Raw genomic sequence first — 60,993 nt, 5'->3', positions numbered from 1 at the left:
AATGGATCGGATTACATTTTTTATTTTTCTCCGATATCCGATCCAGTAATTTAGGTCAGTATCGGACCGATACCGATACGTAATATCGGATCGGTCCATCTCTATATGTAACCTCAGTATAGTAATGCTAATTTACTGCATGAAGACATTCGCTGCAGGTCCTGCAGGAATTCTTTCATTACCATTCAGGTTACATGAATATTGTATGTTTAAAAACGTGGGATCAAGGACATTAAACCGTAGATGGCTGGTGCACTCAGCCATAGTGATACATTCTCACCAGCAGAGCAAAAAAGACAGAACGAGCACAACGGGGATCAGAAAGTGGCAAATGTGTGGCAAGAACACACACACACAAAGACAAAGTAAGGCAAACAAAATCTAAAACCATTACTCTGTCTGACTGTGCCCGAATGGGGTGCAGTTATGAATTTATGAAGTTATGAAATGGCAAGATTAGTCTGGAAAGTTTGCCTTTAAGAACAAACACAAATAGGTCACAATTATACAAAGTGTATATTGCATATTTATTTCACATAAGCAGCTCAGTAATGTGTTTACAGTTATGCAGTAAGCTAAATCTTTCACATTAAAATGCTAACATGCACAATTTTTACATGTTAGCAGTGTTGGGGAGTAACAGAATACATGTACCAGTGTTACGTATTTAAAATAAAAAAATATGAGTAACTGTATTCCGTTACAGTTACAGTTTTAAAAGGTGATAATTAGAATACAGTTACTTTGTTGAAATAATGGATTACATGGTGGTCTTTTCCTGTTTCATATGTTAGGCTATCCCCTCTCTATCCCCTCTTTAATTTTGGTAATTAAAGGCATTGCCGGAAACCCAAACAAACACGAAAGAGGCTCCAATGTAAGCGCCCTGTTAATGTTGGTGGTGTCAGTTACACAATGGACCCGAATCCTGCACAACAGAGCAAGCAGTGCACAGGCAGGAATGCATTTCTTAGTTGGAAATTCCGACACCACTTCAAATTCAAAGAAGAATTGTGCAATGCAAACTCTGTTTGTTGTTGTTTGTTAAAAAAACAACAACAACAAAAAAAAAAACAACTACATTTTGCGGCTTGTATTCTGTAATCTATAGTGGAATACATTTTAAAAGTAACTTTCTTAACACTGCATGTTAGTTTCAATAGTTTTCCATGTATTTCTCAGGCACTGAAAAATTAACCCAAGTAAATATTAAAAACTGCAGTTTCTTGAGCGGCCACTTGAGACTGACTGCAATGAGAGGGTTAAATGGCCAGATAAACAGCAATAAAGGAAAAGTTGACTTAAAGGTATGTTTTTACAGCAACTTTATATAAATACTTTTCTACTTAATAAAAACATATACGGTGGTTGAATGTTTTTTGTATCATATCCATTCAAAGACAGAAAATTAGCATTGTGATTGACAGGTATGCTAACAGGTAGAGCTCACTTTGACTCATTACAATCGCTTAACCCTTTAAGACCTACCACAGAACAAAGTCCGCCAGAGCTTATCTGTATATTTTTACATGCTGCAGTGCCATTTTTGGGAGCATTTCAAGTTGCTATACATTAATACAACCATTATAGCCCAAATTTTAATAATATGTATGCATTAAGTGAATGGTAACTACATAAATTGCAAAAAAGTGCAATGAACTACAAAAAAATGAAAATCATTTTTGTTTTGTTTGTTTTTTTACATTATTTCTAGTTAGTGAAATTTAAGAGGTTTATCCCTCAAAACTGTAAATACAAAAAAGTTGCACAAAATAGTTAATACAACAGGAAATGGGTTGCATTGTTGTATTTTGTCATGTTTCTCAGGTCTTTGTCTGAATTTCTACGAACATTATTGCTAAGGATTGTCTTATTGCATTGGAGTCACACTGGGTTAAATATGTACACTTGGGTTTTAAGGGGTATTTATTATTTTCTTCTTTTTTTTGGGGTTGTATGGAAGCCCCAAACGCAATTTCATTGTTCTTGACAATGACAATAAATAAATAAATACCAAATACCAAATGTATTTGGAGTGTCTTCATAGTTTTAGTTTTGAGATACACAAATTGTTATTTACTGCAGGAAAAACAAAAATAAATATTATAATATTATATATTAATGCAAATTTGTAAAAAAAAAAAAAAAAAGCAGTGCAATTTGAGTTCTAAGCATCCCAGAAACTATAGAGAAGAGCATAAAGTCAAACATGACTTTTAAAAACACCAGTATAGGCTTATAAGGCCCTGAAGGTAAAAAACTACATTTTCCGGGAAAATGACGCCACTTCCGGTTTGGGGCAGGTAATGGCGGACATGCGATAGTTCGCGCTGATGTCTGTTCCAACATAGGAAGTTTTACGAACAGCTCATCGGATCAGTAAAGCGTGTTTATGGATTATTATGTTTTTGTTGCTGCAAGTGCTTTTATGCAATTTTTGCAAAGCTATATGTGGAAGGAAACCGTGACCTAGGACAAACTGATGGCATAACATGTAAGTACAACTCCTCTGGTTTCATATGCAAAAAAATTTATTGTGATAGCTTATGTGGTTCCAGTTCTACAGGGATTTAAAAATGGTTACGCAAAACGGAGCGTGCCCGCTCCGACCGGTCTTAAAGGGTTAACTGGACCTCTTGCACTCTTTCTATAACGCTTCACAAACCAATGGGTGGCATGGTTACCATGTCCATCTTTTATTTACAGTTTATTCCTATGCATTGGACTAAACCAAAACAACAAAAGTATTCATTTAAAAAAAGGGGGGCAAAAACAATGGGTGACGTTATGGTGGCTGCTTCCATCTTTTATATACAATCTATGATTCATCATAAAGGTACATTAATGGAATTTAATTTATCCTGAGAGAAGTCTTTGAAGAATTTCATAGCATCACTTAAAAAATGTGAAGCTATTTCAGGCTGAATGAGAGGGCCACGGCTTCAGTGGACTAAGATCAGAACAGTGGTTTTGTCTGTGTTGCTGTGTTAAGTGCAGGATTCATGTTGCATGCATTGCTTTTTCAGGTTTTATAAAGAAAACTGTCCAGAATCAGCAAACAGCTGCTCAGGAAAAAGCAAAGAAGATGACATGTTTTTATTTGCCTCCAACTGAGACATTTCACCCTCACATATTCTAAGCTGAATAAAATGAACTGAGCTCCTTGAGCTGTCTGCACAGCACACGCTCACAGTGTGAAGTGAGACCGGAGGTCAGACATTTTGTCGTCTTCTTAGTAATTTATATGTAATATTGAGAGTTTCTGGCGAGGGAAAGTAAGCGCTCAGTGCTTTGATCCTACCAGCCTGATGACTTTGCCCTCCCACTGTCAGAACACATACATACACAACTGTAGACTACCATGTGTGCTGTCTGATCAAAAAAAAGCAAGCTGTAAGGTAAGGCTGTGTTTAAGTCGAATAAAAAGAAAAAGAACAAAGCAAATTCAGTGAGAATGGAAAAATACATTGATCTTGTCTGTGAATGAACTGCACTCACTAAAAGTAGCAGCTTTGCAATATACTGCAGTGTAGAAACAGCGCACCAGCTATAAAAAGATTTGCTTGATAGTAATTACGTTCTTGCAAATACAGTTTAGAAAAGCATTCCCCATTTTTATTCATCGGCCTATTGTGCTGTCAATCGCGCCACAATTTTCTGCAGGATGTGAACATGGCAGGTGTATTGTGGTAGCTTGAGGGCCATTTTGTGTTAGACCCAAGAATGAGAATGGAATTGTTTCTGCTTTATGTCTTTGATAGTAAACACACAGCTCAACTCAGCAGGAAGAATAACAGTGGTACTTTTATTTAGACCACAGCTACATGCTCAGACTACTATTTGGCTTTGATGGCTTTAAAGCAGCATTAATTGATTATTTTCTGCAGATAAAGCTGTGAATACCTTGGCAGAAGCCTGTTCACAAATATATTTACTCTGAGAACATAGCAGCATTAGCATTCATTTATACTCAGTCAGCAGTGTAACTATGTGTCGGTTTGTGCAATGTGCTTATAAAAGCCACGGGTGCAGCTTGCTAACCAAACTTACTGCTGTTAGCTGATAACTTAGCACCCAAAACAATATGTCTAGATGCAGTCGGTTATCTAGAATGCTAACTTTAAGGACACCATTATACCTGCCATACAGTGCAGGTGAACAGCATTGTAGAACAAAGTTGATGTCACCCACTCCCGCAAGTCACCAAGCACCTCGTGATTTTTGTAACCTGGCGCTGCAGCTGGGATGAAGACATGAGTGTATTATCATGTCAGTTTTTACTGCCATGCCAGTATTATATCAGAAGCTCAGAGAATCACAGATTATACAGAGGGAGATGATGCAACAGTTTGTAAAGATAAGATATGTTAAAAAAAACCTTGACAATTTCTTTGCTTTTAATTTTTTCACTTACAAAGCCTCTAAATTTTTTGGGTGTATTCATTTTAAAGGAGAGAGACAGCATATCAACCAAAAACCCAGAAAGAAAATTCCAAACAGATTACGCAAAGGTTATAGATTGATGAGTGAATAAGTTAAACAATAAATACATTTTATATAATGTAGTTTTTATCTGGATTTTTCTTTTTAACAGTTTGTCTTTCTTCATTAAAATGAAACTACCGTAAAGTTATCGTTCTTCAAATCAAAACAACAAAACACTGTAATTTGTTATGTAACACATTTTTAATAAATAAACATTAGAGCGCTTGCATTTTTGGACACATTTGTTTGCAAAGATTTCTGATCCAAGTTATTATTTAAAGTCTGGAGAGAACAGATGTGTCTGGATCCAAGCATTTAATGAAGCTTTAGATGAAGGTATCAGTAAATGTGTTCTTCAATGCCTTTGAGCATAAATGCTTACATATCAAATTCCACACCTGCAGTGTGATGCCCAAATCTCAAAGATCTGGGGTCTTCAAAATCATCACTCAAAAACCTTTGTATGAATCCATCAAACCACACAGGGCTTTACACTCATTATTGATATGACGTCAGTATACAGACATAAATTTAAAGCCCCCATGAGTTGTTTTTTCGGCCTGCAATTTTACAAAAGCAAAGATGGTTTTCTGACTCACTTGCAGCATTTACTGGAAAATTGGCCATCCTATTGTCAGTGAAGAGAAAAAAATAACAACCTAAAATTAATCTTTCACTGAGATTTTCTATTTCTCCTTTTGAGCATGACCAGGAGGCTGTAAGACTCAAAATACAGCTTAGCATCCCTAAAATAAAATAGCTACTCTAATCAGCTAATAGCTAATTATGCAGATAAACTTGAAAGAAATCATCATGGAGAGTGTTTAATGAATCCAGAAACTGCTAAAATAAAATATCAAATCTTGGGCCAACATAGTTAACACTTTAGGTAAAACGAGGTGGTTTTCAACAGGAACCCCATCGCTTACTTTATATAAAGAAAGAAAATCCAAACCAGTAGCACACCACGAAGGCACGGTGCTGTATATATTGCAGTTATGCTGCCAGAGGATAAAAATCAGACTGAAGAGGAGCTCAGTGTTGTTATCTGCATTACAAGAGATTTGAAGGAGGGAACCTGGGATTGGATGAAGTCTGTGAAGTTTCCCGCTCGGTATCCAGGCTCATTATTTTCCTGCGTAAGGAACCAGAAACAAAGCGCTTGTAAGTACATGTATTTTTTTTGCATCAGTTGCCTCATGTTTGTTCATGATGCAGATGTGAATCACCTCAGTTTGATCTGGTTTGAATGACAGACGGCATAATTCACCCTGGAGAACAGATGGGGTCTGGTGTTCAAGCCGACCGAGAACAAAGAGACGTTGTTTTTGTTTTTCAAGATTTGAAACCTGAAATGTTTCATCAGGACTTCTTTTCAAACACACAAGTCGACATTAAAGAGCACTGCCACCTCTTCCTGCATATAACCACAGTAAAGCAAAAAATATATTTTCGAAGACGAGCAGTATTTTAGGTATTGCATTACATTGTGTAATTAATCTTTTTTTATTCGCTTCAGGTTATTACCTTTGCAGCACCAGAGAGATTACTGTGTGTGTTTTCTGTGCAATGAAACCATTTACATTTCACATGCGTTATTTTGGCTCCGGCACGGTGATGGATATGTTGTCACGACGAGTCACTCACATGCTCGTGAGTCAGCTGGCACATCTTGAACTCCACAGATCTGCACTGTTCAGCCAACATCTGCCAGACTGTGAAGGAATATTTTGGGAGTACTGCTCGTTAGGTTCACCTGAATAGCAACCAAAAAACGAGAGAGAGGAAGAGAGAGTATGCATATTTTTCTCCAACTTCTGCAGATTCCGTTTCAGTTTTACAAGGAGGTTGAAAGGAATTTCATTTGCATTAATCACAGCCCTGAAAAATCATGTTTGAAAAACTCAACCGCTTCTTTCAGCATGAAAGTTTTACCTGTACGAAAACTGTTCACACTGAGGTCTGCAGCTGGGAAAAAACAGGATGCTCGTGGCAAAACACCATTATTATTTATTTATTTATCTATTTATTTGTGTCACTTGGATTATGCAGTAAGAATGTGATCTGAAACATGCCTGTAAGTCCATCTCTAAAGGGCTGAAACCCCCCAAGAAAACAAAATAAAGATTTTGGAGTGGCCTGAACTGAGATGCTCTGCATGACCTTAAACGTTTGTGCCGTTTATGCTCGAAAACCCTCCAAAAGTGAAGACGAGTGGGCCAAAATTCGTCCACCGTAATGTGAAAGACTTATCATAATTACTTGTTTGTGGTTCTTGCTGCCAACAGTGGCACAACCAGTTATTAGTTTTAGGGGTCACTTAAGAGATACGAGATGCTCGGGTTATCTTTGTCTAGTATTAACATTTGTTTGATGAAACATATACATGTGACAAATATGAAAAAACACTAACAAATAAGGAAGGTGTCAGATACTTTTTCTGGGCTGTAGTCACTATAGGGGAAATATTTTTATCCGAAATATGAGAATCACTCATCCAACATCGAATTCAACACTGCACTTACTTGGGTTCCCAGAAATACACCTAACAAATATGAAGCCAGTCAAATAAGCAGTTGTACTGAGGTTTCTCTTCAATGAGATGTAGTGCATGTGAATTTGTGCTCTGGGTGATTTTCCAGTACTGGAAACAATTGAAGTAAGAATGGTAGTATTAGCTTAATGTCCTCCTAAGCCCAACCACACTCTTTCTCATGGGGTGAAGCTCCAATATGTCCCCTGTGCCAGGGAATATTCAGGGAATAACATCCTTGGAACACATCTTCAGCTGTCGCCCAAAGGCCCTGGGAGACATATTGGTGGCATCACAACCAGGTGCTGGGGATTATCGCAGAGGCCATCTGTGCAGCGATCTCTTTCATCAGACGGCAAAACAAACAGCAAAGTGCTTTATTTCTTTTGTCAAAGCTGGAGAGAAGCAGCAACAGCTCACTGGCAGCTGAAGGTCAACCTGCAGTGATGGCTCAAATTCCCAGACACCATAGCCGTGACTACACTCAGACCTGACATGGTTCCAGTGTCAGAATCGTTGAGGCAAGTGGTCCTGCTGGACTGACTGTGCCTCGAGAAGACCAGCTGGAAGAGGCATTCAAGAGGAAGAGAGCCAAGTACAAGGAGCTCATAGAAATTTGCCAAAACAGGGTACTGAGGGCCCACTGCTTGGCCAAGTGCCAAGGTTTAGCTAGACATTCACTCCATGGGGCCACCGAGCTGCTCAAGAGAGCCATCAGGAACATGCTGCTGCTGCTGAAAAGCACTGAAAGTGCTAAAATTGCTGTGGAGCAAAAGGAACAACCTGTTGGACAGCACAAGTTCCCAAGACACAACCTGAGGACTGATCACCCAGGTGAGGGTTCATGATGTTGAAAATCCTGAAACACTGATCAAATCACTGATGTTCCACAGTAAGGTGTGTTAAAACCATAAAAGCCATCCTTGAGGTCTAGTAGGTATCTTCATCATGCCCAAACTTACAGTCTGCTCACAGCCACCTAGATTTATGTGTGTTCAGTTAATGCAAACCATAGTTTGTCTTTTCAACCAAGCCTAACATGTTCTCTGGCACAATTAACAGTACGTGCTGGCATTCATAAAAAGTATACTTTTTCCAGGATAAATGAGTTGCTGTAAATGAGAGTTGGTGGCTGGTTGTTTTCCCCTGAGGAATATTAATGAAAGCTGAAGTGTAAATGAAATGCTCTTTAATTCATTGTTGATTTTTTCTATTATGGAGACTCACGTCTGAGTATTCAAGGTATAGACCTACAGCCCTGCAGCTGCTCATGCTATGTAGACTTCAATTTCAGATGTGACATTTCTTTGTCGTTATAGTGTATTTACTTTATGTCTTCTTTTTTCTTTGAATTCCAGTCAACCAGTGATTGTTTTCCACTCGGGTTTTAGCTTTTTATAATTATAATGTTTCTGTCCTGTGGTGCTGTAGATACTGAAACATTAACACATTAACGGTTTTCCCTCGGGGCTTATTGGCAGGGTCAATTTGGGCAGTCTGGTTTGTGGCAGCACCTGGCTGCTGTGCAGGAGTGCGATTGCTAATTGTGACTGCAAAATCTATTATATTGTCTCACACTGCAAACTTTGACTGTCTCCTCATTTCTTACCCTGTTCTTTTGTGTTATAACCAGTGAGTTATTTTTATTGCAGTAATTTAGCAGCATAGATTTACAGTTATTTAAATATAACTTCACTTGTACTGGACGTCTTTACTGCTGTGTTTAATTAAATGAAATATCGCGTTTTTCTTGAGTTGTAGCATTTGTAGCACATAATACTATACCAGTAGGTGCCATGCAGAACTTTGTAGACTTACACCTAAATAAGTTGAGTTTTGTCGCTTAGAGGGAGTGTGAACAAAAGGTGGAGCGTTTGTGCTGCTGTTGTCCTTTAGCTTAGCCCGTGTCATGGAGATTACAGTCAGACAAAGATTATTTGTAGTGAAGTGATGAAAAACAATGAATAGTCTCCACTGCTGCTATTGTCTGTTTCATATGTAAGCTTTCTGATTTTTTATCCTTCCTTTATTAAGTGTACTCAGCTGTTACTCCCTTTCATATTCAAGCCAAGTGTTCAAACAATCAGCATTCTTTTGGAAGACTCCACACAAGTGTGTCTCAGTAGCCTCTGCGGAGGATGGATTCCCCATTATCCCACTCTGTGTGTGGCCAGCGAGTGCAGTGCAGGACCATAAAACCCACATTAGGCTGCATTAAACTAAGATGACCAACTGCTCGCTCTAGCTTTAGCTTACCATAGAAGGGGGCATGCACCTTCTCTCCTTGAGAAAGCAAATAAGCGTCGTTTATGAAATGCCAAGGTCTTCCTAAAAGTGGATCCATAATACTTTTCCTTACTTTCTCTTATGCATATATTGTTACAGGGGTATGTGAAAGTAATCCCTGAGACAGTTTTTCTAGTCATGAATCTGCATGCTGTCACAGAGAGGATTTCCCTAACATGGTCATCTCTCGCACACAACAAGGAACACAGGGGAAGCACCGAGACAGAAATCAAGAGACTAGAAACTAGATAACAATGAAATCAAAGACTATCAAAGATTATTATTATGTCCAAAAACAAAAACATGAAGTTGCATTTCAATATTGCCTTTCAGCATCATGATTACAGTTTCTTTTCACTCCCACTGGTGTTTGGAGGCGGTAAAAACTCAGAGATGGATATTAAATTCTGGACAAATAAAACCAAAACAATACCAACAACACGTGGGTGAAGTGACATTTCAAATTTCGGTGCGCATCTTGTTACAATATATTTCTGCAACAAAATAATCTCTACCAGGCACGAACTGTCAAATAACAAAAACATTCCAGTGGATTATTTATTTTAGCTATGTAGCTTCCTGACACTTAAAAGTAAATAAAAGAACTCCAATGAAATAGTTTTCTTTCACACTTCCCGGATATTCTACATAGTTGTGGTGGATGACAAGAAAAGCCACAGCTCCGAGAATGTAGCCTTCCTCAGTCGCAAATATAAAATATTGATTTGGATAGAGCAGCACAAAAAGAATAGACATAATCAATGTTACAAAAAACCCACTCTTGCAGTGTTTGATACTGTAAGATTGCACTCAATTGATTTCTCCAAATAAAGCCCTCTAAGGCTTTTGTCTGTGGTTCTTTCTCAGCAAACCTCCACTGAGTCAGTAAACATCTGGGATAAGGACGTCAGATGCACTTAAAGATTTAGATTCACCCTAAATAGCAACTTAAAAGGAATTAGTATTCTGTAGAAATCCTTTATGTTCTTGCTCAGGTAGGCTCTGTGTGTTCGGATTTGAAAACCTGGCAAGTGGGATAAATTGCAACATAAATCAAAGACAAGGTAAGCAAAACTGTCCTGCTGTGAGTTTAATTTACCCTCCTCCTTTCACTCCACCACCACCCAAAGTGTTGAAATATCTGTTCAGTGAATTGCAGACAGAGAGTTTACATAATTTATTTCTTAGACAGAGATGCTTCCAAATGCTCCCGTGTTGATTCATATGGATTTGATAGATCCGATTTTTTTAAGACCAAAACATCCAGCATAAACTGTGCCGGCAGACCTCAGAAACATGTGAATTATACTTGTCGCTGCACAAACATTCACAACTGAAGCTTTCAGTCATTTTGATAACTTATTTTACTACTGCAATCAACCATTTTATACTTTTTTATAGCACATTTATTTCACAGTCATGAATAGTCCATCAGCCGCACCCCTGAGGATCTATAGACATTTCTGAGGTTTTTTTTATGTGGCACCTTTAAGAAAAAACGCACACTCTGGCTAATAGATGTAATTTTAAGACTATAAAAAGCCATCACCTAGGAAATTTGTCACGGGTTTCATGAATGCTGTAGCACTGTACTGTGTATGTAATGCAAGGGTGGCTGTGCCTTTTATCTCTATGATGTATGATGTTTTAAATCACTTTTAAATGTAAAACTAAGATAACAAACTTCTTACATTATAAATATGTCGTTTCTCAACTCTGTGAAAACGCTACAGAGATAGGATGTAGTGTCTGTAGATCAATTCTTTTTAAGTGCTTATACATATATTATGAGCACACCTACGAACCAGTGAGAATAAAGGAAGAAAAGAAAACAGGTTGCTACTTTATTTTTTTTTTACTACTTTTAAAGCTAATCTATCTCCCAGCCTTGACCAGGAAAAAGGTTGGGCGTTGCAAGAGACATACAGCAATACAGGTGTGTATATTTCTATAATGCAGAGTATAATGTGTAGCGTATCCCTAATAGAAATACTACAACAGCACCTTTCATACTCTGACTGCTTTCAGATCTGCCAGAATACTAAATTAAAACAGCTAACAGACATGAGGTTCAGTGTGAGGTCTGATGTTACAGTGTTATATCTAATGAAAAAAGAAGTTAACCATGGGATAAGATTTTGTCTGCTATACACAAACTCTAAATCCATTCACAGATAAAACCCCACAATGATAAATGCAATTTACAATTATTATAAATATAATTGTTTGTATTAATTGAACATAACGATTTCATCTCTCTACACACATGTATTTGTGTGTGACTGTCAGAGATGAACAGTAACGTGTTACAAGTAATGTGTTACGGTAATCCGATTACTTTTATCAAGTAACAAGTAAAGTAAGGAATTACTAGTGCAAAAAAAGTAATGAGATCACTGTTACTTTCGCGTAAGCTCGCTGCATTACTGCATTACTAAACCGTGATTTTATTTGTGAGAATGTCTCATGACAATGACGTCCAAGCGTACGACGTCCGTGGTAAAAGATGCGTGCAGATCAACAGTTATATGGAGTGCGGGAGAGAGTACGACCACGAAGCGTTTAAAGCTCGGAAGTACTGACCTTACTTTGAGTTTGATTCTGTGAAAAGTGACAAAAACATTAGAGTCCACTGTTCACTCTGTGTGGGAAGAAAACGTCTTTCCACAGCGAAAAATTAAAGTTCAAATCTGAGCAAGCACTTAGCACGCTGCCAACGGAATGTGAAATTCACAAAGGATCCCCACTGACATGACCGCTCCGGCACCGGGCAAACCTCTGACTGCTGCACTCCTGCTAAACAGGTGAAAATAGATTTAAGAGCGACAGGACTCAGTGCTGCTATACCTTTGATTTTATTTATTTTTTGCTCTGTTTTACTTGCATCTATTTGAAAGAGTGAGTGTAAACACACACAAAAATTATTTGATATGCCGGAATGAGCAGAAAATAGGTTTAAATGTTAAACAAATTTCTTCCAGTCAGAGAATGTTGCATGTAGTTTAATTTTTGCTTGATTGATTGTGCAGAAAATTGAAATATTAAAACTAATAAAACAATTTTTAAAAAGAGACTTTGTCATTTGATTCTATTTGATATGATGGATTATGCAGAAAAAATAGAATTGGGTGAAAGGTCTATTGCTTTATTACCTATTCAGGTTGTTTATCATGTTTTTAAAAACTGACTAAGTAACTAATTCCTTTTGAAAATAAGTAATCAGTAAAGTAATGAGATTACTTTTTGGAGAGGTAATCAGTAATTAGTAACTAATTATTATTTTCAAATAACTTGACCAAAACTGATGGCTGCTATTTCTGTCTAATTTGTTTTTGTCTAATTCTTTAATAAATACTTCCACAGTTAAGTTCCATTTTAAAAGCCCTGCTGTTGGCCTCATGAGATAAGATGAGATGTATTTATACCCATATGTAAAAAACGTAACACAAGGACCGGCAGTAATTCTTTTGCACAGCCTAGAAATTTGGTTCAGATGAGACCGACACAACTGAGCAACTTAACTTAGCTCCCAGTGAGCACAGAAAAAAACTGAGCTTGATTAGTCTTGATCAAAGGTGTGTTATATGTGTGATCAGATATCTTTAAGTAAGGTACCCTACTTCAATAAGAACCAGCTGTAACCCCAGCTCTATGTTTGATCTGTTCAGGTTTGCAGACAGAGGAAGTATTTTTGGTCTTTTTCTTGCATTCGTGCAGAGGTGGATGTTCAACAGGAGACGTATGATGACAGCACCTGACACGTCTCCTCAAATGAAGTTTGCAGTTCAAAAAGTGTCTTTATAGCAGGCATAATAGAGGAAATGTGCCAGTTTTCACACATGCCACAGCTGCCATTAGAAGTGGAAAATCAAGAGAAGAGCATCTTTAGCTCTCTTACACTGAGCCATCGTGGCACACAGGCATTTCTCCGTAGCAACAGGCTGACCTCGTTTCTATGGTTATGGTGTCCCTTCTGCATTTCTTCCAGGACAACGATAAGCAAAAGAAAAAAAAGGGACACGAGTATGTGGGTGCTGCTCAACCTACAGCAGGCGGTTCACTTAATCACCACAAACAAAGGAAAGGAAGATGCAGGCAGTTTATAAGTGTAAGTTTGGAGTGAGATCAGTAGATGTCTTTCATAGCTGTCAGACTACTTAAAATGCAATAGTTATCTTTTAAAAAAATAACCAAACATAAATATGAGCACTCATTAGTGATGCAACTGATGTATTTTCATTCATATCTAATAATGTTACTGCATTTTCATTAAATGATTTAAGCTCTTTTAGGCATTTATTTCTCTCCATCACCTCTGACCTAACTTCATAAAATGTGCTTTTTGCAAGTCAGGAAGTGCAAGAAACTTTTCTTTTTCACATAACAAATGAATTATTTTACACGGAAAGGTATTTATCAATCCCCATGTCTTTTAAAGTACAACTTTAATTATATATTTAGTGAACCATATCTATTTTTGGTGGCACAGCTGTGCACTGTTTGAAAGAAAAATAGTATGTTTCTTAGTTTAAACCTGTTGAGTCATTCTGTGCATAGTTTGCATGTTCTCACTGCGCATGTTGTCCAATTTCCTGACAGAATGCAAAAAAATTCAGTGCAATCACCGGGAAACCACTGATTTTTTTTTTCCTTGTAGCAAGCAAGTTGCTGCCTTATTGCCACCTAACTTGCCAGTGTAGTCTACCTAAAAACGCTAGTTGTAGCAACAGCTATGCTTACTTAAGTTGTTTCTTCTCATTTTTTTAGCAATAACCTAAAGAAAAACCTGGTATGAATTTAAAGTTATGTAATACTTTATAGAATATTTTAATCCCATTTGGGGTTGCATGGGGAAGGGCACCCAGCAAAAATGTCTTGCAAATCCTCTTGCGGTGACCCCTTGTGGCTGGGAAGCAGCAGAAAGTAGCACACACAATGCTTCAGAATATTTAATTGGTTCAAAATTTTGGTTGAGATGAAACACGAGTAAAAGAGTTGCAGCAAGTTGAAAGAAAGCTGATTCAGCCTTTAAAGTGAAACTGATCAGTAAATATGTGCAGATAGCTGACGCTTCCCTGCGTCCCCGCAGAATTCAAGTTAAGATGCAGCCTACAGGTATATATCCGCCTCGATGGCTTTCAGCTCTGAAAACCTCCTGAAAGACAGCTTGAAAGAGGAGGCTGTCAGTTTGTGCAGGATTTGGTTTTTAAAGCCTCTGAGTTGACTGAATAAAGCATATAAATGACGTGGACGCTGATTTTATTTCCAACTTGTTATTTTTACTCCTTTTTTTTAAAGAATTTCCTCCTTTGTCCCTTCTTCACTCTCTGAGCTGCGACTGAGGCTGCCTGCCGTTGCTATGCAACAATGGGAGTAACGAGAATCATTATTGAATAAGTCATTAAGTTAAGGCAATAGTTCAAGAGAAGCATTTCAGACCAGGAGACATGATCTTACTCGTAATTTATCACATCAGCAGAACAAAGTAGGTGAGACTGTGTGATGTCCAGCGAGATTTCCTGCCAGTGCAGTCGGTGCTCTGTCACTCAGTGAGATGAGTGGTTGTGACAGCTGATGATAAGTGACTGCCAGACGCTGATGTAAAGCACAGCCACAAAGGCTTTCCTTCCTCCTGATCCCCAGTGTCCAACAGCCACACCCAAGCGCTTGACCCCGAGTGACCTCCTCAGCAATCCAATTCCATTTCCTGCTGCCAGCTGCCCTGAATGATTACTCTGACTAACTCCATTCATGAAAAATAGGGGGACGAGGACCAGGGGCTATGAATGTACGTGCATGAATGTGCATGCACTGCATGAGAGTGTTTGTCCGTCCATCTGCTGGGAAGTCCTTAGGGGTGTACGTTTTACACACAAGCCCAGCTACTGGTGGTGTTTGTGGGATCCTTTCCAGTGTGTGTGTGAATATGTGTGATTTTTTTGTTTGCTTTTTTTATTGCAGGTTTGATTTTGTGTCTGGAGAGTCCCCTGGCAAAAAAAAAAGAGAGCGAGAGAAATAAATAAATAAACAAACAAACACAGACACCAATTAAAGCTGTTGCAGTGTCCCAGCTCCTTTACATCAGCAGTAATGTGCCTGTGGAAGAAACAAGGCGCTTTAACCCTTCTCGTGCACACCTTCAACATGAGCAGGCTGTAATTTCTTATGAGCCTGAGTTAAAACCAGAGCGGTTATTTCACACGAGAGACGTCTGTATTTGTGTTTCTCTCAGCCTTTCTTGATGGCTTGAAATGAGCTGGAAAAATAAAAACGCCAATACGAATTCACAAGTGCAGCTCGCATCATAGTTAACAAATATTTAGAGATTTATCTGTTGATTAAAATGATTCATTATCCAACGTAAGAGTAATTTGCTATAAATGCCGTGTAAAATAAGCTGGCTGACCCAACACCCACATCAAACCGATCAGCTCCCATCACCTCAGGTTAGACTTGTCTGCTTGAAAGTTTTGACAGTTAAAAGAAAGTTTCACTTCCCCTATTCCCCCCCAAGAAAGAACGAAATAGATCAAAGTCAGTTGGGGGTTGCTGCATTAAAAAAAAATCCTCTCTTATTGCCAGCCTTCCAAAACAAAGCCATGCACATTTTCCACAGAGACTGTAAATAAAGATGTCTGCATCCATCAAAAAATATTCTTTGCCTTCACCAGAACAAAGTACGTGACACTTGCACCCAAGCCCCTGCGGCCCTTCAACATAAGGTTCACCAACTCAAGCAGCGCCAAATTGAGACATTTTAATATGGGAGTCTATTCTGATTGACTGAATTGAGCCAGCTTCAAGTGGCCGTTAGAGGAACTGCAGTTTTTGGCATTTATTTGGATGTTATTTGGCTGTAAGTTTGCCTGGACTGCTCACAACAGCTCAAACATGAAACAAAGCTTTCATTTGGGACAGTTACGTAAACACGTGAACTTATGCAAGTTCACATGGATGCATATGGAGGTCAATAAGTGGCTGCAAGAACAAAACAAATTAGCATAATGCTCTGTGGTGAACGCCTAATACATCAGACGATCAGAAATGCAGGATAGCATTATCGTCTGCACACAGTTTAAAGGGTATTTGAGTTGTAGTTAATGCAATTTTTTAATGATTCTCACTCAGCTTTCTGCTTTAGTGGTGGTGCGCTGTGTGTCACTTAAGTCATTTGGGTTGAACTAAACTTTATTAAATCGCATGTTACCAGTTGAAATAATATAATTAAGTTGTTTCAGCAGTTATGAAGAAATGTAACTTTTATATGACTGTAAAATATGATAAAAATGGGGAGGAGGACTTGGAGAAAAGTAAGTAAAAGAAAAGGTCTTCTGGATCATTTCTGAACATATGTTGCTGTAACTTTATTCCAGCTCCCGGTTGTACTCCCATTAGTTGTTGGGGGTAAACTCTGGGTTGTGAAATAATTGTCTTTGCTTGACTGAACATATCATAACCTTATAAACACCTCTACAATGTCATGAAATCCTTAAAAATCACTAGATTGTTATCTAGAAAACGCCAATGGCAGTCACACCCTGATCAAACCACGTCCGCACAGCTGTACAGAAGTGTTCACCAAGTGTTGAACGTTTGCATGTCATCATTGCATTACACAAATGAGTTCTTTCATGGAAGCAGTTAATTGTGAAGGTGGGTGTGGATGACCAGGAGTGGAATTTAGCTGAACGACTATAATTATGTCTTTCTCCGGAAATGCAGACATTCTGGAAATGACACAACCTTTCATGGATTTATGAATAGTTTGTGGGTTTCCATTAACAATGAATTTGACTGTTTTTGTTGCACTTGGAGTCACAAATATTACTCAGTGTATTAAAGACTTTTTAAAGGTAAGCACGAGTCTTTATTCTTGGCCTTGGAGGCAGTGGAATTAAATAAACTATGACTAATGTGGACCTTCTATTACCAGGTTTTCAAATACTTTAAAGGGGGGAAAAAAAATAACTCAAAGCTACTTAAAGCTGGAAAAAAACATAACTTTATTACTGGTGGGACATTTTATTGTCTCTAATTCCCATATACATAGATAATTTGATGTTAAAATTAGACATTTTCTGCATGCTCGTAGACAAATCTCAAAATAAGTATACCAACTGGGAGAATTTCTAATGAACAAGGGCTGGAAAGACTAATATCTCTGCAGACGCCAGCCCCAATAGGGCTGAGTGCTTTGCAGGTTGCGTTGATTTAGGAGTCTGACTTTCATGTTTCCACTACTGTGAATACTGACTCTCTTACTATGCAATACCACTCTCTCCCACACATTTAATGCAACAAGCTCACAGCTGTTATATGAAAGCTATGGAAAAAGGCAATCCGCGGAAAACGTGAGAAATAGTCCGCTGCTGCAGATAAGAGAAGCTTGGGAAAAGTAAGAGATTCTCAACACTTCATCCCAAAATAAAAGCATCTAAGAAAAGCATTTCTCTCCCTTCTAAATTCAAGAAAGCGTCACCCAACGGGTACCCAACTACTCCTCGGGATGCTACATTAAATAAGGACAGATTAGCATCAGAAATCGACTTAATATTTCATACACAGGTCAGCGGATTGCACCTATTTAATTACATTAACGAGGTGAGAGAAAGAAGGTCATGTGGAGGATAATGTAATCCTGCCAGCCATAAGCACTTCCAATTATTGCACAGCACACATGTCTGCACACCCCAAGCAGGGGATAAAACTGTTTGTTCGCAGCTTCTTTTGTGAGAGCGGGCGATTTTTCGCTTCCTCCCCTTTCAATGCAATGTGACATTTCACTCTAATATTGCAGCTGGAATGGTTTGGTTCTTTTGATAAGCGGCTTGATTGAGATAGCTGTTGAAATGCTCTGGGGTTGTTTTATTTTTCACTGATTCACATGCCTCCCATGAGCAATTAAGTAACTCCAATTACCAGGAGAGCTTTTCCCCCAGGGGTTTGTTGATTCTCTTTCTGTCTTTTTCTGTCAGCGTTTGAACATCTGCAGTCAAAACCCCCAAGTGTATCCGGCGTACACTGAGCTTCCCCGACATCGGTGCTCAACCACAAAATCTAATTACACCTCCTGTGGTATTACTATTTGCGTCTCAACAAATCTGAGCAAATACAAGCATCGCTTCACCAAGCCACATTTATGTCAAACAGAATTTCCAACATGGACTCATGCTATTGTTATTTTTCTAAGCCTGCTCTGCACAGCTTTGTTAGTTGTAATTCAGCAGGGTTCTGTTGCTGACAAGGTGGAAACTGAAGGCTACAGATCTTTAGAGCACGACACCACTCCTGGTTCAGGTTTGCAGCTACAGCATACAGGCTTTTCAACACACAAGTATGTGCTGGCATTTAAAGTGTTTCCTGAAGTTGCAGCATCATTAGCAGCAGCGGATGCAGTGGTAAACAACAAGTTAGGTCAGAGATCCTCACAAGGAAAACCACCTACGGTACCTCCAATGTAAACAAAATATTTATTTCAGGAAAGAATACATCGTGGTTTTAGCCTCAGAAGTCTCGGTGTTTATATGGCACATCACCGTCTATACATACCCAAAGAATAGATTGACATTTGCTCAAGTCTATCTTAACACAACACTAGCATGCACACATACTGGGTGCACGAAAACATGTCTTTGTTTGCTGTAACTGTTCCTAATCTGAGTGATGGTGGACTAAAACCACAATCCCTTTTCACACATGAGTAATGGAAGCTGACATCAGGCTTCAGCAGTCTAAACTGACCATAACAAAAATCAAGTTTCCCTCATTGTGTTTTCGCTTCAGCGGATGGATAAAAACACAAAGAGTGATGCTTGTTTTGACTGGGGTAACATATTAGTGCTCACAGAGGCGTTCAAGAAAACTGAGGAGGCCCATTTCATTAAATCGAATGCTCACTTGTGATGTGACCACTTATTTATTTTTTGGTATTTCCTGCACAACTGAAAACACAAATGAGAAAATGATAGCCACCATTATAGCTTTCCAGCTTTCAGTGTTTTAGAAACCTGCTGTGCAGTGTTTTGGTTTTGGCACATTCAGTGCATCTGTTGCACAGCCTGGGCTTCCTGACTGTATTTCATGCTTCACCGTACCTAAAGCAACTTACTGCTATCAAATAGCCCTGTGAGTTCTTCAATAGCTCTGTTCTTTTGGACTGTATTCAACCAAATCAAACTACTATATTTAGCCTTATTTTTATATATATATATATATATTTCTGCATCTACCCAGAAAGAGGATTGTGGATTGTGGCCCCTATCATCTGTACTGAGATTGGATGAGCTGAAGGGACAATAACAGCAACCAATAACTCCCATATGCGGAGGACTGTATTACAACAGACGTGAAAAAATGCAAGCCTATCCTTTCAAAAGAAGTCTATCTATTAACCAAAATACTAGCATTAGCTGTTAGAAATGAAAAAGGCATTAAACCTGCCGATTATAGGACAGCTCTGACAGGATTTTCTAAGCACTTTCTGAGTCTTTTCCGCTTGTCCTGTCCATAATTTCAGCTGAGCACTTCTAAATCCTCGTCAGCCACTGACAAATGTGAGCAGGATTCCCGAGTGGGGCTGGAGCCAGCTCTCAAACTGATGGATCCGTACAACTTTGCTGCGTGTTTGGAATAGGCGAAGGCTTTCCTCCTCATCATCTCCCCTTTCCACATGGAGATCATGAGCAGCGTGGACAGCAGCACGCCCCCGAGGGTGAGCAGACACAGTCCCGCTATGACACACCGGTCCAGATGGGCTCCCACTCTGGCTTTCTCCCTCTCTAGACGCTCCATCTCCCGGGCGGTCACAGTGTCCGGGTCCACCCGGACGTCCCTGGGGACCGTGTAAGCTATGGCGACCAGAGAGATGCCAGTTACCAGACAAGTCACGGCGATGATGAAGCCGTAATCCACAGACTTCCCCGAGTCCTCAGAGGAGAGGTCGTCGTCGGACAGCAAGTAAAGTTCCGGGATGTCCTCCTCCGCTTCCTCCATTACCTCCTCCTCCTCGTACAGTTCACTCGAGGATCTGCAGGTTTCTGGACTCGCACCTATCAGCTGGACATCATCAGCATCTTCATCATGTTGGTGTTTGCAAGTAAAAGATGTTTCCGTTTCCTCCTCCGGACGCGGAGCTCCCCTGATCTCTGTCCATGGTGCTGAACACTCTCCTCCGCCGGGATGAAGTGACTTTTCACCGCTGTCACCGATACTTTCTTCATCTAAAACCAGGGAGACGTCTCTGGGATCCGGCTGATCAAAGTAAAACAGTTCCAGATCAGCCATTTGGGCATGGGCTGGGTTTCCCGTTTTATCGAGCCCATGCGTCCGTCTGTGGAAGTGAAACACACACGCACACGCAAAAGAAAACAGTAAGATGTTTAAACTCGCTGAACTTTCATTATTTACAAGGAAAATCTATAGGCTGCGCTTCTCTCACCCGTGGGCATGCACGCATTTTAAAGTGTAGCGAAGGAAGTCTAAAGAATAATTCAGCGTCAGACAGTAAAATTACAGGCAATAAAATAGCTACACTGCTTACCAACACTTAAGCTTTTGCTTTTTTCTGGCTTTCAAATCGCTTTCCCAAAACACTTAGTAACCATGCGACGCCTAATAAATCTAATTCCAGGTAATGTGTTCCAATTATACGCTATTAAGCACCAACATGCGGTCTGCTGAGTACCTCTCTCTCCGTCTGTGGCCGCTCGCTTCCCCCGACTGATTCTGCTCCCTGGTCAATTAGAGGGAAAGGTTTGGCAGACCCCTCCCACAGCCAGACTGGGCTCCGGCAGACCGCCTTATAATGCTTATTACCGAGCCAACTTCAGTGTTCCCCGACACATACAGACCACTAATCAGATGAGAGGCAGGAGGCGGCTGAATGCGCGCTGTGGGCAAGTAAAGAGCTGAAACACTTCAAATTAAGGTACGCTTTCTCCAGGCGCTTGTCAAAGTTGCTAAAATTTTTCATCCACGAATGTCAGAAGCAGATTTCAATGCAATCCGGTCAACAGCTGAGAGACATTTTAATCCAAAACACACAGGGCGGCGCTGGAGGAAAAGAGAGAGAATCACCAGCCGGAGATCATGAATGTTTACGCTTCATTACAATTCATCCAGCAGTTGAGATGTGACCAACAACTCCGTGATACTTGGCCTTTACTGCGACCCACGGGGTCTGCAGTAAATGCAATACATCGATAGTGGTTGAGATGCCCTGCAACCCTTTATTGGAGGTCAGAGGTCAAAAAGCCTTGTTCTGCTGGAAGGTTTCTACAGTCATATAAAAAAACACTAAAAACGAATAACGAAGATTGTTACATGCCGTAAGCTGTCTATCAAGGCTGCCTTGTTTGTGTGGATCTTTTACTTTTTGCAAAGCAGAAATCTTGGGTGAGTGATAGATGCTATATTGACTGCTGAAGAGAAAGTGGTTTTCCAGGTTTGGCCCCTTTTTAGGTAGTTGGAGTTCATGTGGAGGGCAGAGATCCTGCAGCTGATGGAACAAGCCCTCTAAACAAAACTAGTCTTGGACAATCAGGGCTGAGGTTGAGCTTTCAGAAATAATAAAGTCATGGGTCCAAGTTCCTCCTCTTTTATATATAAAACTCAGTTTATTTCAGATTTTTTTTTAAATCCTATTTAATAATCTAAGGGTAGCTGCAGCTTCAAAGCCCTGCCAAGGAGTCTGGAGTAAACTCTTGAATTTTTTTCTTCTGAGTTTTCTTTCTTTTGAAGGTTAAAAAAAAGCTAATCACAAACCTTGGAAACAGGCAGAGCCTGGCTGTGTCACAAAAATTCACAAATCAGGACCCTTAAAACTTTTAAACGAATAAAGTCTTAATTTATTCAAACAAAATGGACAGAAAGCTGGAGATGGAAACTCAGCTGTGAAGGTGAGAGCCAAAAGCTGCAGTACCTCTAATGACCACTTGAGGCTGGCTCAAAAAAAACGAGTCAGTGACGACTGACGTTAAAATGTCCAACTGCACATCTTCAACAGCAGCTACAGTCTTGTCCTCCATAAAAGTCTCGAACGTGTCTGATTTATTGCTCCAGCATCCAACATATATAACATCATAATCTGTATTAGGAGTTCCCACAATATATAACTGTGACAAAGGCACATATAAAAATATCAATGAGTGATTAAAAAAAAAAAGATTCAGATAGTTACCAATAATTTGAATGACTGTTCCTTTTTTTGAGAAGACACGAGATGACTTTGATTTTCAGTGTAAACTGTGACAAATGTCTTATAGTCAATGCTGGGTGATGACCTCCAAACTGGCAGCTTTTCAGGAGCTAATAAGCTTCCCTATCACATCATGTGTTTAAAAGTTAGCATGCCATTCCCAATATATTTAAATGACAGCTGGATTAAGGATACTCCCTTAGGGAAACTTGTCCAAATAAACAGAACAGTCTTTTCTGCACTGAAGCATATATAGGTTATACTGAAGGCATCCAGAGGTCCTGATTAGAAAATGCTCCATTGCTCTGCTATTGAAGTTCATTTGCTAGGATCCACCATGTTGATGCTTCTGGATACTCATTGTATGCTGTATCACTATACATACAGAAGTTACAGTCTTTTACAGGGAGAGGGAGCAAAAGTAACACCCAAGGGTGGGTTTAACATTCATATTTAAAAGAGGAACTGTGTTTAAAGCAAAAATATTTCACAGTTTTGCAACAGAGAATACAGAGTAGACGTGTAGTCTGCAGGCACGCTGGAAATGTTCAACCTCTGCACTACAACCTCCTGTGGAACTGTAGCCCCTTTAATCATTGAATCCCTTTGTGATATGTGCTTTAAACCAAATTAGCTCTTCATTGCAGAGAATTAAACTGACTCCCGTGGTTGCAATAAAAGGATATTTGGCTACCTCAAAGCCTCACTCGAAACAACATTAATAAACTAATAGGAGATTATGAAAAGTCATCTCACAAGGGACAAAAACAGAAGAAAATGATTAGGAATGAAGTGCAACATTTGTATTTACACATATATCGAATGTAGTCTGTGCCAAAATGATAAATTACACTCAAGAGACCAAACTACAGTAAAAACTAAATATGTAAGTGATCAAATAAAAAGAGAAAAGAGGAATAATAATCAATAAGAGAATAGTAATGGAGTGACTTAGATCAGTGGGTGTGACCAAAGTGAGACACATATGCACTTGTTAGTTTCTCTAAAAGCAAATGCTGCACCCTACAGTAAAATGTGAAACAGCAGCTGTGGTGTAAGACTCAACAACTCATGGCTTCAGCACAGAAAACCTCAAACTGCTTTTGTTTACATCTGTCCACATGTAACATTTTTAAGACAGCTATCCTGCTGCTGAGCCCAGCTCGGGGGACGCTCTCTGTTCTCTACTCGCTTTGGCTTTTCTCAGTCAGTTTTCAATGTGTGAAGCTGCTTGGAAAAATGTCTCCAGCCATTCACACAACTGAAATAGGGAGACAATCATTAGCCAGGCACAACAGATGTGCAGGTTAGCACTGTTGCCTCACAGCAAGAGGGTCCTGTGTTTGAATCCACCATCTAGAGTGTGGCGTTTACATGTTCTCCCCATGTTTGTGTCTCTCTGGCTTCTCCGGCTTCCTCCCAAAGTCCAAATTCATGCAGTTAGTGGGGTTCGGTTACTTGGTGACTCTAAATTGCCTGTAGGTTTGAACGTGAGTGCCAGTGGTTGTCGATCTCTATGTGTTATCCATAGGTGTAATCTTCAGGATGTCAGTTACAGTGCTTAACTTATTATTTATTAGACCAGGTGTCACACAAACAAGAAAATACAAATATTTAAAAATCTTCCAAGACCTTGTTTAAAACTAAAAATTATGTCTTTATTTTACAAGCAAATTACAAACTGATGTCACATTTTTATATCCAATTTTTGGGGAAAAGTAATCAAGTATAATATTTAACTAAAAAACTTTTTTTTTCTGTTTGGAGATATAAGTAAATAACTGTAATTTGGCGTCTTTATCAAGAAATAATTATGTCATTTATTATTTTTCTTGTTTTTTTGAAAACTAATTGAAATGAATGGATAACAACACTATTTCAGCATTAAAAACATAATTTGGAATAAAGCGCTTGCATGTGCTGGTGAATTAACCACTGTAGAAACATAAAAATGATTTTGACAATTACCAATGCTATTGATTTGGGGCAGCATAAACCTGAGCTCATAAATTCATTAAGCACTGCACTTTTGAGCCGTGGTAGAAAATATCTGAACATATTCATTTATAAATTTAAGCACGTAAGTAAGGTTTGGGATACTTATTATTTTATACTTACACAGTACAGTTCGATGTCTTACTCTCCCGTGTTTAGTATTAAAGTTTTATTTAAACAGTGTGAGTATATTATTATGAATATTATGTTTTATAGTGAATCTCAAGCATTTTGCATTATTTGATGAGAGTATTGTGAGAGTATTCTTCATTTTCATTCACCATGTATTTGATACACTGCAAAAACTCAAAATCTTACCAAGTATATTTGTCTTATTTCTAGTCAAAATTATCTCATTACACTTAAAATAAGACACAATCAGCTACAGGGCAACATTTCAGTAAGCTAAAGGAACTTGTTTCAAGACAGTGAATCTTGAAACTAGAGAAAAACTAGAGATTTTTCACTTGTTCCACTGGCAGATTTTTTCACTTAATACAAGATATTTTAGCTTAAAATAAGTGAAAAAATCTGCCAGTGGAACAAGTGAAAAATCTCTAGTTTTTCTCTAGTTTCAAGATTCACTGTCTTGAAACAAGTTCCTTTAGCTTACTGAAATGTTGCCCTGTAGCTGATTGTGTCTTATTTTAAGTGTAATGAGATAATTTTGACTAGAAATAAGACAAATATACTTGGTAAGATTTTGAGTTTTTGCAGTGTATTTATTTTTAATTTGTCAATTTACATCTACAGCATTCATTTAATCTTCTTTAACTGAATTATTTAATTAATTATTGCTAAATTATTTTCTGTATCATTTTTATTTAGTAATTAAACAGAGTTTTATTTATTTATTTAATTGTTCTTTATCTCCGGCTCCACTTACCCAAGGACAGATGGTTTCAGCACAATGATGGAAAGTGTACGACCATCTTCATGCACTCTTGTCTCTTCCTCTGGCAATTAAGTAGAGGTGGCCGAGCTGATGTGGGCGATAACCAAGGTTAGATATGTTACTTTAGGCAATATTTGATTGATGCAAAGCTTCTCTCTTTCTTTGCTTTACTGTACACGCTGCCCACAGTCTGTTAGTTTTGTGTTTGTGCACTTTTGTCCTACAGCTCTGTTTTCTACAGTATGTGGAGCAAAGTACACAACTTGGAAAAAAAAACTGTGTTTTAGAACTTTCAGCAGTAAACATCAATATTTTAGCAGTTTTCTGCATACTGGAAAGCGTGGTGTACAACACTAAACCCTCTGAAGACATTACTGTAAACGCATAAATACGATATATAGATGTATATCGATTGTGGCTGAAGAGTTGGGAGTTTGCCTTGTAATCGTAAGGTTGCCGGTTCGAGCCCTGGCTTGGACAGTCTCGGTCGTTGTGTCCTTGGGCATGACACTTCACCCATTGCCTACTGGTGGTGGTCAGAGGGTCCGGTGGCGCAAGTGTCCGGCAGCCTCGCCTCTGTCAGTGTGCTCCAGGGTGGCTGTGGCTACAATGTAGCTTGCCATTACCAGTGTTTGAATGTGTGTTTGAATGGGTGGATGACTGAATGTATAAAGCACTTAGGGACTAGTAAAGCGCTATTCAAATGCGCACCATTTACCATATATATATATATATATATATACTTTAACAGTACTGGGTAGGAGCCTCTTTTGCTCTCAGAACTGCCTTACTTGGTGGCATAGATCGAACAAGGTGCTGGAAACATTCCTCAGGTCAATGTTGACATGAAAGCATCACACACTTGCTGCAGATTTGTCGGCTGCACATACGACTGTCATGTTCAGTGAACCAGTTTGAGAAGATTTGAGCTTTGTCCCATGGTGGGTACACTGTGGTCATGATCAGCAACAATACCTAGGTAGACTTTAGCATTTAAATGATGCTCAGTTGGTACTAAAAGGCCCAAAGTGTGCCAAGAAAATATCTCCCATTCCATTACACCAGCAGCAGCAGCCGGCACTGTTGATCCGAGGCGGGGTGGATCTCCACCTCCATGCCATATATGTCAAATTCTGATCCAAAAGTTGCAGCAGAAATTGAGGCTCATCAAACGAACTAAGATTTTGTATTTAATCTTGAGTTGTCTAATTATGGCGAGCCTTTGCCAATTGCAGCCTTACTTTCATTTTCTCACCTGACAGGAGCGGCACCCAGTGTGGTCTACTGCTGCTCTGCTTCAAGGTTTGACATATTGTGCATTCAGAGATGTTCTTCTGCCTGCCTTAGTTGTAACAAGTGGCTATTTGAGTTTCTGTTGCCATCGTATCAGTGCAAAACAGTGTGGCTTACAAGAAACTTTCTTTTGTTTTTTGGACCATTCTCTGTAAATCATAGAAACAATTGTTTTGGAAAATCCCAGTAGATCAGCAGTTTCTGAAAACCTCAGACAAGCCTCTGTAGTACCAACAGCCATGATGCATTCAAAGCCACTTAAACCACCTTTCTTACCTGAGGGGGCAGCTGGCATCAGTCCAGTGTGGAACGTGCCACATGGTTCAAATACCAAAATGCAACAGGAGGATGCTGATGAATTTTGCGTAACCAAAAAATGTCATAAAATTTAAATATTGAGCTGTGTGAAAAGACATATCTTTGAATATTTTTCAAAAATATTATAGTTATCTTTTTAAAAAAGACAAACAGGAAATGAAGACGTAGCTCTTCAGCACCACCTCCCCCCTCCACCTGCAATGCAATCAGTTCCTTTGAGCAAAGCATCAAACGGTTATTCAGCTGCAGCCTCTCGGTGTCTGACAGCACGGTGCTTTAGTAGTGATGTGTTCTCCTGGGGTTTTAGTGTGTCTAACCTAATCTCTCCCTGCAACCACATCCCCTCGGCAGTAAACAGAAAAAGGGAAAATTCATCTGTCTAAATACGACTTTAAGTTCAGAGCTGCAGCAAAAGGAAAGCCAACCGCTGAGAGATGTATTGAGAGGACAGCCTGCTAATATTTTGCTCCATCACAGCCAGACAGAAAACCACCAGACTACTCCCCATGAGATGTTTTTCTAGTAACACTGCTGCTCTGTTGTTTATGATCTAAAGTGATTTGTCATTTCCTCCAGAGATGCTCCCAACCAGCAGGCCCATTTTATTTACACCATCCGGTGAAGTGTGGCATTTTACACTGACGGATCTGCTGTGAAGCCAGAGCACAAGTGAAGCTAAGAATAGCTGATAGGAAGCCAGCAGCAGCAGAGGCAAAGACGCTGGTCCAAGGTTAGGCTAGGACACAAAAGAAGTCAGATGGCCTTGCAGCAGGGCTGGGAGGAGGGCTGACTGGACAGAGCAGTGACGGTGGATGCACAGAGACTCACACTGTATGTCTCCAGACTGGTTTGTGTGCTGTGGTCACCACTCAGAGGCAGGGTGCATACAGTAAGAGCTGAGCAAAGCTGCAATTTAAAGCTGAGCTCTCTTTGCTCTCACTCAGCACTACTTAAAGGATGTTTTCATTGAAGTTCATATAGGGAAATGATAAAAAGAAAAAAAATCCCACAGATATCAAAGCACATTTGCCCCGAGATCAGGAGTGCAGCAGAACTGCCAGCAGCAGTGCATAAGCTGGGAGTTTGAGCCCTTTTCTATTCCATCTGTGTTTCCGCACCCACAAACAAACATGTGAGTTCACACATGAGTTATTGGACGTGATCCTGACTGAACGTCTGGTTTTTGAGGCTGATGTAGATGAACTTTCAGCTGAACCCGCTTCTCCAAAATCTGTCTCGGGAGGACCGTTTTCTGTTGTTGTTTTGCAGCAGATTGTCTGAACAGTTGCTGCGTCATATTTCCGAGACTGACTTTTTCCCCCTTATTGTAGATTTCACGCAAACCCAGAACAGTGTGAAAATAAACTGCAGGTACAGATTAACGATCATGACTAAAGAACACACAAAAACATGAAAAATGTGCAAAATTGCTGGGAGAATACACTTTTAGTATTTACAAGTGAGTTTTATGTTAGCAAAAACACCTTTTAAACTGCACACAACATCAGCTTTGGGCCATCTGTTTATTTCCAGACAGAAAATATTCAGGCCTGATTCCAGGATAACACAACAGAAGAATCTGAAATGAGTCCAAATACATAAAATATGTCAGCAGATGCTTTAATCATTATCAAAGTGCTTTATCTTTATGCTAACTGCATAAATATGTTTCTGGGAAACTAACACTTCATGTACCTGAATTCTCAAAAACAAAGTCAGGTTTATGGTGCAATGAACGAGGAATTTAATGTATGTTTCCTATGTACATTTAGGGCACTTGTATTTTGTTATACATAACATAATATACACGTGGGTTTATTATTTGTATTTATTTACTTTCTTTAAACAATACAGGAATGAAACATATTCAGGATAATGACACAGACTTACAAGAACCACAAGATGAGCAATCACTGGGAGAGTAGGGACATAATAATGTTTGTAGTGCATATGAGTAGGTTTCACTATATTCTGTCATTGATCAAATAAAACGGGACAAAATGATAATAATAATAAAATGATAATGATAATAAGAACAATAATAACCGTAATATTAATGCTACAAAGTAATAATAATGACAAAGTAAAAAAGTAAAAGAGAAGATATAGACATATACTGATGTAATAGAATTGATAACAAGTAGAAGTACACAGGTAAAAAAGGCGGGCGTTGTTGGAGTGAGACAATCCAGAGCATGGCCATCACCAAAAATAACAAAAAAAACTAAACAGGGTAAAGCCTATTAATTAAATGGCCATCGGTCAATTATTTTTCAGTGTTTTATAAAACAAAGATAAAGTCAGTTGTCTGTCGACCTGCCCATGGTGCCTAATCCTGCCTCTCCACATATTCTAATCTAATCTGAATATGGTCCTCTTCTAGGTTAACGAGTTACATTTAACATACATGTGAAATTAAATAAAACTGGCAGTGTTGGAACTTGCACCTGAGTATATAATACATACATTAGCAATGATTTAGAACAGGAGCTGAAGTTGTGGACATCCATGGCACTCAAATGATGTAAAATGATGAACCAGAAACTGTTGCTTTGTCTGTCTTTGTTTATGATACGCTTAGCTGCACTTAATGCTAGTTAGCAAATGATAGCATGCTGAACTCAGACAGAAAACAATTTGTATACCTGCTGAAAATGAGCATGATGTCACTGTTATTGTGAGCTTGTTAGCATATGTAAAGTTGGGATTATCAAAGGATGTAGACTCACCTTATTCAGTTCAGGTTTAATTATACAGTCAGATTACAACAATGGCCATCTTACAGTGTTAAAGAGAAAACACCAACAATCCACATACTCAGTGTGGAGGACAAAAATAGTCTGCAAGGCACATTAGCTTGCAAACTGCAAATATGATGAAATGCAGGAGGACATCCAGGGATTTTTGGCATAATGCATTTGGTACTGAGAGATATTATACCTTTTTCTGACATACTAAATGGAGCAATAAGCACTGGATCATTCCTTTGCTCTCTTGCTGCACTAGAGATAGTGGAGCAATCATTTCTACAAGACACTGTCAATCAAACAGGTAAATTAAATGTCAGCACAGTCTATTATTATGTGTTCTTCTCTGAAAATGACAACCAGGACAGATTTAATCTGATAACTCCAACTCCAACTCCAACGTGTGCAGAACTCTGCTGCCCGTATTATTACTAGGACTTCTTCTACCCACCACATCTCCCCAATCCTGAAGCAACTTCACTGGCTCCCGGTCAAATTTCGCATCCATTTTAAAATAATTCTGTATACATTCAAGGCTATTCACTCTCTCTCTCTCCACCGTACCTCTCTGACTTATTACAGATGAAGCTCCCATCCCGCTGCATCAGATCTTCATCTTCTCTTTCTCTCTCTGTTCCCTCTGCTCGTCTGATCACAATGGGAGGGAGGGCCTTTAGTTGCTCTGCCCCTCGACTTTGGAATTCCCTACCCCCGGACCTCAGAAATATTAGCTCATTCTCTCTTTTTAAGTCCACCCTTAAAACTCATTTGTTTAAAATTGCCTATTCTTAAATTTCTGTATGTTTTAACTTTTATCTTCTATTCTTATCATTGTGTATATTTCCAGTTTTTATCTGTTGTACAGTGTCCTTGGGTGCTTTGAAAGGCGCTATTTAAATAAAATGTATTATTATTATTATTATTATTAACTTGACCCACTTTTGTCACCAGCAGAGTGCAGAGAGTGTCTCAGACATCTCAGACATCAGACATAGAAATCCAGAATGTATGTTTTGCTGTTTTTGACCATCCCAGAGGAATAAAAGAACCACAGTAAAATGGATTTCAGCTGAACTGTCCTTTCAGTAGACTATTCCGATTTTTAAAAATTCACCTGTTCGGAACAACTGACTGCAAAGGAAAAGTCTTTCTTTTCACAGGAGATATGTTTGTATGTTTATGAAACTACTGAGAAAAGAAAACCAAATTTTGAAGAAGAAGACCAGATTTTGTTGTGAATAATGTTTTTTAAACTGAGAAATGTACCTGGCAATAGAATATACTCAAATATCAGACCTGTTCACCCAAATGCAGACCTATACACTCAAATCAAAAGGTCAGCTTTATTTAAAAGCTGTTTCATTATTTGTGGAGTGCAGGATCCAAGAAGCATACCGATGTTAACAAAAGGCAAGCCAGTTATTAGACTAATGCAGTAGTCCAAAAGTGCAAATCTAAAGATTCACAGGAGTACATGGAGGGAAAGACAAAGAGACATCATGACAGAGAGTGATGGGAAGAAAGGACTAGTTATAGACAAATGGTGATTATGGAAGAAGGAAACAGAAAAGAACAAGAAACAGGTGCTCAGGTTCAAGCTGATCAACAAGTCGAACTAAAGACAAGATAAGAGTTACTGACAAAGTAACACAAAAAGATAACTAAGCACAAATTCACTCTGAACAAGACACAAAAAGAAACACCAGGGAGGCCGAAAAATAAGAAAACAAAGTGAATAAAAACACAAAACACAAAGATCTGAACTATTATTACTGGGAAAAATAGGAAAAGTCGAAACAGAAAGCTAAACTCCAGATAGAAAACAAGGAATGACTTAATGGATCCAGCTGATAGCCAAAGCTCAAATAAACAGCAAAAGGATGAAGAAAACAGGACTGTGTATACACTGAGGACTAACTGCTGATTAGAAACTGAAACACAGGTTAAATTAAGCAAGTCACACAGTCAGGAATAAAACAAACACTCAATCTTACTATAATGCTCATAATATAGGCATATATGTCTGCTGCCTAACTCCTCCTACGCATTAATCAATTAACTGTTACACTACAAGTACTTAGGCTATTGGGACTATATCTATATAGCTTTTGGGAACTACTTTTACAACACTCATATCCTCACAGTTTATATATATCATGTACAGTAGCTGATCTTGAAGCAAACGGCAACATTAGAGCTACACTACAAGCGTGTGCATTGTTGACATTATGTATGCGCTGCAAAACAATTTTTAGTGCAGTGGCACTGTGAGGTCACTGGGTGTCATGCATATCTATATTAGTGATGCTAATAGTGTATGCACTTAATTATTTGGTCTGTACTGTGAATATGTAACCTGAAAAGAAGAAGAACAATAAATATGAGTGAACTGAACAAGCACAGCAGGGCCTGGTTTTTGCTAGTAATGTTAAACAAGAAATGCCAGGAAGCCCTGGGATCATGACACCACATGCTGTTCAAGTGTTTCTTCTTTCATTTTTAATTCCAAATTAAAGATGTTTAAATCAAGCCTCCCACGTCCTTAGGCATATCATTTTCTCTCAGTTCTATCCCTGTGCCGACAAACACGTGTACAAAAACCCAGGAGTATCGTTGGGAATTAGCTGGCTAATTTGACGCTTGAGGTATGCGATGAAAGCTGCTCGTTTGACTTTTTTGTCAGCAAAATTACACAAAAACTACAAAAATTAATTTCATGAAAGTTTATGGAAAGTAGGCAAAGAAAAAAACTTGTGTGAATACAACGTGTCTTTAATATAGAGCCGTGAAACACAGCCCTGGCTTTGGTGGTGGAGCCACTCTCGAAACGTCCATGAAGCTCATTATTTTTACTTATGTAATATCTTGAGCTATAAAACATAAACATAAAAAAATCTGTATTTTAAGTGTCTTTATTACTATACTACATATTACTATATCTAGCAAATAAAATGTTTAATCTTTCTGAAAAGCACCATTAAGACGTGATCGTGAGCTTGATTTCTGTTCTGTAACAGTGCTCTGAGAGTGTGATGGGAAAAAAAGAATTTACAGTTTAACGCTGTGTTTGGAGACCTTGGGTTACATCGCAATGAGCACATTCATAACTTAATGAATTATGAATGTGATTTTTTTCACACCCACATACCTCCACACTGTCACACCTGAATGCTGCCCAGAGCAAATGCAGCATTCTGCTGTTGTGATGAACACAATCAGGCTCCCTCTGCATTTATCGTGCAGCTGTGTGTGTGTGTGTGTGTCGTACTGAGGAAGTGACTACCAGGGCGGTGAAGAAAACAAGAGAGCTGCCTTATGAGTAGGAGTGAAGCTTTCTGTCGGTGGATGTTATATACTGGACCCCACAGTGTACTTACCATTAATTGAAGGAGGTCAGGGTCAGAGCGGCGGGTAGCTTGTTTATGACTAGACGTGAGTCATGACTCTTTAGTGTGTGTGTGCGTGCAAAGCTGACAGCCATATGGGTCTCGGCTGGCTTGGACTAAGTTCCTTTAAAATGACCTGCCAGCGTCTCGGTAAATCAGAGTGGTCAAAGGTCATTTTACATTTTAAAATGCTCTTATGCACTGAGGGATTTATGGCATATACAGTGTATGTGTGATGAAATACAAAAGCAAGCCTGACACCCCACCAGCCCCGCCCCCAAACACACACACAGCTGACAAATGCATTTTTTTTTATTTACTGTGCACTATATGAGTGGGCCTGTGTTGGATTGCTGCGCACATTGTGAAGCTGTAATATAACTCAAACAGAACGGCCACTTTTATGTTTATAGCGCTTTGAGAAGAGACACGGACGCACTGATAAATACATATGTTACAGGCTTACAATACATCCATATTCATCAGACACCTGCAGAGCATCCAATCTTTCTCTCGCTGGCATCTTTTATAGCATTTTGTCAAACCTGAGCAACACTTGTGTTTGTAATTAGTGATCCACTTACTGTGGGAAATACGGTAGCTAAATGTTTTCGAGCTCAGACACCATCAAGCCCTCCTGCTCAGCTTAATCTGTTGAATTTCTGCAGATTTGTCTCCTTTGCTTCTTTTTCCTTTCTATACACCTTTCTAAATATAAATGGGACAAAAATAACATTTTGCGGCTCCTGTTACTTCCTGGGTGACGTACAGAAGTTCAGCAGGTTTTACTCTATGCTTTTTCTTTCAAGGAACACTTCAGTGGTTTCACACAGGAGATCTCGCTGTCTCATCTTGGAGGCTGCGGCTGGCCCATGAAAACAGTTTTACGTCCTCTGAGGGTTTTTAGGAGCTTTGTGAAGCGAGAGAAATTAACCACATTGGGATTTTTTGTTTTGACATGAGTCTCTACTTCTGTTTAATCTTTAAATTGTTCACACTGTTTCATCCTTCAGCTTTACTTCCAGCCTGGAAGTATCCATCCATCTTTTAACACATATCAAGCTTACAGTCATGTATGTTATATTATAACATATATTTCACTAGCAATGAATGAAAAAGATTTATTGATAATGAAGCAAAACGCTAAGCCACAGGCTGCAATTTTGAGGAAGGCATCAGAGGATCGCTGGCAGCTCCGGGCTTCACAGATCCTCCTGATAACTTTGAGAGAGGCTGACAACCAGAAATGAAACCAAATGGGTGTGTGGCGTAAGCAGGCATTTACAGATGTATGCCAGAGAGAGGAGGTTTTTCAGGAGTGGCCTAGCTCTTGATCAAATTGTCTGTACTTCCAGACAGTATTTGAACTTTTGGAAGTTTTCTCATGTTTCCCACTAATTCCTGTTTAACCTCTTTGATCTTATTCTTTTTCTTCGTTTTTGTTTTCTTGGTCACTTCATTGTCTACCTTCACATATTTAATTCTGGCTTTGAAGATTTGAAGATTTAGAGATTGGATCTTACGCTGCCTCTGGTGTTATGCGTCTCTTCCTGTAAACGTGGGAAGCGCTGTTGTGTCATCATCAAATCATCGTCAAATTTAACACTGAAAATCTGGAATTTGACATTTTTATCTCACAAAAATGCTCCTGGTTTAAGCCTCCTCTCCGGCTGGGGCCTTTCTGTGTAGAGTTTTCATGTTCTCTCTTTGCCAGTTTGGGTATTCTCCGCCTCCTCTCCCTTTCTCCCACAGTCCAAAGACATGCATGTTAGGTGATTAACTGGTGATTCACAAGTGACATAGATGTAAATATGTCAACCAGTCCAGGGTGCACCTGAAATCTCTCCCCATGACAGCAGGAATAGAGTAATCCCACCTGGACAAGCAGTTAGGAAAACGGTTGGGAATGCTGTGATTGATCTCTGCTGTATCAGTTGTGGCCGGTCTTTTATAAGCAGTGACCTGCGCTTCCCTCAGCAGTACAATAACTTATTGGAATGTTTTTAAAATCATTGTTTAATAGCTTTGCAGCAGTAGACAGCAGGGAGCAGCAGAACTTTTATCTGCAAAGCACATTATACAATAAAAACTGACCAAAGTGCTCCACAGAGTTGACCTAATGGTTGGATAAGAATACAGAAGTTGTGAAAAAGTCATGAGCAAAACAGCACTGCACCGAGAACAAGTAACCACAAAGCAAAGAGGGTGAGCAATGACTATTAAAATGGTAGTGAAAGAGTAAAGCTCATAAATACATTAACTAAAGAGAAATATCTGATTATTCATTCTAGAATTTTCTACTTAATTACAGAGTCACTGGATTCACTGGATTTTGCATCAGAAGTTCTCAAAATATCTGTAAAGAAACATTGTTAATGGCGTTAATTCTGTTGGGAGTGGACTGCAGAGAGCACTGAAATGCAAGTTGTGCAAACAAAGTAACAAAAAATGAATCTTTGATTAGAACAATTCAAAAGTCCAAAGCAAGTACAAATTCCAGGAGATCAGAGACAAACAGAGATCATAAGAAGGGGAAAGACTACATGTATGCAGAGGAGAAATAGCCAGGAAAAAGATACGTGTGAATGCAATCAAACACAAGTGAGACTAATAAACGCAAAGCAGATAATCACACTGAAGGAGAAAAGGAAGTAAAACTGCAACAGGACACAACCATCAAAACAAAACAGGCCAAGAGACAAATAACAGTGAGACATGAAGATTAACTTGAGCACGACAAATTCAGAATAACGTATGACAAAGCTTTTGTTACTTTGAGGCTGTAATTCATCATCATCATCATCATCAACTTTATTTATAAAGCACTTTAAAACAACCACAGCTGACACAAAGTGCTGTACATTGGAACTGTAAAATAAAATTACATGAGATATAAATAAAAAACAAATAAAAGAAGAGTGAAATCATTAATTAAATAACTACTGCATTAAAAAAGAAACTAAGTCTCACTGAGGTTAAAAGCCAAGGAATAAAAGTGGGTTTTAAGACGTGATTTAAAAGTGGACAGTGAAGGGGCCTCTCTAACATGCATGGGCAAATTATTCCATAATTTTGGAGCCACAATAGAGAAGGCCCTGTCCCCTCTGAGCTTCCTCCTGGATCTCGGTACCTCCAGGAGCAGCTGGTCAGCTGACCTGAGAGACCGACAGGGTATGTGGGGATGAAGAAGCTCAGAGAGGTAAGGCGGGGCAAGACTGTGTAGACATTTAAAAACAAACATAAGAATTTTAAAATTAACTCTAAAAGACACAGGCAGCCAGTGCAGAGAGGCCAGCACGGGGGTTATATGCTCTCTTTTTCGAGTTCCTGTTAGGAGTCGTGCAGCCGCATTTTGAACCAGCTGCAGACGTGAGAGCAATGACTGACTGACCCCCACATAAAGTGAGTTACAGTAGTCCAGGCGGGAAGAAATAAAAGCATGGATCACTGTTTCAAGGTGCTGCCTCGAAAGAAAAGATTTTAGTCTTGCCAGTCACCTTAAATGATAAAAACTGGACTTCACCACTGCTCTGATTTGGTTGTCCAATTTAAAATCACTGTCCAACTTAAAACCAAGGTCAGTAACAACAGATTTAAAATAGACTTCCAGGGATCCTAAAACAACAGAGGAGGACTCACAGGGACCACTGGGTCCAAACACCAACACTTCTGTTTTCTTTTTATTAAAATTTAAAAAGTTTCGAGCCAACCAAGCTTTAATGTCATCTAGACATGTCAAGAGAGGTTTTATGGAGATGGCATCCTTGCGTTTTAGTGTCAAATAAATTTGGCAGTCATCGGCATAACAGTGAAATGAGATCCCATGCCTTCTAAGGATAGAACCCAGAGGCAGTAGATACAGAGAAAAGAGCAGTGGCCCTAAAATTGAGCCCTGTGGGACACCACATGACAGAGGAGCAGAAGATGATTCGTAACCGAGAAGGCTGACAGAGAAAGTTCTATCTGACAAATAAGACCTAAACCAATTGAGTGCAGTGCCACCAATACCCACTACATCATGTAATCGAGAAATTAAAATATTGTGGTCTACTGTGTCAAAGGCAGCAGTTAGGTCAAGCAAGACAAGAACAACATGGTTACCAGAATCACATGCCAGAAGGATGTCATTAAAAACCCTTAGTAATGCAGATTCTGTGCTGTGAAGGGTTTTAAAACCTGACTGAAAAACCTCAAAGATTCCATTTTCATCTAGAAAATCTTTCAGTTGACTAAAAACAATTTTCTCTAAAACCTTGGAGACTAAAGGCAGCTTGGAAATAGGCCTATAGTTCGCTAAAAATTCAGGCTTCTCTGAATAGACAGACCTTAAAGACCTCATCATATGATTCCAGCAGAGCTTCCAAAAGTAGAATGAGAGGCAGAGGCTGTCAGGACCCTCTCCTCCACTGTCAATGGATTCAGGAGACAGAAACCTTCTCAGCTTTTAGACTTATGATAATCTGAGTGAACTATCCTTAAGTTAGTCAAACAAATTTATTTACAAGGACATTTAAACACGTGAGGTGTGGAACAAAGTACTATACAACTAAAATAATAAAATAAAACTTTTGAAAACATGAAATAAATCATAAAATAAATGGGAAAAAACAATTAAACAGTAACAAGAAAAAAGCCATTAGAATTGAGTCTGAAAATGGGTTTTCAGATCATTTACAGTAGCCACTCCTACTGCGAGATCTCCTCTGTGTTTTAAACCGAAGCATCTGTTAAGCAAACTTCTAGTGGGAGTAAGTTCAAGTTCAGAGCAGTAAGACGATGCTAATCTGTGCATTAATTTGAAAGTAAGGTGGGCTGCTTCAGATTCAGGCTGCCTCTTTGTAATACCAATGTGCTTGTATGCCAGTATTGCAGGTTTGTAGTTTATGTTTTGTCCTGTTTGTTTGTGCTTTTGTGTTTTTCTCTTCTCTTTCCTCTCACACCCCAAACCGAGCAGCTGCCCCACCCTGAGCCTGATTCTCCTGGAAGTCTCTCTTCATTAGAAAGTCTTCCTGTGTGTGTGCACATGGGTTCTTTCTCTACTATTGTTTGGTCTTTGTGTCACAATATAACATCCCTTGATAATTGTGTAGGGATCTATATGCTCCTTGAGCTAAATTCAGTACTACAGCTAAAATAAATGGTGCAACTTTAAATGTACAAACGGAAGGAATGATCTTGTGTCAGTTGTGATGAACTGTTTGCTCTTGTCACACATTTGGTACTGCCCAGCTATGTCCTTTAGGGGGCAGTAAAACTCTTTCCTTTCATTTCTACATATTACTTTTCTCTGTGGCACGAGCTCCTGTGATTTGAATAATGTAATCAAGTGAAGATGTTTAAACAGGAACTGAATACAAAGCAATGATATCTCTCAGACAATCAAGTTAATTTATGTCTGAATATATAAAGTAATTTGGAGACAGGAGAGGTTGCTGCAATGATAAGGCGGAGGTTTTTCTTGTAACTGATTAAAGGCTCAAAAATTCTCATTTTAGTATTTATTAATTAGCAGATAAATCATTTTAAATCTATTTTAATATCCTTTCAACGTAGACTTATAGCTTCCACTCTAAAGTAAAGACAGTTAACTCTTAATTTAGGAAAAAAGATAAAGAAACTAATTTACAGTCTTGGAAACTGAGTCACTGACAGCAGGTTAGTTTCTACTAATATCATCCAAAACCAAGAAGGAGAAGGATGAAAAAAAGCTGAGCTAAAGATGACGGGAATCATGGGAGAAAAGGGGGCGTCATCATTATGTAATTTCCACCTGTTGCTCGGGATGGACGGCTGGCAGCTTCAGGCCTCGAAGCACAATCGTGTGAAAAGTGTGAGTGTTGGCGTGATCGTCACCATTTTCTGCTCAGTTCCTGGAGAATATGCACAGTTGGTGTGGAGGAGAGTTTGCCACCTCCACAGTATTGTGCTGAGAACAGGCAGCCACAGATTGTTGGACAGCATGGCAGTTAATACAGGTCACTGCTGATCTGTCTTTTTGTGCTTTTCACATCTTCTTCCAACTGTAATCGTTTTCTATAATGAAATTTACCGCATCAGCACGAAGTGAGCTGATTAAATCTGCAGGGTGGAACGTGGTGCTGATAAATCACTGCACTACATGATACGTTCATTGACCAAAAATATTAGTATTAAACTCTTAAACTATGATGTATGGGCTCAGATTTCAGTAGCAGATGTTTAATCCACTGTGGGAATATGCAGAAAGATATATATGTTTTAGAATAACTAGACGTAGCTTTTGGTATAGTAGCAAAAAGTATTTGGACACAAGCTGATTATCTATCTTTATAGGATGGAGTATATATATGCATGGATTTCAAGCACTGACTCTAAATTACCATTAAAAGGCTTCTTCAAAAGCAACTAGAATTATAAAAATGAGTGCAGGGAAGATTGAGCTCCTCTTTAATTGGGTTTGTAGTTTTAAAATAACAGTGACAAAAAATACAAGATTTGTCACTGAGTGCAAGCAGAACCAGAAACATTTGATGCATATTAGACTGTAAAATATGACTAAAATAAAGAAAATCAGACAAGAGTGATCAACTTGAATTGCCTACGAGATCCATGAACGTTTCTATAATACAGCACAGTTCATAAGTCATCTGACGTACAATCAGCTCAAGAGGGAGAGCTATATGGTGGAAAGCATTCATAAGAATAAGACAGCAAGGACTATATCTGAGAAAGAACAAGCGCAGAAGGAGTGAAGCTTCACAAGAATTTTTTCTGAATGAGAAAATTAAAGGTTTAATTAAACGAATTAAACCTTTGTGAATCTGATAGCAAAAGGTTTGAGCTGCACTGAAGCTACAATAAAGCACAGAGGTAGGAACGGTAAAGTGATGTATTCATGCTGGAATACATGCAGAAGACACAGAGTAGGATAATCCAAAGCAAAGAGGCTGTCGAATGAAAATAAAAAGGGGAAAATAAAAGTTGTAGTGTGACCCTCCCAGAGCAAAATCCACTGGATCCCTGGCGGAGCACCAGTGTGTGTGGGGGAGGTTAAAAGAAACATGTCTGCAGAAGGGTACAAAAAAAGCAGGGTGTACTTTAACAGAAGTGTCCGTCTCTTAAATCTTTAATCTCTTAAATCTTTCCATTAAAATTCATTCATTGATCCATCCATTCATCTTCAACTACTTCACTTCAGAGCTCCTCTGGAGCCTATCCGATAGGACGAAAAGCAAGCTACACCCTGAACAGGTCACCAATCTGTTGTAGGGCTGAGAGACAGAAAACCATTCACGCCTACAGCCGATTTAGAGTCACCAATTAACCCAGCATGGATGCCTTTGGACTGAGGGAGGAAGAGATCCCTAAGAGAACCCATGCTCAAACAGGGAGAATATGCAAACTTCACATGGAGAGGCCCAGGGATTCAATACCAGGACAACTGTGCTGACCACTGCACAAACATATGTCCATTATAAACAGACAACAAAACAATATAATTTATATATTTTTCTTCTCAGCTGACTTGACATTTATTTTTCAGTAGCTGTACACCTGGTCACACCCATATTTATATATCACAAAGACTTCAAGCACAGTGTTTTCAGGCTGCAGCTGTGATATTGCTGATAAAACAACTGAAGTTTTTTTTAAGGATTAAAATTAATTAAAAGACAAGATAAAAATAGAGCTGACCAGTGATTTGTAGTCAAACCAAAACATTTTTAGATGGAAGTTAAAGTGGCTTTCATGGGGACTCAAACGCAGGACTCATTTTCAGTAATCCCTGAGCTCATTTCTATGAGTGATTTTAGAGCATTTGGTATACAGCAGTCTTTAAGTAATAAAGAAATCGAGGATTGAGGCTCAAAAATTTGTTCATATTGACGCCTTCTTTTTGCACATGCATCACAGGAAATGTTTTCTGAATATGTTCGGCCATACTTCAAAACAGCATGCACTTTTCCAACCTCCGCCTTCATGTTCACCTGGAAGAGTGTACATGCTGATTAGCGTAAAAAAAAAAAAGAAAAAGAAAAAGAAAAGAAAAAAGAGCGCCGTTCATGAAGTTTAAGTGACAGGCTGTTGCGCAAGACAGCAAATCAACGAACTGTGACAAATTTGTAAATGTTTTATTCATCATTATGAGCGGCAGCACTAACACTGATTCATGCAGTGGTAATAATCAAATATCAGATAAACAGGAAAACATTCTAACATTTTGCCGCTTGGCCAGCTGGTTTTGTTGATGGGGGAGGTCTGGTTTGGAAAATGTAATCATGGGCTAATCCCCTCGCATGCGTATGACTGCTCGTGCCAAAAGGAAGGCTCAAAAAGCAAACCTCCATCTGTCCGCCAGGCACAGTTGTTCCGACGAGAATAAGGTAGCGCGTCGCCTTTTACGCACAGCACTGCGACGGAATTAAAGCAGAGTCCGAGCAGCTCTTTGTCACTTCGTCGTTTTTCAACGTGCATCGCAAGCTTTCGTCTGTCCTTTACTTTGTGTGTGTGCGTTTCATATTGACTTTCCAGACCTGTAAAGTTTTTGGACTTCTAACTTCTATCGCGCGTAAAACCGGGCTGGTGCGCGAGAACACTGCAAAGCCTCTTTTTTAAAAACAAACAAACAAACAAATTCCTCATTTATTTGAACCTTTTAAACGAGATGGAAAACTTCACATCAGCTCCATTGGAGAACAATACTTTACCGACATGGGTGGACCACAGCATTCAGTACAAAGTGATTAGCAGTTGTCTGCTCTTCATGATTTGTGCTCTAGGAATTGTTGGCAATGTTATGGTGATCCTGGTGGTGCTCACTACTAAACATATGAGGACTCCCACCAACTGCTACCTGGTGAGTTTGGCTGTGGCTGACCTGATGGTGCTCACAACGGCTGGTTTGCCAGCTATTCCGGAAAGTATCTTCGTATCTTGGGTGTTTGGCCGCTATGGGTGCCTCTGCATCACCTACTTTCAGTACCTCGGGATCAACGCCTCCTCTTGCTCCATAACAGCTTTCACTATCGAGAGATACATCGCCATCTGCCACCCGATTAAAGCCCAGTTTCTGTGCACGCTGTCCAGAGCAAAAAAGATCATTTTGTTCGTCTGGGCTTTCACTTCCATTTACTGCTTGATGTGGTTTTATCTGTCAAACATCCAGGAAACGGTGTACAAAAACATCACCATCGTCACCTGCGCCTACAGAGTTGCCAGGAAGTTTTATTTACCCATTTACTTTTTTGATTTCGGCGTCTTTTTCGTGCTGCCGCTGCTGCTCTCCGCGGTTCTGTACGGCCTCATCGCCAGGATCCTCTTCCTCAACCCGCTGCCCTCCGACCCTAAAGACAAGAAGAAGAACGGACACAACAACCACGCCATCAACAAGAGCACCAGTTGTAAAAACTCTCGACACTCCAGCTCCACCGCGACCTCCCGCAGACAGGTGGGTGGTGTGTGAGCGTGGGGAGGATGAGAACCAGGATGTTTTTACTCTGCTCATTCAGCGAGATGTTGCAATTTTTTTGCACGGGTTCGTAAAATTATTCAAATATAAATGAATGAATAAACCTAGTCACATTCTACAGACATTTTAATACCAGTTATTAAAAGACAAAGTGAATATTTTAAAGTAATTAGGAGTGGAAATAGTTGTCATTTTCAGTATACAAAGGAGTTTTTAACATTTCTTCATTAAAAATAAGTATAATTATAGTGATTGTTTTGTTAGTTAATTTGGTATAAGCTCTACAACATGTGAAAACTGAAGGTTTCTTCTGAGTGCAATCAAAAACCGAAAGATGGACTTCTTATTCTACGATTGCAAAGAAATGAAATGAAACAAATTAACATTCTTATGAAAAATAGCAAAAGATAAAAACAATGACCTCATCACAATTACAAATTTTGAATGTTTTCCACACCATAAAGATAGCCCCTCCATGTGTTAGAAGTACCTCTGCAATATCATTTAGTATGCACAGGAAATGAATATGCAAATTGAACCACACCTCCCACCTTGGTGCAGCAGAGGGCGCTTATTCAATAAAAAGGAATGGAGAGGAGTTGAGATCAAAAAAGCCTAAATATTATTTTAGTTGTTGCAAAATAAAATAATACAATTACAGTGAACAAGTCATACTCATAATCATTGTGCTAATGCAGTTCTGGTCCACTGATGATTTAGGAAAGGAGACACTCCCTTGGCGTTGCTCACTTACAAGTATTTCTCAGCACATGTTAGAAATGTAGTTAAACCGTGCGTGTATATGAATGTTGTGTTGTGGTGGTTGAAGGTTATGTTACCAGGAGGCTGCTGCTAGAAATATTCTACTCCTGCTGCTGGCTTCATGCCTGAAATCAACAAAGCGTAGGCTGAAAGTAGCTCCCAGAGTGTGACAGCCAAAAGGCTCGTGGAAAGATTTTTAATTAAAATCAAAGCTACATTTATTATCGCAACCTCTTCTATCTGAAGCAGAAGTTTGGAGTGGGAGTTCTTGAGTGCTTAGAAGTTTTCTTTCCTTTTACATCATCCTCGATGGAGAGTCTTAGAAAAATGCATACACTATTGGTCTTAGAGCCACAAATCGACCACGCCCAAAAAAGTGCTATAAAAAATTTATATATTAATATTTTTTTCCACTTTAAATTAGCCAATCTTTTAGACCTACTTCTCCTTGAAATATTCATGTCAAGTTTTAATTACATTTCGCGGATTTTAACCCTTTATATCCCGGTTTCGTCACATGAGCGCACTGCTTTTTTTGCCCCAAAAAACAAAAAACTTGAATATTTTCCAAAAAAAACATTTGAGGTAATATTCAATTGTTATTATAATTAGGCCTTTGGATGGACTAAAGATTGGCACCAAGAGTCATTTCGATCGCCTTTTATTTTTTTTCCAGGAGCGCATTTCATAAAATGCACACTATCGACCACGCCCAAAAAGTGCAATAAAAATATTAAATATTAATTTTTTTTTTCACTTTAAATTGGTCAGTCTTTTAAAACTACTTCTCCCTGAAATATTCATATAAAGTTTTAATTATATTTTCGTTGTTTTAACCCTTTAAATTACAAAAAAACTAAAAAAAAAACTAAAAAACTAAATATTTTCCCAAAAAAACATTTGAAGTAATATTTGATTGTTATTATAATTAGGCCTTTAGATGGACTAAAGATTGGCACAAACAGTCATTTCGATCGCCTTTTTTTTTTTTTTTCAGGACCAGAAAATGGTCTCCAGGCGGCAAATGCTCCTCCTCTAGGCCGAAATAAGTGCATGTCTCCGGGGTAAGTCGCGACGATCACCGGGGCACGATCACCGGGGACTGCTTTTTCCAGCCCACACGTCCGATACCACGTGACAACAAATACGTCATTTCCTGTTGACTAAAAAAAAAAAAGCACCCTCTCATGGTCCTAGGGACCCAAAAATGGTCCCGCACGATCAGCGGGCGAAGCCGCTGCAGCACGCCGGAAATGACGCTTCATTCCCCGCAGGTCTCTTTAAGCAGCCCGCTGTTTTCCAGCCCCGGGTCAAATGTGGAGCAAGGGCACCACCCGGTGGACAAATAAAAAAATTACAATTCTAAGGCCTCTTCTCCAAAACAAAAACGAAACCTAAGCCATCGCCCAGATGTTAACGGTATAAATCCTGCAGTGAAAAATAGCGTTTATAATGGGTTTCAATGGGGCACAAATCGACCCTAGGTCCAATAGCGTAAGTTTATCGCTAGCTTAGCCACTGAAGCTAATTTCCGGAAGTCATACTGAAATTTTAACAGTAAATGTGACCAAACTTTTTTTTGCAGACTTTCGCTATATTCCATTCAACACTGTGCAAATGGCAGGTAATCAAAATTTGAAAATAGCCAAAAATAGCCACAAATCGACCCAAGGCCCTCCAGGGGTTTTAAAGACAACGAGCAAGACGGGTTGGTTACCAATGAGTAGTCCGTCATATCCCTCGGTCGAGGGGACACTGACCATCATAAAACACAAGAAATACTGTGTGGTCACAAGTCTGCATTAATAAATAAAACCAGCTTCCCCATATGCAGGAGCAGTTCTCATATTTCTCCTTCCTTCCCACTGCAGGTGACCAAGATGCTGGCAGTGGTGGTAATCCTCTTCGCCCTGCTCTGGATGCCGTACCGCACTCTGGTGGTGGTCAACTCCTTCCTGGACAAGGCCTATTTGGACAGCTGGTTCGTGCTTTTCTGCAAAATCTGCATCTACCTCAACAGCGCCATCAACCCAGTCATCTACAATGCCATGTCTCAGAAGTTTCGTGCCGCTTTCCGCAAGATCTGCCGCTGTGGGAGGAAAGGCTCGGATAAACCCGCCACCTACAGCGTGGCCCTCACCTACAGCGCTGTCAAGGATACATCAATGGTGGAAAGCACTGATCACTTCACGACCGAGCTGGAGGAGCTCACTGTCACTGACGAACTGCTGTCTGATCAGAAAATGATGTTCCCAGACCCCAGTGTCTACGGAAAGGTGAACTTCAGTGACAATTGAGGTTTTCTTTGAGGCCAGAGAGATTTTCTTTTCTTTTTTTTTTTGGGGGGGGGGGGGGGGGGGGAATAATTGAAAATTAAAGACTTTGAAAATGTTGCTTAATGGAGTCTGTCAAGTGGAAGTATTGTTTTCTCAGTGCTTGCTTACCTTTCAAAGCGAGGCTGCTGAAGCTAGAGATGTAAACACAGATTGCAGCCAGTGATGCGTAACAGCAGGCTTTGGAGCGCAAAGCCAAACACACTCTTTATGAGGCGTGATCCCGGACATTGTAAAGCCACCAACGCTGACAGATAAGCACTCTCATCACTCAGCTGTTATCTTATCTTTTCCATATAATATCAGGTATATGAGCCAACAACCCATGAATGCAAACGACAACACTGTTCCCACTTCAAATACACGGTGTTGCGTTATAACTCCGATTAGCACCGACTCAATTCGGATCTTTAAGCCTGAATGACGCAACAAGGCACGTCAAGAGGAAATAAACTGAACTTGAATGCTCAGACATCCTTTGAAGAGGTGCTGTCAATAAACTGGCCTTGACGCATTTATTTTCACCCACAAAGCCGGCGATCGGTACGTTGTACCAAAGAATACCGAAGGTAGATCAGAACTCTTCGAGTGGAATTTAGTCTTTATCATTAGATTCCCCCCACTTTTTTTTTTTTTTTAACTCATTGTGCTACTGAAAATAAAATTTAGGATGAGTTATTATTATCAGCTTCACTCACACTTTCAGAGTTCTTCTCAGAAATAAGGTGAATTATCATACTTGCAAACACACCCCAAAAATCCTCACCCTATACAGCTTTAATAACTGCATGCCTGCCTCCCTGACGTTTTCAAGGCAGGTGGTCCATTAAAGGGTGAGTCACACATGAACCTTCACTGGCAAAATAGGCCCTATTTTTGCTGTGAAGGACACGTACAGTGTGCAGCCTTGAGCACAATGTAAAACCAAGACAGATTTGGCTGTGAGTGCTCTGCAGGAAGGGAATTTGCTGTGAGTTTTATTTTCTCCAAGGACAAGCATTCACCGACAGACAGGGGCTGCAGAACTATAAAAAGCACTTTGTAACTTGAATTCAAAAAGTGCCATGATGCCATTTATGTGTTATCCTGTTTCTAAAAAGGCATACATCATAAAGAGTTTATAAGTTCTAACTGAAGACTTTACTTAGAGGCGAGACGTTTTTATAGAGCGTATTTTAAGAACTTTTTGGCTACCTTATCTATAGCTCTAAAGTCTTAAGATTTTTTTTAATTAAACCCCATGTTTGATTCTACTGATGGTCAGCATTTGTGTTTGCTTTCTGTTTTTATTGTTCTTTGATATATTTTTGCTTTTTGATGGTAGTCTGGCATTGCTGTGCAAGATTTCAGATGGGTGTGGGAAAGAAAGCATTGCAGGTAACTTTACAGTTCTGATTGTAATTACATTATATGGACAAAAGAAATGGGGTACACACCTCTTGATCTTTGAATTCAGGTGTTTTCAGTCTCATTGCCACAAGTGTCGAGATCAAGCTCCTAGCCATGCAGTGTGCCTTTACAAACACGTGTGAAATAAGGTTGTTCTACAGCGTGCCACCATTGCAGCATGTCAATATGTAACAGAAAGCACAGAAGCCTGGCCGTGAAGTGTCAGACCAGTTACAGAGCAGGCTTTCTGAGTGCCAAGGTTCATAGTTTATAAATGGGATCATGAGATTGGTTTCCATGGCCTAGCTGTTGGTGTAGGTGTAATGTGTAAGTGGTCCAGTACTTTTGTTCATATAATGTATATCTGCAAGCCTAAAAAACTAACCAGGCAAAATCAAAGCACGTCTACGAATGGAGAGTATTTTGATCAGTGAGTCAAGCTTACCTGGGACAAAGTTGTGAACCACCGACAGGCTGAATATTTGATATTACAAAAGCCAGCAAACATATAACTGCATAACATTGGTGACAGTTATAATGGTGATAAATATACTGAAAATAAAAGTGGACCCACGATACAGCCTTGAGGAACACCACAATTAAAATGTAGAAATGTTCATTTTCTATGGCCAAACAGGAGGTTCTGTCGAAGAGATGGAAACTTCAAAGATAGATTCCCTTAAAATGTAACACACTCTTGACATACCCTTTTTATATGCCTTACGGTCCTTTCCTAAATGATTATTTTATTTTACTTTTTCCATGCATTAAAAACTGCTTTGAATTTTTCTTCGAGCAGCAGCAGTGGTGGTTGTAAACCTCAGTGTCAGATACTGTATATGTACAGTGCCACAGAGATTTGGTGTAACATATACGATGTGGTGATATAGTTTAGCTGCAGCATGGTGATTTGAGGCTGAAGCAAAGTGAATTCAGTGTTTTGTTCTGTGTTATGTATCCTGTGAACTGTGGATTTAACAAACCGTCGCTTTGCTCATCCCGCTTCTAGTTGTGAGAGCGGTCAGTGAGCCGGTGAACACTGCTGGATGGACGTAAGATGAATACTGAAGATGTGCTGATGTTGTGTGGCATTTTCTGCCAGATCAGTGACTGTCTACTGTTTTCAGTCTGAGCACTGTCTGCCACACAGGGAAATATAATTGGTTAGACACAGCAGAGGAAGAGTGGGTTTCATCACTGCTGAATGTGGAAGATAGTTTTAATACTGCATATGCATCATGTTACAGTGGATTAATGCATTTGTGTGTGTTTATGTCCCATGTGTTTTTAAAGTGCTTGTTATTTATGGCAACTCGTTTGTATATCTTTATGATACTCTTGCGTTCACTATTGCACATTCAAAGTTTATTAATATTACTTTGTGATGTACTATTTGGAAGCTGCTGCTTTGATCTTGCTTCTAAAATTATTGTGGTCCTGTGAATATGTTTGATGGCTCTCTAGAAATAGTTCATTTGTAATTTTTATTTCCTTGTGTCAAAATAAAGTTATTTCTGGAAATAAAGTAGTGTATTTTCCATGTGTCGAAGAGGCATTCTAGCTTTATTTTCCCCAAATCTTTGCAGGTTTCTGAGAAAATCCCAAACAGAAGGTGAACAGAGAAAGATTTAATTTTGGGGGGGTCACACAATGGGTTGTATGTTTCTGTATCATATATAGCAATATATAATATATATAATGTACATTTAGATAATTCTATAAAAGCAGAACAAAAAAAATTCTAATTTCAAATGAAATTATGAGAAATTAATTCAAACATCTACATTAGTGTAGCTGGTTACTGGAAATTTTACTGGTTATTGCATATACTGGTTAATTTTAGTTAAAGACTTCTCTTTAGCTCTGAGTAAGTTTGTTTGCTTTGTGACTGATCAGCATTTGTACATTTATTTCACAGGCACTGGCCATTAATGACCAAAAAATACATCAGTGTCCAGTGATTCTGTTAAAAAAAAAGTAAATTATTAATAAATATTCAGATGTTACCAGCAAGCTAGTAAATGTCCACTGTGAAGGTAGCAGAAAATAATCCCCTTACCTTTCAGACTAATTTAGCTCCTATTTTTCACCCCACAATTTTACTGTTTTGGTCTCTAATAGCATCAGCCTCATTTCTAGCTAATGAACAGAGTGGTTTATGTAGCAGCTAATGATCTGAAATTAGGGTCAATATTGAGCTTACATTTAGAAAGTGCCCCCAAAAAACAACTTTTAATGAGTGCTATTATCTGCTAGATGTATACCCGTGATACCGTGACCCATGAATATATTAAGAAAAAACTGATACCAAAAATCACAGTCATTTCAGTGAAAGCTGCTAAGCTGCACATACACCACTTACAAGAGGTACACAGACGTTCCACATGCTTTCCAGTTTTGTGCCCATTCAGCATGCTTGTATTCTTCCAAGTCAAACCTGTAGAAAGCAAGCAAAAGATTCCTACCTGACAATGTCCTGTTGCCTCCCTGCACACATGAATGAACTTCAATAAAGCAACAGTGCAACCTTAGACTTTTTTCCACTTTAAAGCTTTAAACGTAACATGTTAATCACCTCTATGTTGGGTTTTTGGAGCCAAAAGTTATTTCTTCTTGTCCATATTTGACAAGAAGCTGGAGTGCTATGTTAACAGCTAAAGCTAGCATTTTTTGTTAGCAAGATGAATTCATTCATTGTGCGTCTGCAGCACAAAGACACACCTTGTAACAGTCACAATGGTGTGGTGTCTCTTTAAGACAATGTAAGGTAAGGGTTAGTGATGTCAGTATGCGCCACTGCCCTCTTTGGAGTAAGAGAGCAACGAGCTTCCATGTGAGTATATAGACAAAGACAGACCTTATATCTTTTACCTTTCTAACAATTTGCAATGTTACGGGTTGTAGGAACACTGTGCTTCATGTATGATAAAATCCAGCCGCTCTACTGGGCCTTGTAAGGTTGATGAAGAGAGTGTGCATTAAAGGACAAGCATTGTGGGATTCCCAGTACCAGCGTAGTCATTCGTTTTTCTGAGTGTTTCTACCCCTCCTCTCAACCACTGAGCACAACCCACATTACAACCTGCTAACCAGTGACAAGTTCAAACTCAAGTTTTACTCACCAAAATGAAGCAAATAGTTCCTGGACTGTCCGTATGGTACATTACGCCACATTATAATTTTTCAAAGTACCGACATCACAAACACAGTCAAGAGATCTCAGTCAGCAACTCAAACTACTGGTTGTGAAAGGTTGTCAAACTTAATATTGAAATTACTGACGTTACTCTAGTCTAATATTTTTTTGTCCTGGCTTCTGTCTACCAATCGGTTTTCATCACTGACCTTTTTTTTCTGATGAAAACAAGACAATAGCTAAATAAAAACTAAAAAACACTAAAGTACAAAGACAAAAACTATGATGAAACTATGATGACATGTACTGATGCTTTCATCAACACATACAAATCAGATAAAATATTCTGGATAGATGAGATCCAATCAGAACTAATTAGGCTGTGCAAAAAGGCGGGACAAGTTTAGAGGTGGTCAGTACAGAAGTAAACTCCTACAGTGAGGTTTTGTTTTTTTTTCTCTCGAAATGTTATAACTTGCTCCCATGTTCCCAGTTTCCCATGAAAACATGACAAAATATCAGCACCCTGGGAGAGAAGAGTAGATATATGGGCACATTTCTCATTTTATGTCAAGGAAAACAAGATGCTGTGTAAACTCTCACCGGTAAAAATACGATAAACTTTAACACTTTATATTTCAGAGAAATTTGATACCTAAATTGTGGCTAAAACTAAATGATGTTTCAGTCAAAAGACTATGACTGCAACCTGTCAGCCTCTCTTCTGTGTCCTTTAAATCTCAGTGCTCTTCTGTCCGCTTTCCTATTCTCTACATCACTATCGCTTTGCCACGCTATCTGTCTCAATACTGTCATCATTATTCTAGTCCAATCATTTTCTTGCCCGACTTCTTTGGGCCAATCAGCTTTGTGTATTTTAAATATGTGTTCCCCATCATTTTGCCTTTCAGACTCTCATTCACGCAACCCATCTCCTCCCTGTCTTCACCTCTCAGGCACCTCGGTTAGAGCTCCATCCAAGCCTCAGTCTTTATCTTCACCACCAGCATCTAGACTCCCGAGGATCCTGTCCTAAATCCAATCCCAACTGGGATTCCGCTCTGCCATGATGAGTCATCGGAGCCTAATCGCCAAATACATTAATTTCTTTATCCTAATAAATCATGTTAAATTGTTCCAAGTGATCTCCCCTTATTGAACTACCTTTCAGACTTTCCTTCCTGTAGCCTGCTTCGCTCTGGTCATTCAGAGCTCCATCACTAACATCTTGACTCAGACGGTCATGCCCTAATTCCAATCACTGCTGGGACTCTTTTATTGGAGCCGAATCGCCAAATAACATCAATCAAATTCTGTATCTCAATAAATCACATTCATTTCTTCTAAATGGTCTCTCCTTATTTAAATATAGAGCAGACTGCACATTTTTTATTTCTACTGTAAGTTCATTTAACATGGTAGTCCATGGGCACTGACTGCAGTTTTCAGTACTTTGCATTTGCATCATTTTTCAGGCTCTACAGTTTAAATTGTCAAGGCTTTCCAGAAGTTATTGAACTAGATGAATCAAGTTCTGATCAATCCATCTCATTTGGTGAGTTTTAATGCACAGAAAAAATGTACAGACAGTTATTTTCCAGTGATTGCAAATGTAGAATATCTAGTTTTTGGCCAGTGGGCTGTAATAACACTGTTTCGTAAATATACTGATACATATACAGTTTCTGGATGTGATTTCTTCCATGTTATCTACAACAACTTCTGAAAGTCAGTGTTGAGATGACAGCTTTTTGTGATGTGCCCAAGTGTATTCATAAAAAGACACTACATATATTCCTGCTGCATTAACGGTGCTTGTGAATAGTGTACATGATTTATTTCACATAGTGTTCTGACCTTCACACACAGCTCAAGCAATAGTAGAAATAAATGAGCTGCTCAGTATATACGACACTAAATTACATTCTCTTTGGCAGCATTTGGACATGAGACATACCTCGAGAGCATACACGAGAAGATAAACACAGCACTTCTCTCCAGTAAATTTAGGGTCTGTCATCATGTCAAGCATCTCCGCAGTCTGGGAGACATTTCACGTACGTGCTAATTTAACGCCATTGCCAGGAATAAGCTGCATGAGGTGAATTTCAAAAAGGCTCCATACAGTTTCATTGGAGTGTAAATAATGTTTTGCTGTGAGCCTAGCCTCCTGTGATCAGATGATCCAGATCTGCCATCAGCTCCAGACTCGGAGGTGAGAATGGCTATAAAACACCTCAGAAAGAAGACATTAACCTTTGGCCAGTTCTCTGATGAAGGCCCGTCTACAACCATGAAGGTACAATGGCTGTTTCTGCTAGCTGGCCCCGTGTGTGCTTCTGTTCACTTAGTGTCCTTTAAGTGGCTTACATCAAAGAAATACTGTGCTTTTCCCCAGGATGACTCATTTTAAGGATTAGTTCACCAAACTCACAAAAAATGAACCTCAGTATTTACCACTAATAGGTCTATGTACTTTTATACTTTAGACAGCCTTAGCTCTCATATGTTTTACTAGATATACAATAGAAGCTGTCATCACCCCATCACAATGGAGGTACACCAATCAGGCTCTGGGGAGTTTGGATGACAGGTCGACACCTTTGGCTTTTTGTCATATTTCTTGAGATGTTGCTGAGCAGTTATTGAGGTGTGACAGGACCAACTGTCCAACTGCAATGGAGACTGTTACCTTAGGAGGGTGTTACGTGTCAAAGAAACAGCGACATGCGTGATAGGATGTTTCCCAGAAGAAAACTTCACTGCAAGAAGGTGATCATTTCATTTTACCTGTCAGTCAACCAAATTTGTGTGTCTTGCTTAAAGCATTGCAGGTTGAGTTTAATAAGAAAGTCCTGCTAACTTCAAAGCAAACATTAGCAGTGCTAAATCTGGCATTTCTGTTTAGCTGGTTTAGCTTTCAGTCACACAGACCTAGTGATCAGTTGGTGATCCCCGCCTCCGGGCTTGGCCGGTGGCTGCTGCAGGTTCGTGGCTGTTTCCAAGTGACAATGCTCACAAAAACATCCAACTTTTAAAACTTGACTCAAACTGCTGCAGCGAATATGTTTCCATATTTTAAAAGAAAATCGTCTCTGTTTACTGTTTCTTGCCTTTGCACTTTTAACAGTTTCACTACCACTCCACAGCAAATTAGAAAGTGCTTGCAGACAAACTGGCATCTTGGGTAACTATGAAAATCATGCAAGAGGAAAGGACAGAAGATTAACCATTAAGTCTCATTATCCCACTATCTCATACTTTAAAAAAAGAAAAGTTCATGGGGGAAACATTGAACATTACTGGTTCCCAAAAGAAATGTGGTTAGAAGCAAGACTGCAAAAAATCTTAGAATTTGGATTTTCTGACCTTTTAAGGAATCAGACCAGGACATAAATAAGTTCTTGTGTACATACATCCACTGGATTCAGAAATCTGAGCCGACTGTAAGGACTGACCTGCACGAAACAGGTTTTCTGTTTTTTCCTGTAACCTGGCTCAAAGTAAAAGCCACAATCTGTGCATCTGCAATCAATATCAGTGTGTTTACCAAGTAGCTTTTACATCACCTGTAATGATCTGACATGTTTTGTGCGACTGTGGAATTGATCGGTATACTGCGTAGGGTTAGAAGAAAAGCCATTTAGCAATTTACTTTAAGTGGAAAAGAAAAAACGAGCAGTTTTTACCCTTTACATTAAAACAAAAGAGACAGAAGCCAATGTTTCCTCCAGTGTGAGTATTCTTACAATAAACATTTTTCACGTTATCCTGTGCATTCAGCTAGTAACTGTGTGCAGTCATTTTTGAGATGTAAACTTTATCTCAAGAAGTGGGAGTAAATTTATTTGAAACTTCATCCTGTAATCAGTCAAAAAGACATTAGTTTGCCACCAACTGACAGGTGATTTCTGAGAACCGCAGAGACAAATCTCCACAGCAATTACCCATTAGCAACAAGGACACAATCAAAAACTGTAGATTACCACTTAAAATCACGCTCCTTGTGTGACAGGATATAATTATCAGGCAGGCAGCGGGATGCAGGCCGGGAATTAGATGAATCACATTAGTGTCCCTCTGGAAGCTAAATAGCAGTGTATAGGCTGGATTTAGCTTAATCAAGAGTCAAAACAGACAAGAGTAAAGTTATTAGATAGAATGATACAAAAAAAAATGCACTGAAATACATGATACAGTTAGAGAAAATGAAAATAAGGAAAAATGGGCAGTGAAGGGAACATATGCAGGTAAATGCAGTGATAAGAAACTTTATGGCTCATTAACTCTGAAATGAATGTGTTTCAGCCCAATAAAACGAGGTTGTTCTGTGATAATGGGACTGTAAGGTACATTATAACACCCCGGACTGAGACAGCAACAAAGACGAGGGGTGGTGTAATTGCAGCTCTCTTGCTGCAAGCGTGCAGCCTTCAGCTTTTATGAATAAATACATGTAGAAGAAAACGAACTTCACAGAACGCCTGTTCAAAGAGAAATCGCTTGTTTTCTGAAAGGACAAAAATATTTTGTATTAAACAGCTTCGGTGTTGAAACCATGTGTTGTAAAACCTAGACAGTGAAAGGACCGAAACCTTTAATGAATTTGCCACCAAGTATTGCTTACTGGTCAACCATCCAAAGCAACAGACAGTAAATAAGGGAGGTGAGGAAGAAAGTGTGGGCAGGGTGGAGACAGGTGAGAGATGATGTTGAATATGGAGCTGCAAGGCGGAAGAAAAAGAGGAAAATCACAGAGGAGCTTCATGGATTTTTATTCAATAATGTGAAATAAGACCTGCAGAGGGTTGGTGTGAAAACAGATGATAGCAACAGTTGATCCAATGTGAAAATCCCTAAAGGGAGCAACTACGAGAAGAAGAATACTAATATACTGTGTACACATCAGCGAGTCACAAAAAAGACATATTTCTTTATTACAATAAGTGTGAGCTTCCAGTCATGGAAACAAACACCATCTGGAAGCCTGAAAAACATAAAGACATGTATTTAAATGATGGATGTAGCCATCACAACATCACCCACTGGTTTCGGGAATCTGCATTTTGATGCCTCAGTGTCAGTTTTTTGGCTGCCACCATGTTGTTATTGTTTTATTGTTTTGATTATTTTTTTGTTTCTTGCTTTTTTTTTTGGCTTAGTTTGAACTAGAAGATACTACATTTGAACACGAATGTTATGCAGGCTCAGAAATACACATACCTGCTAATTAGTAACAGATTAATAAAATACCAAAATTCTACTCACAAAAACTGAAGCACAAACCTCGTGCATGATCTATAGCACACAGCAAGCCATAGCATATGTCTGACAATTACACGAAAACAGCACAAACACAGTTCAGTGACTTAAATTAGTGCAGATGCAGACAGCAATCAGCTAGACGTACTATTTTAGCACACTTGCCATGTCTAAGGATTTTGGGACTGAAGAGTAAAGAAGACATAAAGCTGTCCTTGCATCTTTTTTTCTGTTATTTTTGATATGTTGTCTTTAAAGATGCTTTAGTCAGCACTGTGGAACAATCAAATTACTATGCAATCCCTTTAAACATGCGTCTGCATATGAGTACGCAACTCTGCAAGCAAGATCTTAGCTATCAGAAGCTTTATGTTTTCTGTTTGTAGTCTGTGTAACATTGCTCAATCGCATTTGAGCAGGCTTTGTATTGTAGATTTAAAAAATTCCCTTGAAAAGCAAAAGGAGGAGAGTATTTGAAGAAATTCAATCTCAAAGCCTTCAGTTCTCGTCTGATGACAATTTCCCTTTTTATTTCCTGTTTGTAAATTTATCTACGTTCGCAAACACTGACGGGAACAGAAAACAGGAAGTCTTAGCCTGGATATCTACCGGCTTCACCGACAGATTATCAAGATGGTATTTGGTGAATTTCCAGATTGATTATTTTGTGCAGTGTCAACGAGGCAGAAAATCATCACTTTACTGTGCAGCTCCTGAGACCCTTTATCCTCATATAGGTTTTTCTCCATCTTATATTTCTACTTTGTTGAGCAGTGTTGGCTTTATTGTGTTATTCTGTAAAATAAACCAATTGTCTCCATATATGCAAACACACTGTTAAAAAAAGAAGTGCGTAACAACTACATAATGAAGTAAAATCTTCCTGTTCAAAGTTGAAGCAGAGTTTTTGCATGTAGCAGGTCCAGCTAATCTCACACAGCTTGGAGAGATTGAAACTGCGCCCCAAACATGAGGTCAGGTCACAGGAGAGTGAAGCTTTACAGAGCTCCAAACAATCAGTCAGCTGTCATTCATTTACAGCTTGCTCATAAACACATCAATTGCTGGTGGAGAGTGAATACTGAAATGTCCTTAGATGGCCAGAGAGATAGATAGAAATGACTGTTAATGCTGCTCTGTAAATACTGGACTTGTAAATAAGTAACATTTGATCCTGATAAGTTGGTATGTTATTGCTGTCACGGTTCTGGGTCGGTTCGACCCAGCATTTTGAGTTTATTATGTTTGGGTTTATTTTTTGAATGATCGTTTTTGTTCCTCTTGTGCTTTGTCGATTATTATTAGAATTCTATCTTTCTGTTTATTCGTGGTCAGGATTTGTTGTCTCATGTATTGTTTGAGTTTCATGTATTATTTTCTGTCTGCCCCTCTGTGTTGAGTCCGTGTCTTTAGGTAGTGATTCATGTTTCCTGTTTTATTGTGAAAGTCTCTGTCTTATGTTAGTGTGTGTGCAGCTTTGCTCCCCCTGTCTCGTTAGCCCTGTTCTCTCCCAGCTGTGTCTCCCTCCTGTTGCCCATTCCCTCATTACCACCCTGTGTATATAAGCCCTGTGTTTTCCCGTGCTCGGTGTCGCGTCGTACCTACTTGGTTTCTGTTTCATGCCAACAATAAAAGCTGTGGTTTTCAGTTACATTTCGTCTCGGAGTCCTGCATTTGGATCCACATTTCCACCTGCCCGCACACAGAGCCCTGACAATTGCTGTCTTTACAGTCTATTTCAACCAGCAGTGGAAATAGCTCCAGGTACAAAATTCTACTGTGAACACGCATTTCAACTCAAAATGCACTCAGAAATGATTTGCAATGACAAACTAAAAATACTCAGTTTTTCCTGTCCATTCCAGTATACGTGTGAGAAACTGGCTAAAGGTAAAAAAAATAAAGCCTTTTTTTCCTCAACACAAAACACAAGTTCATTCAGCGTACATGATTATTACATTTCTATCTAGGATCCTCTAAAACGCTGACTGTTGACCACAGAGGCTATGCTGTTACAAGAAGCCTTGTGGCTCCCTAAATATATTTGTAAAATATAAAATACTAAAAACAGAGAGCTAACGGTGTTAGCTTGGCTTAAAAAACACAAAAGTTTTAAGGCGTTGCTTCCAGTTATGCTAAATTAAGCTTGCTGACCTCTGCATTTCAGTGCTATTGACCTTCTCATTCACTTTTTTTGAAGACTGCATTGTTGTGTGTAATGAGCATCCATGCTCTCCTGGTCATCGGGGCAGAAGTCCAAGTAGAGATGCCCAGACTGTCGTCTCCTTGGCCACCTCCTGCAGCTTTTCTCTGGGGACAGCAAGATGTTCACAAGCCACCTCAAGACACTGAACAAACCACTGAACTACTTCTTAAATGTTAGTCTGCAAAATGATTACAATGAAACTGATTGGGTCTTTGACAGAGTCTACAGCCTATAATTTTCTGTGATTAAATCAATAATTTCACTTAGAAAAACTGGTTTGTAAAAAATCTTTCAATGAAATTTGAGATCCATTAATTAAAAACTGAGTAATCTGCCTCATTTTAAGTTGATGGCACTTTCTGTGGTGATGTAGCATCCACCGTCCGTGGACAAACGATCATGCAGGTATGACATCAGCGACTCCCTAATTATTTTCATCCGTGGATTGATGCCATCCGGGTGGAGCTCCATTCATTACCAAAGAATGTGCAATCAACTCAGGACTAATTTACCTACACAAATCTCCTGCTGGGAAAGTTTGTGGGTTTGTTTGTTTTAATTGTTTAATCATTTAAAAAGGTGCCAATTACACCTGCAGAGAAGTGCGTTTCCATCACGAGGAGCTGAGCTTTAATCACCAATTGTTTTTGTTTTTTCAAAACCTCTCAGATCTCCTCACAGTAAAACTGACAAATTAATGCTGTTACCATATACACCAGCGCTCTATTTGACAGAGATAAGCCTGTATTTAACTGAAACTTGATCTTTTTAACTTACTTTAATCTACAGGGATTAGAGTAAATCTCTAACACGCTTTATTATCACTAAATGTATTTTATGTATTGCATGTTGTGTATCCCCCCAGCGCTGCAAATCGCTACCTTACCATGGTGGAATAGTTTGTGTATCCCAGGGATCCCAGGGGGCTTTTGCCCCCCAGTAGGGACTCCCATGGCAAACTGGTCCTATGGGAGGGCCCAGACAAAGAGTTATTAAGGAGTCCCCTATAAGTATACAAACAAGGGAACAGTTCAGCCTGCCCGGGAAATGTTTTGCCTTTGTTCTGCAAGAAGCTGATCATCATACAAGGGCACAAAACCCTAAAAAGGATAAGGGGCTAAGCTGCTGGGTGATTACCAGTCTGTACAATAAAGATGGATGTAGCTTCTTGGAATGGAGAGTATAAAACATGGACGTGACCACCATTTTCATTTCTTGGAGCCAGAACATACCTTATATGGGTGAAGAGCTGGTACATCAAATTGCCAGCTAAAGCTAGCAGGGTTGGTTTGCAAGGGACATTCATAAACTGTACTGTCACACATATTGGTCAACTAGTACTAACATGTGCTCTAAAAGCCATCAAAAGGAAGAACACATCAAAGTCCCTGATTTTAACATGGGAGCCTCAGTTTGAGGCGTCATGACCAGTGGGTTATGTCCATCTTTTATATACAGTTTCGTGACGACAGACCATAACGCATGGACACAGCCACTGTGATGCCGTTGGCCAAAGCCGTCTTGGTTTTCTGGAGTCTAATGTCATGTTTGAATGAGTTTTTCATCATATTTAGACGAGAGAGGGAGCACTAAGACTAAGACACAGGTATTGGCTAATTAAACACACAGCACACCATATTATTTGGCTGATCACTGCATTAATACGTTTTCTGTCACGCCAATGTGATGCTGTGTATTGTTTAGTACCTCTGTTCCTGCATTTTTGCTAGGATGTGCTATACTGTACATCTTGGTCATCCACAATAAAAAAAAATACAGCTCTTATGCTGCAGTCTGTTAATGTGCCGACATATTTCTGCACTGCAGAGTGTACTGCAAAGCACAGATTCATCTAATCCTCACAATGACCCTGTATCTACTTCTTGTGCTTTTCTTCTGCAGTGAGTTACATTTTAATCAGTTGACCTTGAAGAGCAATTTCATAAAGCAAATTATTTTAACCGAGCGTTATAAAAAGTTATTTAAACTGAAACTGTAGCCTGAACCACTGCACCACCCTTATTGTCTTTCCTATTTCATTATGATTGTATCCGTCTCTATATATGAATGAGTGTGCTCTGGTGGCGAAATATGAGTCAGATGCATGTCGCCGTCTCAGGAAACTTGATTTTAATTTAGAGCCAGACTGACCCTGCAGCGAGTGAAACTCATTCAGAGGAACTGATTAGATTTTTACCAAATTTATTGCTGTTAGTCACAGAAATGCTCTTTTAATAAAACTCCCTCAAATCTCAGTTTATAAACTCAGTTGGTGTTTACCTGAAGACGGCAATATTAAGGTTTGGGAAATGCAGACTTTGAGCAGTTACAGTTTCTCATTCTCTAATTCTCTGCGGCTCGATGGCTTGACAACATGTTTTTTTTCTTTCTTTGTGTCTGAGTAAACACACAGCCCATCCTCAGAGACATTAGCAGCTTTGACAGGCTGCCTTCAAGTAATCTCGGGATGCTGGTACAGCTAATAAAAACAAGCGGTGCGTCCTAATGCAATTGCACACAAATAATTAAATAAAAACAGAGTGAAACTGGATTTTCCAGAGCAAAACAATTATATAGAAACTAGAAAAAGTTGATTACCCACAGCCTATTGTGAGTCTTTGTAGAGTCAAGGCAAATGGCTCAAAAAGCGTCAGAACTCAAGGGAACCGAGGGCACAAATTGTGGATAGTCTTTACAAAACTGCCCATTGTGAGAAACAAGCTAAATTGCTCAGGCAAACTGCTTTGATTCTGTAGTTTCATTAAGACATGCGGCGTCCATCAGTCGTTCCACTTCATGCAACATTGGCAATCTCAAGGCATCAATATAGGTAATACTGTGATTGGTTAGAGCTATTCTTCTATACTTTGTGAATATTGGCAGGCTGATTCTGGCTGATTATTGTTACCTTCAGTTGAATATGAAGAGACACTGATATAGATCCATTTCTCACAGAGGCTAAAGGTAATGTTGTGTTTAAGCTTTTTGCTTTTTCAGAGCCAGTCCCTCATTCTACTGCTTGTGCAGCTTTTTCTCTCTCTCTCTCTGCTTTTTCTTGTGTTACAATCACAAAAACAGCAAGCAGACCATCCCATTCTTTTTACAGAAAAGTCCATTAGTGTTTCTCTTCAACCTCTGCTTATTTCTTGGTCGATTGTATGAGTGGCCTCAAGGTTTCTTAAAGAGGAGGAAGGAAAGGTTGCTGCTGAACAAGCAGCAAGGCAAGACTCTAGCTTTGCCATAAAGATGTGAAAAATTTACAGCTAATGCAAACGGCAGCTTTTCTTGTGTTTGATGCTGGAGAAAACACACAAAAGTTTAAAC

The 60,993-nt window shown here is 39.2% G+C and overlaps 2 protein-coding genes across 3 annotated transcripts; one reads left to right on the top strand and one right to left on the bottom strand.

Annotated features, from left to right (window-relative positions):
- Positions 1-17,267: 17,267 nt before the first annotated feature.
- LOC146682660 (transmembrane protein 74) lies at positions 17,268-21,134 on the bottom strand. 2 transcript variants are annotated; one of them, XM_085446783.1, is made up of 2 exons: positions 20,844-21,134; positions 17,268-20,633 (listed from the first exon to the last, which is right to left on the bottom strand). In XM_085446783.1, the coding sequence occupies exon 2, from the start codon at positions 20,585-20,587 to the stop codon at positions 19,817-19,819; it is 771 nt and encodes a 256-aa protein (XP_085302909.1). In that variant the 5' UTR covers positions 20,588-20,633; positions 20,844-21,134; the 3' UTR covers positions 17,268-19,816. The 2 variants fall into 2 exon arrangements, with proteins under 2 accessions (XP_085302909.1, XP_085302908.1); XM_085446782.1 differs by having other exon boundaries at positions 20,988-21,134.
- A 20,223-nt stretch (positions 21,135-41,357) lies between these two features.
- On the top strand, positions 41,358-45,669 carry trhrb (thyrotropin-releasing hormone receptor b). The gene is made up of 2 exons (XM_085446260.1): positions 41,358-42,560; positions 45,215-45,669. The coding sequence occupies exons 1-2, from the start codon at positions 41,778-41,780 to the stop codon at positions 45,638-45,640; spliced, it is 1,209 nt and encodes a 402-aa protein (XP_085302386.1). The 5' UTR covers positions 41,358-41,777; the 3' UTR covers positions 45,641-45,669.
- The last annotated feature ends 15,324 nt before the right edge of the window (positions 45,670-60,993 follow it).

This window comes from Copadichromis virginalis, linkage group LG22 (assembly GCF_057382275.1).
Source record: "Copadichromis virginalis isolate Kocher_CV1m ecotype Utaka linkage group LG22, C_Virginalis_male_GT1.1, whole genome shotgun sequence".
NCBI classification, from domain to species: domain Eukaryota; kingdom Metazoa; phylum Chordata; class Actinopteri; order Cichliformes; family Cichlidae; genus Copadichromis; species Copadichromis virginalis.
The sequence above is the reverse complement of the archived record's forward strand: the minus strand, read 5'-3'. Positions and strand labels throughout refer to the sequence as shown.

Excerpts from the sequence above, each read along its gene's own strand:
- LOC146682660 (XM_085446783.1), bottom strand. The coding sequence starts at position 20,587 with ATGGCTGATCTGGAACTGTTTTACTTTGATCAGCCGGATCCCAGAGAC.
- trhrb (XM_085446260.1), top strand. The coding sequence starts at position 41,778 with ATGGAAAACTTCACATCAGCTCCATTGGAGAACAATACTTTACCGACA. Across the intron at positions 42,561-45,214 it reads CCGCGACCTCCCGCAGACAG|GTGACCAAGATGCTGGCAGT; the intron begins GTGGGTGGTGTG and ends TTCCCACTGCAG.